At 45.6% G+C, this 56,977-nt stretch overlaps 2 protein-coding genes and 1 long non-coding RNA gene across 3 annotated transcripts in view; 1 reads left to right on the forward strand and 2 right to left on the reverse strand.

Annotated features, from left to right (window-relative positions):
• LOC136502250 (squamosa promoter-binding-like protein 15) overlaps positions 1-4,886 on the forward strand; it is a 5,503-nt gene extending 617 nt beyond the window's left edge. The window contains exons 2-11 of the mRNA XM_066497710.1: positions 1-550; positions 771-964; positions 1,051-1,910; positions 2,015-2,089; positions 2,190-2,297; positions 2,388-2,505; positions 2,653-2,788; positions 2,871-3,015; positions 3,105-3,725; positions 3,807-4,886. The exon at positions 1-550 is cut by the window's left edge and continues 175 nt beyond it. Of these exons, the coding sequence (XP_066353807.1) occupies positions 1-550; positions 771-964; positions 1,051-1,910; positions 2,015-2,089; positions 2,190-2,297; positions 2,388-2,505; positions 2,653-2,788; positions 2,871-3,015; positions 3,105-3,725; positions 3,807-4,238 (3,239 nt within the window). The 3' untranslated portion in view covers positions 4,239-4,886. The remainder of the gene's footprint in view (positions 551-770; positions 965-1,050; positions 1,911-2,014; positions 2,090-2,189; positions 2,298-2,387; positions 2,506-2,652; positions 2,789-2,870; positions 3,016-3,104; positions 3,726-3,806) is intronic.
• Positions 4,887-8,546: 3,660 nt separating this feature from the next.
• On the reverse strand, positions 8,547-10,586 carry LOC136501543 (uncharacterized). The gene is made up of 3 exons (XR_010770308.1): positions 10,469-10,586; positions 10,079-10,263; positions 8,547-8,972 (listed from the first exon to the last, which is right to left on the reverse strand). It is a non-coding gene; the product is annotated as an uncharacterized lncRNA (long non-coding RNA).
• A 10,795-nt stretch (positions 10,587-21,381) lies between these two features.
• LOC136501475 (methionine aminopeptidase 2B-like) lies at positions 21,382-31,320 on the reverse strand. Its single transcript, XM_066496998.1, has 14 exons — positions 31,166-31,320; positions 30,638-30,734; positions 30,038-30,164; positions 29,887-29,923; positions 29,698-29,805; positions 29,427-29,526; positions 29,263-29,334; positions 23,689-23,762; positions 23,493-23,584; positions 23,280-23,374; positions 22,891-22,987; positions 22,643-22,786; positions 22,216-22,433; positions 21,382-22,126 (listed from the first exon to the last, which is right to left on the reverse strand). The coding sequence occupies exons 2-14, from the start codon at positions 30,704-30,706 to the stop codon at positions 22,016-22,018; spliced, it is 1,344 nt and encodes a 447-aa protein (XP_066353095.1). The 5' UTR covers positions 30,707-30,734; positions 31,166-31,320; the 3' UTR covers positions 21,382-22,015.
• Between the last annotated feature and the right edge of the window lie 25,657 nt (positions 31,321-56,977).

A 56,977-nucleotide genomic window follows, 5' to 3' on the forward strand; every position in this document is an offset into this window, starting at 1 on the left:
GCGGCGCCGCCGTGGCGCCCGCGGAGGCCGCCGCCGGGAACTGGAACCCCAGGCTGTGGGACTGGGACAGCCGCGCGCTCACCGCCAGGCCGTCCTCCGATGCGCTCCGCCTCGCCGGTGGCCAGCCCCAGCCGGCAGCCAAGGCGGCTGAGGCGCACCGTCCGGGGGCCGGGGGTAGCGGCGCGCTGAACCTCCAGCTCGGGCTGCGGGAGGACGCCGCGACCCCGATGGACGCCAGCCCGACGGCTCCCGCGGCGTCGTCGTCGCCGTCCCCGCCTCCTGCTTCGGCCGCGGCGGGGCAGGAGCCGGTTGTTAGGCCGAGCAAGCGCGTGCGGTCCGGATCGCCGGGGAGCGCGGGGGGAGGATCGGCGGGCGGTGGGGCTGCCAACGGTGGCGCGAGTTACCCGATGTGCCAGGTGGATGACTGCCGAGCGGATCTGACCAGCGCCAAGGATTACCACCGGAGGCACAAGGTCTGCGAGACCCACAGCAAGACCACCAAGGCGGTCGTCGCCAACCAGGCGCAGCGCTTCTGCCAGCAGTGTAGTAGGTAAATGACAGTAACTGCAGGAAACTGAGATTTGTTGTTGTGATGCTACTGCTAGGTGTCTATTTTTTTTGTGATTTGATCGGTTGATATGGGGTGTGTGCTTGCTGGGCCAGAGAGATGTTTCTTTATCATGGATTCATGGTGCGGTCACGGCCGGTGTTGGTGTAGGCTGTGGGAGTTTTAGTTACTAATAAGTTGGTTCTTCTGGTCAATCGTTTAGATTTCACCCGCTCGCGGAGTTTGATGAGGGTAAGAGGAGCTGCCGGCGTAGGCTTGCTGGCCACAACCGGCGGAGAAGAAAAACCCAGCCAACAGATGTTGCTTCGCAGTTGCTGCTACCTGGAAACCAAGAAAATGCAGCAAATAGGACACAGGATATTGTCAATCTAATTACAGTGATTGCACGCTTGCAAGGTACTAGCTAACACTCCGTACTCAATATATTATTTGAGGACTTTGTGATTTTAACGAGTATTGCGCAATTTGTTCTGTAATGACAGGTTCTAACGTTGGTAAAGTGCCTAGCATCCCTCCCATACCAGATAAACAGAATCTGGTTGAAATTATAAGCAAAATAAATTCATTGAACAACACGACCCCTGCAGCAAAGTCTCCTCCATCAGAAGTTGTTGATTTGAATGCTTCACAAGAGCAACAAGAGCAACGGCAGGATTCTGTGGAGAAGACGACCAACGTAATCGACATGCAAACTGTGCCATCAACCATGGACTTGCTAGGAGTTTTTTCAACTGGCCTTGCAACTTCAACACCTGAGACAAATACATCTCAGTCCCAAGGGAGCAGTGACAGCAGTGGTAATAACAAGAGCAAGAGCCATTCAACAGAGCCAGCAACTGTTGTGAATTCACATGATAAACCAACCCGTGATTTTCCTGCTGCTGGTTTCATGAGAAGCAACAGCACACACGAAAGCCGACCTCATATATACAAGCAGACAGAACAAGAGACTAGACCATACTTGTCACTGCAGCTGTTTGGCAGCACTGAGGAGGATATTCGACCTAAGATGGACTCAGTGAATAAGTACTTATCTTCTGAGAGTAGTAATCCTCTGGATGAGAGATCTCCTTCATCCTCTCCGCCTATAACCCGCAAGTTTTTCCCCATACATTCGGTTGATGAAGAGGTTCGGCACCCTCATATTACAGATTATGGGGAAGATGCTACAATGGGTGAAGTTTGCACAAGTCAGGCATGGTGTGCACCACCACTTGATCTCTTCAAGGATTCAGAGCGTCCCATCGAGAATGGATCGCCACCAAATCCTGGTTACCAGTCCTGCTATGCCTCAACATCTTGTTCAGACCATTCACCTTCAACCTCGAACTCAGATGGACAGGTAGTTTCTACGCGAAGCTTGCAATTACATTTTTTCACAACCTTTCCAAGACCTTTTACCATATTAATCATGTACCTGTATTATCTTGATTTGCCATTTTACAGGACCGGACCGGTAGGATTATTTTCAAGCTGTTTGGCAAGGAACCTAGTACAGTACCTGGGAACCTTCGTGACGATGTATGATCATTTGCTTATTTTATCAAGACACATCGCAGCCTGTTTTGCCCTGTTTTTTATGACTGTAATTTAAATTGTTCTCCTTTCTTATCTTGTGCAGATAGTAAATTGGCTCAAACACAGCCCTACTGAAATGGAGGGATACATTCGCCCTGGTTGCCTTGTACTCTCCATGTACCTATCAATGCCGGCTATTGCATGGGATGAGGTAAGTCTGATACCCAATTGGACATTATGAGATTATTACTCAACTACAATCGCTATATCTCATGTTGAAATTTCTGTGATGTAAATGCAGCTTGAAGAAAATCTCCTCCAGAGAGTAAACTCATTGGTTCAAAGTTCTGATTTGGATTTCTGGAGAAAAGGAAGGTTTTTAGTTCGAACCGACTCCCAGTTGGTATCGTATAAAGCGGGTATGTGCAAATTAGTCAATTGCGCGCACCATATATATTTTTTTGTGCACCAGCTCATTGGAGAGCTTTCTTTGATGCCTGCTATTAAATATAGTAGATATATGTTGATTCATTTTGGTTGATGTCAAGGTTACTCTCTTATTTCAGGAATGACCCGTTTATCGAAATCGTGGAGAACATGGAATACCCCTGAATTGACCTTTGTGTCACCAATTGCTGTTGTTGGTGGGCGAAAGACCTCCCTCATTCTTAAAGGCCGCAATCTATCTATTCCTGGCACACAGTAAGTATTGAGTTGTAAGTATTGTTGGAATGACAATAATATCACCATCTTAATGATTTCTTGTGAACTTTGGACAATGCAGGATCCATTGTACGAGTATAGGGAAGTACATATCCAAGGAAGTTCTGTGCTCAGCATATCCAGGCACCATATATGATGATTCAGGTGTCGAGACCTTTGACTTGCCTGGACAACCAGATCTTAATCTTGGACGCTGCTTTATTGAGGTTTGTAGAATTACAAAGGCTATACTTTTATGAAAACTAGTTGTTTGTGTTGGTAAGATGATCAACACTGTCACTTTTGATGTTTGCAGGTGGAGAACAGGTTCAGGGGTAACAGCTTCCCTGTCATTGTTGCAAGTTCAAGTGTTTGCCTGGAGTTGAGAAATCTAGAAGTTGAGCTCGAGGATTCACAGGTTCTTGATGTTTCTTCGGATGGTCAGATTCATGACTCTCGGCAGTCAAAGACAAGGAATCAAGTTCTGCACTTCCTAAATGAACTTGGCTGGCTCTTTCAGAGGGCTTCTGCATGTACATTGTCCTCCAGATCTGATGTGTCTGATTTGGATTTGATTCAGTTTTCAACTGCACGGTTCAAATATGTTTTACTGTTCTCTAATGAGCGTGACTGGTGCTCTCTAACTAAAACACTTCTGGAAATTCTTGCCAAGAGAAGCTTGGTCAACGAGGAACTATCAAAGGAAACTATGGAGATGCTGGCTGAGATTCATCTTCTGAACAGAGCAGTAAAAAGAAAGAGTAGGAGCATGGTGCATTTGCTTGTACAGTTTGTTGTAATTTGCCCTGATAATTCCAAGGTTTACCCCTTCCTTCCAAACTTGCCTGGCCCTGGTGGTTTAACTCCGTTGCATCTTGCTGCATCCATTGAAAATGCAGAGGATATAGTCGATGCCTTGACAGACGATCCTCAACAGGTATGCTCGGTAAAATTTGATTTCTGTTTAGCTTTAAGTTATTTCACATCAACACTCCTAATTTTGCATAAATCACTGCAGATCGGTTTGACCTGTTGGCAATCAGTACTAGACGATGATGGCCAATCTCCTGAAACATATGCCAAGTTAAGGAATCAGAATTCTTATAATGAGCTTGTAGCACAAAAGCTGGTGGACATGAAAAACAACCAGGTTTCTATAACGGTTAATGGCGATGACATTCATATGGATCAATTAGGGAATGTTGATGACCATAAAAAATCTGGGGTCCAGGCGTTGCAAATAAGATCTTGCTCCCAGTGTGCCATTTTGGAGTCTGGTGTGCTAAGGCAGCCTGTGCGGTCAAGGGGATTGCTTGCTCGACCTTATATTCATTCAATGCTTGCTATAGCAGCAGTCTGCGTCTGTGTCTGTGTATTCATGCGAGCTTTGCTGCGGATTAATTCTGGTAAATCCTTCAAGTGGGAGAGGCTGGACTATGGTACAATATAATATAATGGTGGGGACACCTGAGCCTTGGTATTATTAAGTTAACACGCAGTTGGTGTGGAGCTATTTTGGAGCCTTGGAGGGTATGGAGATTGTTTTAAGCTTCCTCGAAACTCTTCCATCCATGGTTGAGTGGTACAATATAAGTGTTAATAGGTGAGGTGCTGGAGATGTTGGATGCACTACAGGGAAGTTAAAGGAAAAAAATTGGCAAAACCTGGTGCCAAAGGTGGAGCTTGAGCAGAGTTGGCACATCTCATGGAAAGGGATGTAGCAACTGTGCTCCCACAAGATGAGATGTAATCCACAAGATGGATGTAATCACAGTTCGGTGATAACGAGTAAGTAACCTTGATTTCCTTTTTTGCTGGTGTAAGCGCGAGTCTTTTGGTTCAAATGTATCACAAGATGGTGTTTAATTTATCTTGCTCACTGTTTCACATTTTTTATTTTTTGTGTATTAAATACAGTACTCTAGCATGAATGTATCCTATATCGACTTTAGATAGTAGCAGGGGTAAATGAAAAGAGGCTTGCATATGCCTGTATCGATCATTTTGACTTGTAGCTACATAGAAATGAGGCAGATCTGAAGTGTACTGGGATCTTTTTGTTTATTGGACATCCACCTTAAGTTCCCATTCTGAAGAAGCTTAGTTACACGTTTCTACTATATTCTTTTCTTATACCTGCCGGATGCTATCGTTATCTTGTTCATTCACACTTCCTTCTGAATCAAGTTGTGTCTGAATTCTCGCTCAAAATTGTCAAGTATGTCTTGTTTGGAGTCTGAAATTCGTTTTCTTCAAAGAACTTTGTATCAGGGCCGCTATACTATCTGTAAACTTTTTCCTTTATTTTTTTTGTTCAAGTGGCTATTGTTATGCGAAAACAGTGTCGCAACGAACTTTCTGGTGGCATTCGGGGTGGCCCTGTCACGTAAAAAACCGACGGGGCACAGCGTTGGCGGCATCGTGCGCTGTCCCTGTTGAAGGTGGAGGTGGTGGCCGGCCGGTCGGGGCGGCGTGACGCGAATGCGATGCCTTCCTTGGCGCCTTTTCGGACGCCGCCTCGTGTGGATCTCCCCGGGGACACGGCGGCGAGATTCTGGCGAGTGGCAGGCCGGCGGGGGCAGGGGGCTCCATCTCCCGCACCCACCACAGCGCGCAGGCACCTATCCATCCATCCATGCGTGATACGCACAGCTCGGAGGCTGCCACTAGCAGCACTAGCCGGCCGGCCGGCGGGAACAGCAGGCAGAGAGCACTCGCGACTCGCGCGGTGCATGCACGCGCGCACGGCCTGAATCGCACGGCCGATTGCTCTCTCGTCCCCTGCCTTTCCTTCCCCACATGGCTGTCGGATTGGACGCGCGCTGGCCACGTTCATGAATGATGCCGATGCCGTGCCGGTGCGGTGCCAACCCCGCCGCTACAGTGACGGATGGGGTCGCCATGGCACGGCCCGTGCGCCTTCGCTCGCTTTGCGTAGCACTGGCAAAGCCGCAGCCTGCCGTCTCGTCTGGTGCCCAGTGGGACGTAGCCAGCGGTGGGGCTAGGGGGGCTTCAGCCCCCCCTACCCATCCTGAGCACGTGGAGTTTTTCTAAGTCCTCCCTTAAAATTTTATGCATACATGTATTAGGTAGGAGGGACTAAGGTTAAGAGAAGATAAAAAAACCTCTATTCTTTTGTTCAGCCCCTCCTAAATTTTTTTCTGGCTTCGTCACTACTGCCCACGGCTGGTGCCTGAGGCGCTGACGCTGATCCGTCACGGCACGCCTCGCGAGGGATCGGGACGGACATGGTCACATGGACCACGGCGACATCGCGTTGCGTTGCGTGCGGGCAGACGGGCACGGTGAGGACATCACGAGGAGGTTAACGTGCTGCTTTTGGGCGCGAAAGCGGCCGTCTCCCCGGACCTGGGCCACACGCCCACACCGAGGTAGCGTTTGGTTGGAAGTCAAGGTGGGGTGGGACGGTCCCGTCTCTGGTTTCTGGGTGGGACGAGGATGGGACAACTCTAGTTTCTGTTTGGTTGAAGATGGATGGGACAAACTCATTTTCTGTTTGGTTTGGGGACATCACAAGTGGGATCACCCACTGACACGTGGAATTTCCGGCCACGCTCTGAGGGAATTTCTGCGGCTCGGCCCTCTCCCGGCCGCCTGCTCGCCCGCACTCTGCCGGCCTCCAGAGGCCGCAGCCTCGCCCCCGTCCTCCCCCATCCGCCGGAGGCCGCCGCTCGCTCGTCTCACCCCCGTCCCGTGCGGCCCCAGCACCCGTCTCAATGCTCCCACTCCCGCGTGCTCGCCCCGCCCGCGCGCGGCCCCAGCCGGCGGCCCCGTGCGCCGACCCCCGCAACCAGACCGGAGCCCTCGCGCTGCCGCCACGCACAGCCCCTTGCGCCGCCGCAACAGGAGCCCTTTCGCCGCCGCAACCGGACCGGCAAGCAGCGACTGGAGCCCTCGCCAGCGACTGGAGCCTCGCCCGCGGCCACGACCGAAGCCCTTGCCCGCTACCCCGTCCGAGCCCGGCGTCACCTCCTCTTCTTCCTCGCAGTCGCCAGCCAACGGCTCGTCCCACCTAGGGCGTCCCCGTCCGTGAAATTTCTGGGGACGGAGACGCCCTGATGGGTATATTCGCACGTGGAATGTCCTTGACCCTGCTGGCCTCCCAACCAAACACAGCTCGTCCCATCCCATCCCACGCAACCAAACACACGGTCACCGTTTCCGCCCGACAGGTGAGGCGATGTGCCGCCGAAGCGAGCCGGCCAGCACGCCCAGAGCGAGAGCCGCCGTCACGGCAGGCAAAGCAAGGCGACGGCGTGCGTGCGTCGGCGCGGCGTCAGCGTGACCCACCTCACCTCGCTGTGGAGTGGAGTGGACGGACGAGGTGAGGCGATCGATGGGTGAGGAGGGTGGGCACAGCGACCTGGACTGGACTCGCATCTCCCTGTCGCATCGCAGGCACAGCGTGTCGTACAGCCGGATAAGATAGATGGCATGGCGGGAAGCAATTGCACGGGTCCGGTGGTCTATCTGGATAGGGTGTCGCCGTGTTGTCGACACGTATTAGACCGGTTGATTAGGTGCTAATCCAAGACTCCAGCAGCCTGACCGATGCTTGACCGCGCGATGGACAGCCCGGGACACGTACGGACTCAGCACAGTAGAGTACTCGAGAACGTCGATACTATTATAGTACACTGCTTGGTGCTCGTGCAGTGGTCAGATAGACAAGATAGCGGAGGCGCAGTGGGGTCAGTGCGCGTCACCATCCACCAGGCACCAGCGATGGTCCAGGAGGACTCCTTGTCACGATCGGCGCCCAGCACGACGGCTGCCTGCCTGCCTCGGTCCGGCGCCGGTGCATGATGCGTGGAGACGACGCGGGCGGGGGACCGGGACGGGAGGCTCGGAGCCCAGCCGATCGAGCAGCGGGCCCCCGGGCCCGTGCGACTCGATTCGACGTGCCGCGCGACATCGAGAGCGGGGGAGGGAGGCGTGTCGTCTCGTGCGGGGACGCCGGGCGCGGAAGCGGGCGGTGGATGCGAGATGGGAACCACTAGAAACTACGCGCGGCGTTGCGGCGCGCCTGCTTATGGGCATGTTTGGGACAGCGGTCGTGGACCGCGCGGTGCGGTATAGGAACCGCGAGGGTCGAGCCGCGGTACAAGAAACTCGCGGTCCAATTCATTTTTGCGATTCCTCCGCTGTATGCGGTGGAAACAATCATCGTGACCGTAGGCTGTTTGGCGTGATTATTGGATTCTTTTCGCCGCCGCCGCAGGATACGCAGTCCCAAACACGCCCTATGTTAGGCCAGGCGGCGATGCGCGATATGTGGGAGTATCAATGTGAAGTGCTGCTCCTAATAGATATAAAAGATTACACACACACTGATGTATTTATTTAATGATGCAAAATATAAAAGAGGTACTGTTCATCGCAAGACTATTTTTTTATTATGTATTTTTTTAAGGACGGGCCTGATACAAGCGGTAAAGTCTTACCTCACCGGAAGGTTCCGGATTCGAGTCGCGGTCTCCTCACATTGCACAGGCGAGAGTAAGGCTTACCACTAACACCTTTTCCCAGACCCCGCACAGAGCGGAACCTCTCTACACTAGGTACGCCCTTTATGTATCTTTTTTTTTTTAAATGGGTAGTTGGTAACACCATTGCCGTTGCATTTGGGGGGGGGGGCATTGATGAAATTTTATAGACAACAATACAAGTTTTTGATGAACATCTGCTTGTCATTGGTAATATCAATCACAATGATATTCTATAAATCATGGCATTTCAAAGGAGATAAAAGAATATACTCCCTCTCTCCTAAATTATGTACTCGTTCCGTCCCAAATTATAGATTGTTTTGGCTTTTCTAGGTAATAAATAATAAAAAACGTGTATCTAAAAAAGCTAAAACAACCTATAGACTAGAACGGACGTAGTACATGGTAACATGAAACATTCAAAATCGCATGAAGAAAAATTAGTAGGATATGTAAGTTGTGCATGTCTTCAATCGTTTCTGAACTCCATATTTAGTTTATATTCAAATCACGATTGCCACCTGACGCTTGTTAGAATCAGTGCAACTCTATTTGACCAATCACTTTATCCATCTCTTTGCCATAGGTAGTGCAATGTGACCAATTTCGGATGGAGAGACGCTAGCTGAGGCTGAGCCGAGTGACCGTCTCCACCGCCTTTGATGACTCCACCGCTGGCATGGAGCACAAAACTGATAAATATACCAATCATCACTGCCTGCTAGCATCAATTAGGCCATGAAAATTTCTGCCTAAATTAGGATATGGGGGATGAAATCCATGTGGTAAAAACTAAAATAAAATCAGCAAACTGAAATCATGGAATAACATCTGAATCTTCAACACATACACAGTGCTAATAATCATGTCTCAAATCTCACCCTTGTAAACACTATGAGAAAAGGCAAGGTTCAAGGCCTAAGGTAACATATGGAAAAAAGGTTGACTAAAACATAAAACTGCAATATATATATATAAAAAAACTTCTTCCTAAGAACATAACCCAGGCGACGACAATGGAATTGTCATCAATAGAGCTTGGATATATTGCAGAGTTTTATGTTGTTCCATCATCGAAATTACTTTGTGAATGTCCTAGAACTTTACTGTGATTTTGTGAAGGTCCTAGAGCTTTAAAACTAAATGGTGAGAGCATTTATACCTGCTATTATGCTGTAGATCTCACGCTTTGTGAATATGCCAACATAATAGCAGGAGTAGCATTTATATTTGTTATGCTATAGATAACATTGTGAGATCTCTAAGCATGTGTTTATTTCCAACGATGAAGAGGAATGGGCTAGGATGGCTCCTTTTCTAAGCATTTGAATGGTACTGATTTACTTCAGTTCACGTATCACACTCTTGTTTTTTAGATTCCATGAGTAAGTACTTTCTGATGGTTTAAGTAGCACGAAAATAAGGGGAGCAACAACAAAGTAGCCGACATCATGCAGCTAAATAGCCACCACTTGTGTACTTTCACCATTCTGCTAGCCCCTAATAAATTTTCAATTAACTAAATAGGTACTCTTCAGCTAGTGAATGATGGAGCTGATATTTGGCAGGCCATATGTAATTTAACTTGTGAGACATCAGATATGTGCATGACACACATAAAACTGTCATTTACACCTTTTGTCCCGTCTTCAATTTGGTACTTTTTTAGCTAAAAATCAAATCAGATGATATAGAAATTGAAGCATAACTGAAACTGCTCAAGAGTTCTATCTGAACTCCTTAAACATGTTAAGAGTAAAAAGAGGGAAGGGTCAGAGACCTCAAAGGATCGTGATCCTTCCTGGAGCAGAGAGTGCCTCGCATGCCATGACCTTGTGAAGGATCCAGGTATCTACTCTATTCTTGCTGGTGATTTCCTAGAGCTTGATCAGAAGGGTCCATCCGTGTAACAGTGTCTGTCACGCGCATTCAATTGGCGATGAGCTCCCGCAGCAACTCTACCAACTGTCATTTTGCATTGCATATAACCTTTATAAGGATGGCATTCTTAAGGTAAAAAATCATCCATTCTCTAATCTATTATCATATAAACAATAATACAGATTCTTGTAAAATAATCGATAGATGAATTGCACATCTTATGTAAATTGTGTTAAGCCATTAGTCTAAGAAATCATGGCTTGTCCCCAATCGCTTTCACTATACTCACCTGGAAGGATTTTAAAATCATGAAATGTAATGAAGGGCACTCTATTTCTTTCAGGAATTTGCAGAGACGCCTCTTGTACATGCCTGTTGAATGCCCTTACAGCTAGCGATCCTTTCATCTGAATAAAGGCTCAAATCTAAAAATTGCAGATGAGTATGCCTACTGAAGAACACACCGGACACTCTAATAAATTACCACAAAGGACTGAGGAATGAAGCAACATCAGTAAGAGGAAGCACATGAATCAGAGTAGTGCTCAAGTGTGGGCCTTCCGATTTCATGGCCGAGGTCCCTGCCCCTAGCGATGCGACCGTCGTACCGGCGCCCATGGCGATGGCGTAGGAAGCCTTGGTTGTGGGCAGCAACTGGGGCAGGCTTTGACGGCGGGATGGCGGATGGGCGCCGCAGGTGCAGGATGGCCCGACCGCCCGTGGCGGAGGGGACGAGTCATCCGTTCGAGAGCGTTCGCGACCTTCCGGGTTCACAGCTTAACGGGTGGAAGACCCGCATGACCCCGATCGGACGGTCCATATCGCGTCTTGGCCAGATCCGACGGCTAGCAGGTTAGCGGGCGACGTGGCCATATCCACCGCCCAAACCTTGGCTCAGATTTAGAGATAGAGATAGAGACGAGAGGTGGCTGGCTAGGTGAGCTGCGTGCCCGGTTCGCCCCCTGCCCTGAGCCTCTGTCGCCGGGTGGCCTGGGTGTGCCTTCACATGTTACCCGTGCGCGCCGACAGCGTGGCCGTCCGCTTCATTCGTCCGGCCTCTCCCTCCAACCTGAGCCTGCCACCACGGCAGTCGGCAGCTGGGCAGAGGTACGTCTTTTTGTTCTGGGAGATTCTTCAACGCGGCATGCTGTTGCCATGTGATACGATTCGGCGCGGCGCGAGGAGATTCTTCAGCGTGGAGTCTGTTGGTACAGTACGTAGGAGTATTATCAAGGGGGAAGGAACGAGGGCATGCATCTTGCCATGTGATTTGAATGAAGAAGAAAAAAAAAGAAACGTGTGCGTCTTTTTTTTTTTCGGTGGCCCAAACTCCAAACTAAACATGATTGGCAGCAACCGAACGGCCTGCACGTCAACGACGCAAGGCCCACAGCGCCAAAGGAGCGTGTGGCCTCCCTTAACGACGCTCTTAAGGCCCATCAAGGTAGCAGATACGGTTTCGTGGGTCAGCCCAACAGCCCCCCAAGCCCAGCTCGCGCGGCCTCTTCCGTCCTGCACCCAGACGACTCATCAGGTCGTAAATAAATTCTTCCCGGGCGTTTCATTCAGATTGTCGCAAGTTGCAACACCACACGGATCGACAGCCGAGATGGCCGGCCGATCCGTGCTTCAGAAGGACTATCGCAAGTTGCAACACCACACCGATCGACAGCCGAGATGGCCGGCCGATCGCCTCCGGCGTGCCAGGTCGAGAGCTCTCGCGGCACACGGCGGTGCTCCTGCTGGCGCCTCTGCTCCGGTACGTACTGCCACGGCTGCTTTTGGAGATAGATAGATGGGATCATCGGAATTTGCCAATTTGGCTTGAGTTTGAAGGATATACAAAAGTTTTCGTCCCTTCAGGAACGTGGCATTAGAACCCTACATCTTTTCCACGGAGTCGCAGCTCGTCCCAAAATCCAAGGATACCTGAGTCCTGCACCCAAGACTTTCCCTAATAATCGTGGGATTCATGGTCCTGTAAGTAGCTACGTTTTCTTTTTTCCTTTATCTATGCATACTTTAAGACGTCAACAGCATATTGGTCCTAATATTTTAGGACATCAACAGCACATTGATAGTTACTTTCGGACGTCAACAACACATTGGTTGTAATTTTTTAAGGACATCAACAGCACATTGGTTATAATTTTTTAAGGACATCAACAGCACATTGGTGGTACTCCCTCCGTTCCAAATTATAAGTCGTTTTGACTTTTATAGTACATCCATTTTGCTATGCATATAGCTATACGATATATCTTAATACATAGCAAGTTGTATGTACCAAAAAAGTTAAAGTGACTTATAATTTAGGATGGAGTAATTTTTTTAGGACGTCAACAGCACATTGGTTGTAATATTTTAGGACGTCAACAACACATTGGTCGTATCATAGAAAATATTAGCAATATTTATTTCTCCAAATAAGTTTATTATAAAAAAACATATTCAACAATTGGTGAAAGAAATACTTATTGCAATTGCGCTCTCTGGCCTGTGTATAACACAGGCTACAAAGAACTTTGATTGCTCTCATGTCACTGCTAAAACCAGCTGCTAAAACTAATTGCACAAAAGCTGGTGGACATGAAGAACAACCAGGTTACTATAATGGTTAATGGCGATGAAATTCGTGTGGATCAGTTTGGGAATGTTGGTGACAAAACTTCTCCTTGTTTTTCAACATATGTACAACACTTTGTTGCTTGTGTTATGTTCTAATGCAAATGTAATATGTTTTGCACGTGTCTGGTATCGCTTAAGGGACTTCAACGCAGAGTTACCCCCACAGGAGCAGCTACCGTACACCCATGTGGTGGTGCTTACTCGCATATCAAGATATGCAGACCTAGGGGCTATCCCAGAATTGGCCATCCTGCATTCAGCAACGGTTACGAGATCTTATCTGCGACCGCTATGCTTTACACAACATAATTTAGGCTCTATATCCTGAAATCTGGCCCCTTGCCAGTTCCACCGGTTGGTATATCAAAGGCATTACGCTTCCGCATCCATGAACGGTGGATGAAAGGGGTCCTGACTCCTAAGGGGTGTCATCAATGTTCGAATCCCTAACACCATATTGGTCCCGTTCGCTTCACTGAAAAAACAAGCCGAAACACTGTTCCGGTTGATTTGTTGTGAGAGAAAAACACTGTTCCGGCTGAAAAAACAAGTTGAAAAAGATGGATTATAAGAGAAGCGAACAGGGCCATTGATGTACTTCACACAATAGGGTGACCTATCGACCTCAATGTATAAGAAGGTGCTCCCACAGGAATGTATTCTTCGCCTATGGATGTTTACTCAAGAATGCTCGTCCTAAATCACCGAGACATGGCAGAAGGTAATCAAAAGGCTGTGAAGCATTTTGTTTTTCTTTGCAACAAGTCTTACTTTCCTTTTCTGTGTCCTCTTTTTGTGCATAGGATACAATACATCTCTCTGTTTATGTGATTAGCAAATTTTTTTCAGCTCCGAAATCTAGGCGTGGAGATGAAGACCCATCGGCTGTTGTATTTGGCTGGCACAGAGAAGATAACAAACACCTTCTATGTGCTTCAATATCCGTTCATCAAATGGAGGATATAATCAGGTTTGTTGCTATACCTTCAGCACTATTTGCAACATTTAAATATGTATTTTTTTGTGTGTGTGATAATTCTTTTATGTTTCTTATTGTTGCTACCTGAATTATTGCTTTGGCATTCGAGGCAAGAAGATGCTTCTGAAGAAGGACAACAGGACGCTGTCATGGTCATGGTCATGGTTTTTGATCTAGAGACAAAGAGTTTTGTGCTGCACATGATCCATAGTGCCTTCATGAATACTCACGAATTTTATTTAGACTATCTCCAACAATGCGAACCCAAATACCAAGACCCATTTCACGTTTGGGTAACGCTACAGGCAAATGTTTTAATACCCATTTTTTGTCTTCTCCAACAACAGGACTCAAAAGAGAACCCTTTCTGCAAATGGGTCTCCAGGAAAGAGGATATTCATATTTAGGTCGTGCCTCTCCTGGCACCCAAAATGGGTCTCCTATATAGGTACTCTGTTGGAGGCCGATACAGTATTGTCGGAGACCCATTTTGCGTTTGGGTGCTCTTATGGGTCTCCTATTGGAGACAGTCTTATGAGCCGTTGTTTTGCTTCATAATATGCTGACGCATCTGTTGTCATTTTGTAGGCGAAGCTGACAAATACGACCCCAAAATTGCATTTGATGATTTCTCTATTGCACATGAAAACGTGTGTATTCGACATACCAAGTTTTCAGTAGTCCACTTTTTTTAGCACTCTAACGCCAGCTTTTTAGCACACTAACACTTACATGATGCGATGCAAATCAGGTGCATGACCTTGTTGAAAAAATCAAATCTAATGGTGAAGTTGTCTTACAGGATCTCTGTCCTGACAAGAAAGAAGTAGCCATTAGTAGATCCATGTGACAACTCCCGAACATATTTGCGAGCAAAGTCTACAAGTAGGGAATATAGACCATGTTATCATCTTCTATGAAACACATTATTTGTTCTTATACAGGGTTTAGGGATGTGTCTTTTCACAAGGAATGATAGGCTTTAAGACAAGGTAAGAAAAAACTACACAACCTGGTCCAAGTAGATGATTTAGCTATTTGTTAAATGAAACCTCCCAAATCCTATACAGACAGGAGGGTAAATTTGGGCTGAAGGTTTGTGGTATACCTATTTATAGCTTAAGATTGTCATCAAGTTTCAATGCAATTAGCCTACCCTAACTTGCTTGATAAAAAGGACTTTGTTTTTGTTGTATGGTTGTACAACATTGTTTTGCTGGGATGGGATATAAGGATGCAGATCAGACCACAATTTTGGACCACAGTTTTGGAGGCATGGTGCCAAAAGGTCGAACAACAGGAAAGGATATATAAAGGTTTTTGTTAAAAATTTATACACCCTGTCTATGTAGGTGCAGGCTATGCGGATGAAGTAATGGTCACCTTGCCTTTCTCTAAATACAGGTAACCTTTGGCACAAATGATGTGTGGTGGACTGCAGAGCAGTCAAGTTTGCGATTAAAGATCATGGGGGCGCAATTTTGGAGGAACCAGGTAAATACCTGTTGTTAGGGTTCCAATCATGACCTTTATGGATCCGGGTGGTTGGAATGTGGTGAGTGATGTATATGTTGTTCTGTTAGGAGTTATATGAACTATTCCATTAGAGGTTATTTGTGTTAGAATGAGAGCAGAGGAGAAAGATGGCTGTAATGGATCTATTGAGCAGCCCCAAATGGGGTATATATAGTACATGAGAGCCTAAACCGTAGACTAGAGTACAATGACAATAATACCCTTAACACCCCCTAAATTCAAGGCGTATGCAATTGCGTTGCATTTGGAAGAGAGAGAACACTAAGCACTAGACTTAGACCCATTAAAACACTAAGATAACTGAAACATCCAAATCCGAGTCTCCAATAGGTCGCAGTGCATGTGAGTCTTGAAAACCTTGCCAAGCCGAGGAGGTGCGAAGAGAAGCACAACGGTAGAGACTAGAGAGTCATGACGATGGACGCGCCTTTAGTCAAAGAGTTGAGGGCTCGCGGAGGAGGCGACAAGGAGTAGCAAGGTTCAAGCGGACGAGCCATCGCCACACAAATCCGGACAGGGTCAGAGCCACATGCATCTGGACGTGTCTAGGCCACACAAATCCGCTAAACCAAAACTACGGTAGCAGTCAGAGGCGAGGACCAAAAGGGAGGGTCGCATCAATGACGACTAGAAGATGATTAGCCAAAAGAGGTGGCAACCACAAAGGAAAATACAGAATCAATTGTTTGGCAAAGATTTTGTGGACTCGAATGGCAAAGACGCATTCAAGGAGCAAGATTAGCGAAGTTAGATGGACACAGTAGGGAAACAAAGGCACCGTTTGGATACCGAATTTTTGGCGAAATGATACTGTAGCATTTTCGTTGTTATTTGGCAAATAGTGTCCAATCATAGTCTAATTAGGCTTAAAAGATTCGTCTCGTGGATTTTGTCTAAACTGTGTAATTAGTTTTATTTTTTATTTATATTTAATGCTTCATGCATGCGTTCAAAGATTCGATGTGACGGAGAATCTTGAAAAATTTAGTATTTTGGAGTGGAACTAAACAGGCCCAAAGACTGGATACTGGCAGCAAGCAGCATAAACACGGGATCCCATCAACACAAACACCAGCGCATGTGGGGGCCTATCCCTGTGAGCTCCTCTCCTACTGCCGGACGAGGTGATGAGCGCCCTGGATGGGGAATCTGAGTGCGTGCTGCAGGGGTGCTGGAGTGGCCGATGAAGGGGCGACGTGGCGGCAACCAGTAGGAAGAAGCCATGACGGCGATGAGTCGGTGAAGACGCGCACGGAAGAAACCGGCAGGGACGAACCGGCGGTGGGAGACGGTGCAGGCGAAGCAGAGGAAGTGGGATCCAAGAATGGCGACGACGGCTGTGGAGTACGGACGACAGGAAGAGCATGGCGGGCGGAGGAACGCTCGCACTTCACGGATGGAGGCGCGCAGGCCCAGAAGCAGAGCCGTGGGGCCACTCAGTCGTGGGAGGAGGGCCGCGTGAGAGTGGTGGCCGCTCCTACCGCGAGCGCTGACCCGGCGAGCAGGGGGCGGCGCGCAGGAGCGGGCGACGCGCAGGACCACGGGATGGGCAGGCTGCTCCTAGAAGTAGAGCCGCGCCTCCAGGCCCGCGAGAAGCCATCGGCACCTGAAGAGGAGCAACGGGAGGAGTGACTGGCGACGCGGTGGCCGGGAGCGCCAGGAGGAAGACGACGCAGGGAGGAAACCCGGCGGTTCGGTGGCACAAATTCGGCGCCGGCCTGATCATCTAGGCCTGGCGGCCCGATCTATTAGGTTTGATCTCCCACCAGTTAGGCCCAACGGCCTTTTGGGCCAGGTTCTCGCGCCCTGATCGAGGGCGCCCAACCCTACATGGTTGGTGGGCCCCCGTCGCACAGCGCTATAAAGGAAAGGTGGGGGCCGGGGCTCGTAGTACGAGGTTCACCGCGCCGCCAGTCACCCCACCGACATCCTAACCCTAACCCGATCTTGAGAAGGGGCGCTGCCAGCGATGGGAAGCACCACCGACGCCGGCAACGCCACCCCGACGCACACGCTGCCGCCAAGGACGCCACTGCATCGACTCCTCTCTCTCTCCACCGAACATCGCTGCCGGCGCGCAGATGGCGTCCGCCAACGAGATCCCGGCCGGTGCTTTGACCACTACGGCTTTTGATGGTCTGCTACCTCTCACTCCCCTTCTCTCTGTCTCTCTGTAAATCTTGAACAAGTATTCCTATTACTATGTATCCCGATCTGATGAATATGACTAAAAGAATCCCAACACGATCTACACCCGGGGATGGCGGATCGACGCCGTCGACACCTCGATCTGAACTCAGGGAGGAGCTGCTGCTACTTAAACTGGTAAGAAAACTAATAGGGTTGGGTACCCCTGGGAGTGGAGTTCGCTCCTCCTTGGGGCAGCGCAGCGGAAGACAGCGTTGGAGCAACGGTAAAGATTGGTGCGACGGTGAAGATCAAACCTTCGCCCGTGATAATGAGACGAGAGGAGAAAGATGGCTATAACGGCCTAAACCCTAGACTAGAGTACAATGACAATAATGCCCTTAACAATTTGCCCCACAAGTGATGTGTTATTTTTGTATTGTAGGCCCTCCACTGCTACACAAAACCTTTTACGCGGCGTTTGCCTTTTAAGCTCCGAGGTCGGCGGGCTGGGTGGCCGCCTCCGTTAATTGGTGGTAGGGCCACCGGCCAAGCATCCATCTCGGTTAATCATTAACTGACGTGGGCCACATAACGCGCACGTCTCGGTTAAAATGATTAACCAAGGCAGCCGTCTCGCCTCAGTTAATCGACTATTTTTGAAGGGTCCGCCTCCATAAATCGATTTACGGAGGCGGGCGTATTAAGATGTCCACCTCGGTTAATAATTGTAACAATAAATAGTTCATGACTTTTTCATATGAACTCAGATGAAGACAAACTTTATATCAAAATTGTAGCTCTCGACGAGATCTACAAATTTATAGTTGAAAAGGTTTTGAATTGAAACTTTTTAGGGTCCCAAAATATTGTTGTAAGTGCACAAATTTTTAAATTTAAAATTTAGAATTATCAAACGACCTCGGATGTTGACATGGTCTATACAAAAGTTATAGTTCTCAATAAAATCTATAACTTTGTAGTTGAAAAGTTTTTAATTCGAAGATGTTTAGAGTCCCAAATATGTGTTCGAAGGTTATAGATTTTGAAATTTCAAATTTAGAATTCTTGAACGATCTCAAATGTTCACATAGTTAATAACAAAGTTCTAGTGGCCGACCTGATTTACATGTTTGATATTGACAAGTTTCTGATTTAAAGTCATATAGAGTGTCAAATATGTGTTTGAAATTCAAATATTTTGAGACTCAATTTTTTAAATTTTTCAAACTATCTCTGATGGAGATACATCCTATACCAAAGTTATAGTACTTGACAAGATTTAAAACTTTGTAGTTAAAAGTTTTTTTTAATTTGAGTTCATTTAGTAGCCAAAATATGCAATATAAGATTACGAAATATATTGATATAAAAAGAGAGCATATTATAGTAGACATGAATGAGTGTGTGGTGCAGTGGTTGAGACGCGGTAGTGTTGAGTGGTAGGTCCTGGGTTCGTCTCTCCAAGTTTTTTGGTTTTTTGAGTTTTGTGGAGAACACTAACAGATCCAATAACCCACCAACCGTCTTTATAGGTGTGGATTAACTAGGATCTTTGGACGGAGTCGGATGGTTTGCCCGCCTCCGTTAATCCAAAACGCTCGCCACGGTTAAGTTTTATGTAGCAGTGGCCGTTGTCTCGTTGACAAGAACGACTTCCTCAAGGAGCGGCCATGAGTCGGAGGTGGGTCTTATAGAGGAACAACAATATTTGTATTTCTATCTCTTTTAACTGGCTGATGAGACAAGGTGGGGAGAAAATTATCTGTTGTCTGAAAAGCACAACAACTATATTGTATGCTAGGTAACATAAACGTGATCGAACTGGAGGTAGCATGCATAAAGGTTGTACTTAATGCTTATGCTAGTTTCTTCCTGATCTAGCTATATCATGTTATGTTTTGCTCTCTAGCGCCGCCGGTCTCTTAGGGTTTGTTAGTTGGAGATAAGATTAGAAGTCTTTTACTTAGGGATAAAGTAAGTCTCTCTGTATAAAGAGAGGAGATGTACCATCAAAGGCAACCAATGAAGAAGAGTTAATGCCGAGTCCCTCCGGCTATTTTCCTGGTGGTGTTTACCCTAATGACCCAAGGACCATAACATTATTCATGTGCCTTCGGTGGGTACATGAGATCAACCACCATATGGTTTATTTTTTCCAGCGAAGTGAACGAGGCGAGGCACAGTTCGAGGAGCAGGAGTACCTCGATGAGCGTGGACAGAGTGAAAGATTTGGTGAATCGTGGTCTGTCAAACTCCGACATGACCAGCGCCTACGTGTTGATTTATATAGGGCTGAAAACGCCTCAACAAAGGTACAGATATGTTACAGCTCGGATTACAAAAGATTCGGTTGTCAACAACTACTATGACTCTATCTAGGATATTTCCATGTAACAACCGTAACTTGCTCCAAGTAGTAAACGACTTACAATCCTGATACATCAGGAACTATACTTCTAACACAGAGGACAGGACCGCTCCACTCGTGGTTAAGCCTTGAGAGCTTCCAAATTCCATTACACGGCCGTGGGTGATATAAAAAACGGGCTGACTAGAGGCCGAATGTCCTGCCCGAGACTCGCGTCCGGAGGCCCGCGCTGCAGTTTCCCGTGCTCGCACAAGCGATCCACGCCCGCGCTCTCGCAAAAAAAACGTACAGCCCTACCTGCACCTGGGTATCCGTCCGTCCGGACGCACCAACCCGCTCACCTACAACGCAAAAAAAAAAAAAAGAAAAAAACCATTGATGCGCACTCCGCTCCATACCCGTGATCGTCAAAGGTGACACCGCCGCCCCCGCCGATCAACGCAGCTGGCTCCGCACTGTCCGCGTCTTCGCCGCAGCCTCCCCTTCCTCTCTCTCTCCCGACATGGCGCAAAGCGCGACCACCTCCTCACACTGCGCACGGCCGGCCCGCGCGTGCCCCAGCCCCCCGACAGGGTGGCCGCTCGCCAGCGGGCGCCGCGCGCCTCCGCCCCACTCCGTCTCGCTGTTCCTTCCACTAGATCCACTGCGCGGCGAGAGATCCGATGGTGGTGGGGACTGTGGCACCGGCTGCTGGGGCTACGTGTCGAACCCATGACACCAGTAGCGACGAAGGGGTCCTCGTTAGCCTCATAGTAGGCGGAGTCCATCTGGTCGATGTTGGCGCTGGTCGATGGTGGCAATGGCGCGGCTACCTCCGGTGAACACACGCCGGCGAGACTCCATTTCGCAAGCAGCAAGGAGATGTTGCGATGTGTTGAAAACGCATGTTGCAAGCGTATGTTTTAGAGGTATGTTGCAGTTGTTTTAGATGAATATTGCAAAAATGGATCAGAATGTTGCATACGTTGCAATTGTTGTACACGTATGTTGCATATGTTTGTTCCTAATGTTTAGTCTGTGTTTTTGGACGTATTGTTGCAAGTGTGTTTACCTAAATGTTACATACGTTTCACACATATGCTGCAAATGTTTTATCTGAATATTACTATGTTTGCAATGGTTTTTAAGTGTTTTTATGTGTTTTTCAAGTGTTTCAGAAGCATGTTTCAAGTATTTCATTTGTCTTCAAACGCATGTTGCAAGTGTTGCATCTTGATGTTTCAAAAGTAGATCGGGTGTTGCACATGTTGCAATACACGTGAGAAGCTGAGGGGACGAGCGGCCCCCGCGTGCGGGTGGCGTCCGGACGGCACGGGCCCCGCATGGGCACGTGAAACCCAGGCACAAGCGGGGGCGTGCTGTTTTTTTTGTGTGCAAGCACGAGCGTGAATTGCTGGTGCGAGCGCTGGCGTCCGGACGTGGGCCTCAGGCCGGTCGCCCGGGCGCTAGTCGTCCCGCTTGGGATATCCTCCAACAGGGTATCTACCATGCCTTAGTATATCCCCCAACAGGGTAGCTATGCCTATGACCTGAAGGTGGGAGTGAAGAAAAACTTAGGATATCCTCCAACAGGGTATTTTTTTTTTAGAATTACACAGTACAACATAGACAACCACAACACGCATGTACACTCACCCCTATGAATACACGTACGTAAACTCTACCCCTATAAGCATCTCCGAAGGACCGAGCCGACAGATTCCTCCAACAGGGTATCTACCATGCCTTAGTATATCCCCCAACAGGGTAGCTATGCCTGACCTTGAAGGTGAGTGAAGAAAAACGCTACTGCGCTGGCGAGGAGCGAAGCGCTTCGCTAACACACTGCCTGATACTTCTACTGTCTTGCATGTGATTTCTTCTGTTTCTTCTTCACAGCTTGCTTGCTTTATTATTTATTTGTTTCACTGCCAACTCCGCCAGCCAAAGTCTCCATCACTGTTGAACGCCAAGAATGCATTAATAAAGCTCATGTTCCCAGAAAACGTATTACCAGTTCTCCATATGATGTCCACATAATCTTTATCGCCAATTTCAGCTCTTGGGAAAAACAAGTCCCAACATATTCCAAACTCAGGAGGACCAAACTATTTATATATAGTCCATCCATAAACATATGGTACACAGGTTGTGCAAAAATGGTGTGTACTCTGCTACGCACAAACAACCGGTACAAGGAGCCTCTCCAGCCGCAATCAGTAATCATCGCCTCTGGAAATGACCTCTTTGCAGGTTGGCCGTAGTAGGATGGTGTGCTCAAACTGAGAGACGTAGCTCCCTCTCACATCACACAGGGGAGGATACGGCTGCCAAGAGGGTGCAAGAAGGTGAATATACATGTCAGCAAACAAGATTAGGTTTGGACAATGGAGCAGAGATGGAGCAATACACCTACCTGAACGATGCCATTATCACATAGATTTTTCAGAGCCATGAGATACTTGGTCTCACCAAGGCGGTCCAAGTACCGGCGGCAAAAGGCAAGCGTTCCAAAGTTGTTGTTGATGGCCCCAAGTAGTTGCTTGGCCTTTGCTAACCGCAATGGCACATGTCCAACATCAAAGTTCTTCATGTAATGACTGCATTCCAAGTCCTCCCTGACAAATCCCTTTCCTGCAAACATCATGAAACTCATCAAGTGTGCACTGTGCAAGTCTTCAAGGACTTAAACATGTCCAAGTAGGGACAAGAAATTTATGTTGTGCAGCCAAGGGTCATTCTATTATGTAACTGAAGTGTCTTTTTTTTGTGCAAAACAATTATGGCATAATATAGTACTCCTATATTTCTATCTCTGAGTTCAAGCTACATAAGTAACATACCCGTAGATCCAAAAGTTTCGATGGCATAAAACTCCCCTTCCTCCATTTTTGTTTGTTCTCCACCTTTCACTATTGGAACTGATTTCCCAGCATGGATTTGATATGGTCCAATGCTATGTCCATTGAGGTTCCGAACACTTTTAACTGTCACACAAGCAACAGAGTAGTTTGAGTTATCATTCATTTTTCACTGTACATTATTTTCGCACAGCGGAAATCAGAAGCTGCATACGACTACTTTACATTACCTTGGAAAACTTTCCCATTGATTTCAACCTCATATGACTCCATAACTTCTTGGATTGCAGCACCAACATCACCAAGCCGTGCATCTATTCCAGCTTCCTGAAATGTAGCAGTAATCAAATTATTTGGATGTTCAATGTGTGCATGCTAAACCAGAGAAATAATTTCAGGCAACCACGACCATTAATAGAAGAAATTAAATTAGGCAGACAAATTATACAGTAGCGGCTACAAAGATGCCAATCCATACAATATTTGTCTAGTGGAAATCAGTATTCTAATGAACACATGAATATGATGCATTGAACAAAACATCTCAGTTCAGTACAATCAAATAGAGCACTACATGAAAAGGCAGCCTACAAAGTGCAGAGAAAAATGTCAAAATTACCTTGATCCCTGTATTTGTGGCATCTCTCGTTGCTTGAAGCAATGGATCGAACATAGGATTGAATGCAACAGTAAATGCACAATCAACAATGTACCCTAGAACAAATATCAAGTTAGTGTTTGCAATTAAAAAATATTGACTAATTGACGAGAAATCCACACTAGTCACATCAACAAACCAAAGACAATAAAATAAAACATAAATATGACAGACCATCTATATGTGTTCCAAAATCCAGCTTCATCACATCATCATATTGTAGCACAGTTTTGTCACCCGCATTTGGAGTCCAGTGAGCTGCAACCCTAAGAATTGCATTTTTCTTCCATCAATTCTTGAACCAAATGAAAACTTGGAAACAAATTTAAGGATACCATATTAACGGAAACACTATAAAAGAATGCCATACCAATTCAAGGAGCATCCAGTTGGAAAGGCAATGCCAGCTTGCAGTCCATTCTCCTTGATAAGTTTCCGGACCATGTGTTATGACCGGCGTCCAGTATCAAAGGCGCCGGCCCATTAGTGGCTAATGGCTGATAGCAGCCGGATAGGTTAGGGGGCCTAAAGGCCCATAGTATTATTTCTATTATTTTCATTAGCTATAAATATCAATTGTGAGACACTTGGATAATTAAGCAAGAGTAATATACTTACTCGGCTTCCTTTGGGAGCCGGGAGTTGCCCTAGCCGCCGCCTGTTCTTCTCCTTCCCTCGCGATCACGGCGCCCCGACGCCGTGCCCTGCATCCAGCCACCCCGCACACGTACAATCTCCGATCAACCAAGGGGAAGGTACAGGTTCGTATCAACCTGGTATCAGCCATGTCGATCCAACCCTCCACCGCCGCCGTTCCGCCCTCATCCACGCCGTCGCCTTCTGCCTCCGGCGTCCTGCCCCAGGCAGCCGCATCAACGTCGGCCCTGGTGCCGACCTCCTCGCAGCCGCTGGCACAGGGCGCGCCAAGGGGGCCGCGCGCCGTCTTCACGCTCGAACAGACGACCGACGCGATCGTCGACCTCAGCCATGGTTTGGCCGAGATGCGACTGACGATGAACTCCATGCTCCAGCTCTTCAACACCTCACCGCCACAGTATGGCGCACCACAGCTGCAGTACGGCGCACCGCCGCATCAGCCGCTCCTGCCTCCGCCGTCCCCGTCGGTCCCCCTTCAGCACGCGCAGCCGGCCTCCTACCCCTACGGGATGCCCCCCGACGTAGGGCTCTCGACGGCGCCATCGCCTACTTCGTCGTCCGTTCCGATCCATCAGCTCCGTTTTCCGCCGTCGCCGTCCCAGATTCCGCCATGGGCGCTGTCCTCATCCGGACCAGTCTACACGTCGGTGCCTCCCCGGTCACATGCGCCCGATCATGGCGCACCGACAGTGTCGGGAACCCTCTACGGCGGCACGGACGGCCTCCTCCTCCCTGGCAGCAGCGTGGCGCCATCGCCTCCATCCTACCACGCACCCGGCTACGGGGGGGGTGCCCTGGAATCAGCACAGGGCAACGGGCCGCCCAAGTTCCACAAGATCGAGTTCACGACGTACGATGGCTCCGTCGATCCGCTGAACTGGCTCACGCACTGTGAGCAATTCTTCCGCGGCCAACTCACGCCGGCATCGCAGCGCACCTGGATGGCGTCCTATCACCTCACGGGCGACGCCCAGACGTGGTACTATGCCCTCGAGCAGGACGAGGGCCAGCCGCCATGGGATCGGTTCAAGGACTTGTGTCGCCTTCGCTTCGGACCGCCCATTCGTGGCACGCGCCTGGCAGAGCTGGGCCGGCTGCCCTTCCACTCCACGGTGGACGAGTTCGCAGGCCGCTTTCAAGCGGTCCTGGCTCACGCCCGGGACATCTCCACCCGCCAGAAAGCGGAACTCTTCGTGGGCGGCCTGCCTGATCACCTCCGCGTCGACGTGGAGATGCACGAACCCGGTGACCTCCAGATGGCCATGTACCTGGCGCGCACTTTCGAACGCAAGGCCACGGCCCTCGCGGCACCAGCACAGCGTGGCGCTCGCCCTCCCCAGCGGCAGACTCCTTCGGCTCGCTCAACCGCTGGGGGAGGGACTCCAGCCGGCGCGCCCGCTCCTACTGCGCCGACCCCGACCGGCCCCGCTACACCCGCCCGCACCTTCCGTCGCTTGACACCGGCAGAGATGCTCGAGCGCCGTCGCCAGGGGCTTTGCTACAACTGCGATGAGCAGTACGTGCGCGGCCACATCTGCCCGCGTGTCTTCTACCTGGAGTCCTCCGACTACATCGACGACGACGCCTTCACCGGGGCAGAGGCCGCCGCGGACGCCGCTGCCGAGGACCCCACGGCACCACCAGACGGGGCTACTGCTAATGCTCTGGTGGTCTCCGTGTACGCTCTTGCAGGGATCCGCACCTACCACACCATGCTGCTGCCCGTCACCATCAACGGGGAACGTCTCCTCGCCCTGCTGGACACCGGCTCCACACACACCTTCCTCCAGATTACGGTCATGCGCCGCCTGGGGATTGTTCCGCATGGCGGCAACAACCTCCGTGTCACTGTCGCGAACGGGGAGCGTTTGCCGTGCGAGGGGATCGCCCGTGATCTGCCCATCCTCATCGGTGGCGAGTCCTTCCCCGTCACGTGTGTGGGGCTCGCCCTCGGCTGCTTCGACTTCATCCTCGGCGTCGACTTCCTGGGAGCTTTGGGGCCTCTCCTGTGGGACTTCGAGGGCCTCACCGTCTCCTTCCAGCGCGGCGACCAGCGCGTCACGTGGCAGTGCATGGCCGCCCCGGGTGCTGCGACACACCAGCAGCACCTGGCCGCGACCACGCCTGACCAGCAGCGGCCACTGCTGGATCAGCTCCTGCAGCAACACGGGGCCATCTTCGACGAGCCGTGTGGTCTTCCGCCCAGGCGCACCTACGACCACCGCATCCACCTCCTACCGGGGACCGCGCCAGTGGCGGTGCGGCCCTACCGGTACCCGCAGCTCCAGAAGGATGAGCTGGAGCGGCAATGCGCCGCCATGTTGGAGCAGGGCATCATTCGGCCGAGCTCGTCACCATTCTCCGCCCCTGTGCTGCTCGTCAAGAAGTCGGACGGGTCGTGGCGGTTCTGCATCGACTACCGCGCGCTCAACGATAAGACGTCCAAGGACAAGTTCCCGATCCCGGTGGTCGACGAGCTCCTCGACGAGCTACGCGGGGCACGCTTCTTCACCAAGCTCGACCTCCGCTCGGGCTATCACCAAGTGCGCATGCACCCGGCGGACATCGAGAAGACCGCTTTCCGCACCCACCACGGCCACTTCGAGTTCTTGGTGATGCCGTTTGGGCTGTCCAACGCCCCGGCAACTTTCCAAGCCCTGATGAACGACGTCCTCCGGCCGTTTCTTCGCAGGTTCGTGCTGGTCTTCTTCGATGACATCTTGATCTACAGCTCTTCATGGTCCGAGCACCTCCAGCACGTCGGCCTCGTCTTCTCCGCCTTGAAGGCTCACGGCCTCTACCTAAAGAGGTCCAAGTGCTCCTTTGGGACGCTCTCCGTCAACTACCTCGGGCACGTCATCTCCGCCGACGGCGTCGCTATGGACAGCGACAAGGTGGCTGCGGTCTCCTCGTGGCCGACGCCGCGTTCACCCCGGGGCGTCCGAGGCTTCCTCGGGCTTGCAGGCTACTACCGCAAGTTCATCCGCGACTTCGGCTCCATCGCTGCTCCACTCACTCGTCTCCTGCGCAAGGAGGCGTTCGCCTGGACACCGGAGGCGGCGGAGGCCTTCGACGCCCTCAAGAGGGCCTTGTCATCCGCCCCTGTTTTGCAGATGCCGGATTTCACTCGCGAGTTCGTCGTCGACTGTGACGCCTCAGGTGCAGGCTTCGGCGCTGTCCTCCACCAGGGGTCGGGCCCCCTGGCGTTCTTCAGCAGACCCTTCGTCGCGCGCCATGTCAAGCTCGCGGCCTACGAGCGCGAGCTCATCGGACTGGTGCAGGCGGTCCGGCACTGGCGGCCGTACTTGTGGGGACGCCGCTTCCTCGTCCGCACCGACCACTACAGTTTGAAGTTCCTGCTCGACCAACGGCTTTCCACTCTTCCGCAACATCAGTGGGTTAGCAAGCTGCTCGGATTCGACTTCGCGGTGGAATACCGCCCCGGACGACTCAACTCGGTGGCGGATGCACTGTCCCGCCGCGACGAGGACGCTGTGGCAGCATTTCCCTTGTCTGGGCCGTCCTTCGCCATCTACGACGACATCAGGGCAGCCACCCGGGAGGACCCAGTGGCACGCGGCCTCTTGCAGCAGCAGGACGCGGGGACGCTGGAGGCGCCCTGGACCACCGCGGACGGCTTCCTCCTTCATGGCAAACGTGTCTACGTTCCTGACCTGCAGGATTTGCGCCATCAGGTGGTGACCTTGGCGCATACCACGGGCCATGAGGGCGTCCAGAAGACCCTCGTGCGTCTGCGCAGCGACTTCTACATCCCTGGCGACCGCAAGCTTGTACACGACTACGTCCGCACGTGTGGTGTGTGTCAGCGCAACAAAACGCCCACGACACAACCGGCCGGGCTCCTGCAGCCCTTGGATGTGCCGTCCCAAGTGTGGGCCGACATCTCCATGGATTTCATCGACGCCCTTCCCAAGGTCCATGGTAAATCTGTGATTCTAACGGTGGTGGATCGCTTCTCCAAGTATGCGCACTTCATCGCCCTCAGCCACCCTTACACGGCCGCGTCGGTGGCTCGCGCCTTCTTCGACGGGATCGTGCGGCTTCATGGCTTCCCCACTTCCATCGTCAGCGACCGCGATCCGGTCTTCACCAGCCACTTGTGGAGGGATTTGTTTCGCCTTGCAGGGGTGCAGCAGCGGCTCAGCACGGCCTTTCATCCTCAGACGGACGGCCAGTCTGAGATCGTCAACAAAGTGATCGCCATGTACTTGCGTTGTGCGACCGGTGACAGGCCGCGCTCATGGGTCGACTGGCTACCATGGGCGGAGTACTGCTACAACACGTCGTACCACACGGCGCTTCGTGCGACTCCGTTCGAGATTGTCTACGGCCGCCCACCGCCTTCCCTGCTGCCCCACCAGGAGGGGGTGGCTGAGACGGAGGACGCGGACGCCATGCTCCGGGACCGCGACGCGTTTCTGGTCGAGGTCCGGGAGCGCCTCCTCCAGGCGCAACAACACGCCAAGGAGCGTTACGACGAGCACCACCGGGCTGTGGACTTCGCTGTGGGCGATTGGGTGCTGCTTCGACTTCTTCACCGTCCCACCCACACGCTCGCGACACCGGCCAAGGGCAAGCTTCGTCCTCGCTATGCTGGCCCGTTCCGCGTACTGGAACGCATTGGGCGTGTGGCCTATCGTCTCCAGCTGCCCGAGACTGCACGCCTCCATGATGTCTTCCACGTCGGGCTGCTCAAGCAGTGGCGGGGTGATCCTCCAGCGACGCCGGCGGTGGTGCCACCCGTTTCCGAGGGGCGTCTGCTTCCGGCCCCGGAGCAGGTCGTGCGCGCTGAGCTGCGCCGCGGCCATTGGAAGCTGTTGGTCAAGTGGCACGGCCTTCCGCCTACTGCTGCGACATGGGAAGCGCTCGATGACTTCAAAGCCCTCTACCCCGATGTACAGCTCGAGGACGAGCTGTTTGTCGACGCGGGGAGAGATGTTATGACCGGCGTCCAGTATCAAAGGCGCCGGCCCATTAGTGGCTAATGGCTGATAGCAGCCGGATAGGTTAGGGGGCCTAAAGGCCCATAGTATTATTTCTATTATTTTCATTAGCTATAAATATCAATTGTGAGACACTTGGATAATTAAGCAAGAGTAATATACTTACTCGGCTTCCTTTGGGAGCCGGGAGTTGCCCTAGCCGCCGCCTGTTCTTCTCCTTCCCTCGCGATCACGGCGCCCCGACGCCGTGCCCTGCATCCAGCCACCCCGCACACGTACAATCTCCGATCAACCAAGGGGAAGGTACAGGTTCGTATCACCATGTTTTCCAACGTCTCACATAGATCAATCATTAACATTCCAGGCTTTATGATGCTCCTCATATATTTCCGTACCTGGCAAATAAGAACATACATACGTTGTAGAATAGCAACCAACATAATAGAAGTTATGCTGCACATAAATTACAGAGGGATGTATTTTAGACCTGTCTATGAACTTCTGCTGCTCGGCGAACAGAGTTGTACATTGGCTTTTGCAGTCGTTCCAGCTCCCTCTTTTCCTCACTAGTCGTTCTCCACAAATTACTGGATACCAATAGTGCATAGATTTGTAAGAGTTACTGGTAGTGGTAGTTCATTGTATTAGTTCATAACTTCTGATGCTTAACAAGATGGAGAAAATCCTTTCCCCCCCAATACATAGGATAATTTAATTCAATAGAACTTCAGCTACTGGTAATAGACTTTGTACTTAACTCATCCTTATATTGTTGGATTTCACCCTCAGGAAATTCTCCTGAAGGGAAAAGCTCATCGACAGGTATTGATGGAGGATCTGTCTGTTGAAGGGGGTCCTTCTTCTTTCTACAGAAGAGATGAATCATCCTCACAAAATGAAACAGGCCAAACAATAAAAGCATGGTTCAACTCAAAAGCAGAACTCACTTGGATTTGTTTTTCTTCCTTTTCTTCTTTACAGCTTCTGAAAAATATCCATTTCAAAAGACAGATGTTAGACTAACCCCACAACCAATGCTAGATATTATAGAATAACCTTCAACTTTATAGGAAAAATTTGGCAAGGTATAGTTGTCACCTGGTGCTCCATCTTGAGATGGACCGTCAGCTTGTGCTTCATCGTCATCATCCTCTGGTGGTGAGGACTGAGCTGCAAGAACAGAATGATTGTTGTTTGCAGCTTTGTCTTCTCTAATAAGATTCTCCTGAAAAAAGAAAAATGGATGCTAATTGGTATGAGAGAAAAAATACAGCAGACCAAGGGTCAAGCATGAGAAATGTGCCATATAAGAGTCCACAATCCATGTAATGTAACAATAAAAGTTGTTATCACTTGTTCAAGTGTTCTAATCATTTCACTTTCAAACTGAAATCTGGAAAAGCTACCCACGTCATCTAGTCAAAAGTTAAGTCACCATTATTAGGACAATTTTGTCCATTACTTACAAGTGACTTCAGACAAAGCATAATTGAAATATGGAACAAATGAAGAGGCTAATATTGCATTAAACATGTGAGTATGCAAGTCAATGACCCAGTTATCATGACTAGACCACCTCCGCAAACGAAATACTCCTACGATTCTCAAATAGATACTTATGCTCAACTTTGTGCACAACAATACTATTGAGTCATTCCATGGGCCATGGAAAACAACGGAACTGCTGCAGCTACTTACTTTTGTTTCATCATTTTGTCCAACATGCAGTGCCTCCATCTCCTTGGTTGTTGCATCAACAGCAGCCATTTTGTATATTTCTTGAGCAGGTTCAAACCTGAATACGCAGGATAAACAAAACCGTAAGACCCAATATATGTAAGGATAAACTGCATTTCAAATAAATGCATCTCCATTATAAAGCAAATGTGTATTAATGTATTATCTCAGCTATTCACAAGTGTCTAACAGAAACTTGACAAATTCATAAATGATAAAGCCATTGATAACAAATAATATCATATATTCATATCTGGATTACCAGTATTTGCTCATTAAACTCAGTAAGCGAAATACATCATCTAGAGTCGGGTCAAGAATCAGGGGCGGATCCAGTAAAGGGACATGGGTGTAGACATGTACACCCAATAATTTTTGCAAAAACTTCGAAGTTAGGAGGCTTGTCAAATAGCTAAATAGCTTTAGGTTAGGGTTTCGGTGCTCAGCTTCGCACAGCATAAGGGAAGGGAAGAGAAGGGGTGGGAGTACCTGGTGGGTGCTCGTCGCCGGCGAAGAGACCAACGAAAGCCTCAGCACCTGGCTTAGGGCGGCGGCGGCCCAACAGTCGTCTGAGAGCGAGGAGGGAAGAGAGCCAGAGAGAGAGAGAGAGAGAGAGAGAGGGAGCGAGGACTCGAGGAGGGAAGAGGGATGCAGCGGAAGGGGTCGACGGCGGAAAAAAAAAAACGCACGGGCTTCTTGTGGGCCGTTTTTTCTGTTTCGTTGAAAATTTCTGTTTTTTTTTATTTTTCTTTCTCTCCCTTTTAATTATTTTTTTATTCTTGTTGATTTCATATCTATTCTCTTAATTGGACATTATCAATGGGTACAACATGTGTTTTAAATAACAGAAATTTCATATCTATTCTCTTCATTAGACACTATCAGTGCCTAGTAAATATATAGTACATTGTAAATAAGTAAATGGAACTTTTTATATTTTATTAAGGTTGAATATTTTTCTATTGAAGCTAGAAGCCATTTTCAAAAGAACATAACCAATTTCACAAACCAATAAGCTATAACAACATTTTTCTAAAATAAAAACAATTTCCTCTTTGTGACAATTTCCCAAGTAAATATTAAATATTTTTGTGCTAAACATGGAACAATAGTTCCCATGAACTAGGAACATTGCTATCATCAATAAAAAATGGTATGAACTCATTAAAAAAATTTCCATGCTCCAACAAGAACTAATAAAGAGTATTGACACTTCAATATCTCATGAAAAAATTGAGTCTTCCTAGCACTCTCTTTTCATTCTATAACTTACTAAGGATATTTATGTTGTAACAGGGTTAAAGATTAGGTTGAAAAATACTTTTGTGTCTTAGAATAGTCACACTTTATCAACCTTAAACAAATCTACCTAAGCGAGTGTTTATTATCCGCAAGGCACAAAGACAGGAGAGGCACATAGTGGCGTTAAGTCCATAGAAAAACTCTAACAAAAAACAAAGGTATACAAGTTCAAAAGACAGATATCGTTATGAGGCAAGAATAAAAGAAGGCTTGACATGACATGATAGGAATAGAAATAGTTTGACCTTAAAAACAATTATTCATCGGAAAAAGTATTATACAAATGCAATAATGCATAATTAATAAATTAGGAATGTTTTCGCTCTTAGATGACACTAATTGTCCTTTTATGGGACAAATGTTTTTTCTCTGCAGGTAGAACATTTTTTACTTAACCCTTTATAGTAAAATTGTCGAGGTCATAACCTCAGGGTGTGTCAAGGCATCGATTAGTCAGTAGACCACGCGACCTTCAATACATCAGCTAGCGAAGGCCCAAACGACTGAGACCCAGTTGGGCCAAGAAAACCAGGCCTGACGCTAAGACCAGGGTCGACCACGACCTCTTCCTCCAGCCTTAGCCGCACGACGCTCGAGAGGCGCACGACCTCACCCCCATCACGACCCCTGGAAGGGATGGAGAGAGGTCGAGCCCCACCAAGTATACCTGTTCTAACAAGGACAGGTACGCCACACCAACCTCGTAAGGGCCGAGGGGACAACAGTCACCTCAGTCTGGTCAGACATCAACCCTGCACCACGCAGCTCGGACAAGACAATACCGCCCTAGGGCGGTGACGACGGGCACGATGACCACCGACAGATACGGCCGACAAGATGCATGTACGACCCCACCCACTATGGGATGGTGTGGCAGAACCTCCTAAGGAATTGGGCCCACATGCACCTATCGTTGTCTTAACAGACCTCGGATAGCGTACACGAGTTCCCAACAACTCAACAGGTCTGTCGGGTGTCCTCGGGAAACCCGAATCATCCACGATTCTCTTTTCAAACAGGATCCCAATCACAGTCATTGTAGATTACAACAGTTTATTCAAATATATACCAGAGTAAAAGATAGCGGAAGTCTTAAGATAACATAATTACAAACCAGTTGTTTTCAAACTTACAATACCATAAGTGTTATACAACCATAGTAGCGGGATAATATTACATTAACTTTATTTATCAAACAAACTAGTGCCTTGTCCAAAGGCCATTCATTACTCCTCATCATCATCGTTGACTTCAAACACTGACATGCAGCAGGGACCAAAACAAGCCTGCGCATGCGACTCACCTGCAACAAGGGTTAACAAACCCTGAGTACAAAGGTACTCAACAAGACTAACCCGACGTAACGGGGTGTAAGACTGTAGAAATGCAGGGGTTTGGGACAAGGTAAGGGTGTAGCAAGATTCAAAAGTTCTTTGCCAAAAGCTTACTATCCTTCATTCTATTTTCAAGTTTACCACTAAGTTCTCTTAGTTCATTATCTGAACTAATTATACATTTCTCATATTCCATTCCTTCTCATTCCATTCTTTTTCTCATATTTTAGTAATTCACCAGTACTACATTGCTTCTGTAATGAATCGAGTCTCCATATCCGTGGAGCACCGGCAATTCGAATTGATTCAAGTCCCAGCTGGGGATTCCTTATCACACGACATATGTAGAACTTAATCTTGCATATATCAACCTCGCTATCGGATCTTCCTATACTAAGCCGTCTCCACGCCACCCGAGAGCACAGCACACCTCAAATCCGGCCACATTCCAGCCACGAGGGTACACGCTACTCCCGCCATCTCTCCACTCCCAGTGCGCGGGCATTCGTCTTAGTATCGGATTAGCCGAAGTAGGCTTACCGGAGTATGTGACCAGTACTACAAAGTGTCTCGTTCAGAAGATCCACAATGAGTGGCCTTTAAGCGACATAGTCGGCAACATTACCCAACGTTCAAGATAAGTCACCCGACTAGTCTCTAGTTCATTCTACCTTCTTTCTTTCTTTGGCCAGTATGCCATCTTTGATTGTATCAAAACTTTTGCTTTGAAAGCCTATCATAAAGCATACTAAGCATTCTACGCCTTTGTAAATAAAAACATCTTCAAGGATGGTAAACAAGTAACAAGGTAGATAATGCATCAAGTAGGTAACATTTGAATTGAACAACTTAATGCAATAAGTAACATAGGTGATAAACTTTTCAAAGTAACAAGGTAATGGCTTAATGCATAAACCGGGGCTTGCCTTCGTTGACGATCTCAGGTTCCGGGTCAGTACCACAATTATCAAATCCCGTGACAACCGGGGATTCTTCCAGAACTTGCTCAACTAGAATCGTTTCGTTCTCGGGTTCTACACGAAATGATAACATATGCTTTAACATGATGATAATGTAAACATGATGCTTTCACGGCACATGAAATGTAAAAACACCCGCAACCGATTTGATTTCGCGGTACAGTTGCAAGCCAACAAAACCAACCTGTAACCCTTTCATTAAGAACCACACATGTGACTTGACCTAATGGATCTTGGAACCCTACTAGTCACAAAACATGACCAAAGCAAGATCCAACACTAATCAACACTTAGGGTTTCGACGAGTTAACTTGTTAATGACCTTGGTTATCACATGAAATGTCATTAAGACTTACTAACTACAAATTAGATATTAGTTCAAAAACTAATTAAGGTACTAAGGATCATAATAGTTAATGACCCAAGGTCAACAATAAATTCTAAAGTCAAACAAACCTTAATTGATTAAGCATTGGTTAAATGAATAATTAATTAAATACTTAAGTCTATATTAGGTAAAAAAATAAACTTTGTCCAATTAAGCTCAAATTTTTATGTAAGCTTCCTCATAATAAATTAGTGTACCAAAATAAATTTCATAATTTTTGGAGTTATATAGTGACCTACAAAAATCATGGAAATTGCATTTTTTAATTAATGGACCAAATATTTGAACATTAAAAATTTATTCAAATTCCAAGTTTCAAATTTTTAAATCATACTAGAACATGTACAGAAGCTACACAAAAATTTTCAGAATTTTTGAATGTGTAAATAAATTCCTACAAAATTACCAAATTTAAGCACTATTCCAAATCAGAAAATAACCAAAGCTCACTGTTCTTCTTCCTCGGCTTCACTGACAGCTTAGGCCCGCTGTCAGCGACACAACGAAACCACGGCGGCGCTGCCCTCACCGGCCGGCCGCAAAATGCGCCGTTGGTGATGTTCTGGCGAAACCGATAGCACCAAAGTGATCTACTCTATCCTACGAACTCATTTCCAACCACAGAACGGCAGCAGACGCATCGGAGGGAGGTCCACGTCGGCCATGGCGGCTTGGACACGACGGCGATCGACGTAGCCATAGCTACGGTGCAGTAGAGTCTAAATAAGAGCAAGCATCGCGTTCAGTGTCTCACCACGATCACGTCTGTGGGCTTGTTGAAGGCGGAGATGCACCGAATCGTCGGGACCACGTGAGACCGAAGATGGCGGAGCTCCGGCCGGACTCGGGGAAGACGACGTCGTGCGGCGGCACTGGACTTCCAGGAGCGACACGATCAGGCTTGAGATGAGCAGGAAGACGAGGCGGAGCTACTGGCGGACGCTACTGACTCAGGACGCTACGACGGCGACGAATTACGCGAGTGCGGGCAGGACACCGGCGGCGAGCAGTCGACGGGAAACTCCGAATTGACGACGGCGTGGTCCTATTTATAGCAAGAAGGAGGGCTTGCGGTGTTGACAACACACGGGCGAACTTGCCACGGAGGTTTGGGCGTGTCACAGCGCGTGAAAGCGGTGAAAACCGATCGGCGGTGAACTCCGCGTGGCGCCGGCGGCAAGCAGTGAGGTGTAGGTCGATTTTTTTGAAAAATTTACAAAACTGCCATTGCGTCCATTTCTCAAATTACTCTCAAATTTTCTAAAGAAGTTGAAAATCTCCAAAAATGAAAGTTGCTCAACTTTTCAAGTACTACAACTTTGATTTAAGAAACATTTTCAAATTCTACCTCCATTTTGAATTTCACATTTGGGGTACATTTAAAGATTTGAATCATTTCAAAATTACTCCAAATTTTGTATGTAAACTTGAAAAACTTTGAATACCAAAGTTGATCCTTATAAAATAATCTCCAACTTTGCTTTTTGCCTCAACCCCAAATTCCTCATGGATTTTGAATTAGTTAAAAGGGGCAAAAAGGACTTTTATAATTTGAATGTGAATTCAAATTTGATTTGTCTTCCTTTTACTTAGATTTTGATTTTTGACCAGTAACATGGCCCATTAGGGTTATTTGAGTCAAATGACACATGGCCTCACATGAACACATGAAATTTGACCCTTGTGGTCATGATCTGTATTTAGGGTTTTTGAAACACATCACATGAAATAACAACATTATGAAATAAACCTTATTTAGTGAATGCATTCAAAACTTTATACTATATGAATGCTTTGCAATGCACATGATGACATGTAAAATTTTAGTATTAGGTCAAAACACCAGAGGTGTTACAGATGGGATCCACGACAAAGGTATTAACTTGAAGGCCATCTAGACCAGCAAGGAACCATGACCCTAACGATCGGGATCGTGGCCCTCAGCTCCCTAAGACAACCAGGCGATCAACGACCTGGGGAGGCTACCAATTTTTGTACGATGCCCTAGGAAACCAGGAGACGATGACAAAGACCACGGCAGAGACCACGTCACACAGGATGGCTGGCACACCACCACCATGCCTATAGTGCCACCATGATCGGCGCAAAAGCACCACGCCACACCATGCCACGACGTGGCCATAAGACAATGACGATAGCCACGCCCGAGCATACTCCATAAGACGGCGTAGCTTACAAGCCAAGTTAGCTAGGCTCTCTCTCAGGCTCATGACCCTTCAGTCAGGAGAATCTCCTCCTTTGTATACGTCCTGGCCTCGAACTCTATATAAGGACAGCCAGGGCACCCTTTTTAGATATTCTGAGACCCCTACTCATTCACTCACTCTCCATCGTTGCAGGGCTCCTGAAGCTTCCCTTTGGGCTGCCCATCTCCTAGCTCTAGCTCTTCTTCCTCTTCCACCAATCTTGCACCCCTATTGTAATAACTTTAGAGCATTCAAGCGAGGAACACACACTCGATCATCTCTGAGACTAGACATAGGGCTCCAGCCTAAACCAGTATAACTCCTCGTGTCTTTTGGATGCTACCATTGTCTTCCTAGAGCAGCGCAGCAATCGTATAAATTTACTAGTCCGATTTACGAAACACCGACAAAGATATTTTTGGGTTAGAAACAACTTCAAGAGTAGAAAAACACTATTTTATTAAGTGGAAAGAAATATTCTCATAATAGAAAAAATGTTAGGGGTGTGACCCATTTGTCTTTCTTGTATCTTATGAAATAAGAAACTTCTACGTGAGAAACTTTCAAGACAAACGACGAGTATGCATAAAACATAATTATCGTACTTTATACAATAGAATACTATATATCTGGATATTTTACATAAAAATATCTTGGTAATAGATAAACACAAACAAGACTCTACATGGAATACTCTAGATCTAGTTATTTTATGTAATCAGAAATTTCATTGTGAGTTCGTGTTGACGTGTGCCCTTTTGAACCACTAAGCATTCAACCTTCTCAAAATGTTTTCTCTTTTTCGTGGATGATTCAACCATCTTTGGATTCTCTATTATGTCACACTCGCTTGGGCTTCCAATATTTTCATTGCTGTCAAGATGTGGAGACCTCTTTCATTTATCTAACTCTAACGATAGCAAGATCACCACAAGCTTCAGTCTAAATCCTTTCATATTATCCTGCACGATAGTTTGAACATCATTAATTATTAATTAAGAACCCATGGCTAGTGTATACTTATGACTTGTGGTAAGAAGCATAGTGAATTACCTGACGGAACTTGTCTGACAAATCATTTCTGGTCCAATACTCTATAAAGGTTATTAAGAGTAAACCCCATGAAAAACTACATATAACATTAATAGAGGTTCAGGCACACATTAGATCAAAGAGGTCAAAGGCACGCAAAATTCAACTTATATGACGTCATTATTTATGACGAACCCATCATTTTGTAATAATTTGTCGTGGAAAATCTCCCTAACCGGCTAGTTGTGCTCTTTCAGGCCTGTTGAAGGGTCGAGATGGCAGACTAGAGGGGGAGGGTGAATAGTCTTTTCTAAAACTTAATTGCGTCGGCTAACCAATATAAATGCGAAATTAAAACAATCGGTTTAGCCAAGACTACACCTTGCTAAGATACCAATTATGCAACTAAGGTGCCGGGCTAGCTAGAGCTCTCCTAAACAATTCTAAGAGCAAGGTTACACAAACCAATGCCACTAGTATTTTAAGCAATAAGAGAGCTCCTACACATGCTAGTAGGCAAAAGCACGAAGCTAACTATGCTCACTAGCAATACTCAATAACAAGGCAACCAATGCCTAATTAGAGAGCGCAAATACTTAGCTACACAAACTAAGCAATGTGACTAACAAGGTTACTATAACCAAATTAGCCACGCAAGGGAGCTACTTCTATGCTACACAAGCAAAAAGGTAATTAGCAAACTACGCAAGCTATCTAATTACAAGAGCAACTACACAAGCTTAATATGTATAAGAGTAATTGCAAGCTTATGTAATGGGGATGCAAACCAATGGGAAGAACAAGGTTGACACGATGATTTTTCTCCTGAGGTTCACGTGTTTGCCAACACGCTAGTCCCCGTTGTGTCGACCGCTCACTTGGTGGTTCGGTGGCTAATTAGCATCACCCGCTAAGCCCGTACGTCGGGCACCGCAAGAACCTACCCCTTGAGTGAGGGTAGCTCAATGACACGCTTTACTAGAGTTGCTCTTCGCGGCTCCCGTGGGACGAGCACAATGCCCCTCACAAGCACTTCTCCGGAGCGCCGCACAAGCTTCTTGCAGGCTTCAACGGAGACCACCACCAAGCCATCTAGGAGGTGGCAACCTCCAAAAGTAACAAGCACCACCCGCTTGCAACTTGATCACCTAGTGCCACTCGATGCAACCTCACGATGCAATCGCACTAGAATCGCTCACTCACACAATCGAATGATCACTATCAAGTATATGTGTGATGGAGGGCTCCCAAGCACTCACAAGCATGGACACTAAGTCCCCTTAGGTGCTCAGCACTAGCCATGGCTGAGACCCACTTCTATTTATAGCCCCATGGGCTAAACTAGCCGTTACCCCTTCACTGGGTAAAAGTCGGGCCGATCAGACGCTCCGGTCGTGTTGACCGGACGCTGGACCTCAGCGTCCGGTCGCCCACAGATGGGCACGTGTCCCGATTCCAATGGTCAATTGACCTGACCGGACACAGCAGCTTCAACTGACTAGACGCAGAAACCCCAGCGTCTAGTCATTTCCAGTAAGGTATCGGTCATGACCGGACACGTCCGGTCGGACGTGATCGGACGCAGCACCAGCGTCCGGTCACTCCAGCTTCTCCGCTCTGCCTGCGTCACCATATGTCACTCTGACCGAACGCAGGACCCCAGCGTCCGGTCACTATATGACCAGCGTCCGGTCCACTCTGTGAGACCCGTCTTTTCTGTCTAGGGCGCCGGTGGCATCGTCGGACTGTCCGCACACTCTGTCGGTGGAGTTCCTTCACCAAGTTGATCCACATCAACTCTAACTTCATCTCCTTTGTAAATGTGCCAACACCACCAAGTGTACACCACCATGTGTATGTGTGTTAGCATTTTCACAATCATTTCTCAAAGGATGTTAGCCACTCAACTTGCCACGCCACTCGATCCTAGAGATGATGCAAAGTTAGATCACTCGAGTGGCACTAGATGACCGATATGCAAACAAGTTTGCCCCTCTTGATAGTACGGCCATCTATCCTAAACCCGGTTATAAACTTCTCTACACACCTATGACTGGTGAAATGAAATGCCCTAGGTTATACCTTTGCCTTGCGCATTCCTTTCCATCTCCTCCAATGTTGATGCAACACATGCATCAACACGATCAACAATGATATGATCCACTTCATATCATCACGTGATCATATTGGTTCATCGATCTTGACTTTACTTGCTCTTCACCGTTGCCATCATCCATCGGCGCCAAGTCTTGCTCAAGCTTCACCACCACACGGTCCATCACTCCAAAGCCTTTGACTTGCCCTTCACGCTTGCAACCGGTCCATCAAGTCAAGTCATGTCTTGATCTTCTCCATCTTGATCACATGACTCAATGTCATGTCTCATGTTCATTTAAGCTCCTTCATCACCACATGTGTGAGCTTTGCAACATCTCCAAGCCATTTTCACCTTTATGGCATGTGTTGCTCACACACATGTACCTGTGGACTAATCACCTATGTATCTCACATAAACACAATTAGTCCACCTAAGTTGTCACTCAATTACCAAAACCAAACAAGGATCTTTCAATCTCCCCCTTTTTGGTAATTGATGACAACTCTACAAAGATATATAAATTAAGCTCTTTTGGATTCATGTTGCTTGCTCAAGCAATTTTACCATGTGTAAATGATTTTGGACAAATATCACAAACCTGAAATGGTAGTATTAGCTCCCCCTATATATGTGCTAGAGTGTTTGATTTGAAGTTCGCACATATGCATAGATTGAAATTGTAGGAGAGTAATTACTACCGAATGATGCTAAGGTGTATAGAATATACCTTTGAAGCATGATACCAATCGTAGTTGCACCTTTAAGTTCATCCTTAGCACCATGATTAGCTAGATGTCACTTGGAAATAAAAATACTAGATACCTCATGAGATCAACATTAAAAAATAAGGTACTAGCATTATTTGAAAGCATACCAAGTGTCTAGCTATCATCCTAAGCATGCTAGTTATCAAATCATCATTCAAGTTCTACAACTAGCATACACCACACAAGCATGCATATTGAATTTGAAAGTTCTATGTAATGCAAGCAAGCACATGAATATACACATATCAAATACAATCAATCAAAGTTCATGAGCTTGCTCCCCCCTATTTGTGTGCTTCTCTTGTCCAAGAATTTTGATCCATCTCTTTTCTCCAATGTTGCTCCCTCTTTGTCCATGTCCATGTCCTATCTCTTCCCTTTGTACTTATGTTTGTACAATCTCTCCCCCATATCTTTTATATCTTTAATTCATATCTTTGTACAATTTCTCCCCCTTTGTCATCAATTTCCATAAAAGGTATGCTTCTTATTGATGCAAAGGTATACACTTTGGGGTAGATGGTTGAGACTTGAATCTTGCATTTTTTATGGACATTACTTGATTGTTGGAATGACACTACTTGTAGATACCATTTACAACTTGTAACTTGTACTACTTGTATCTTATCATTCTATGTATGGGTCATCCATTTTATTGCACTTAATCTCTTGTAGGTGAGGGATGCATTCTTTATTTGATGATTACTTAAAATTAAGGATCACTTGTGGAACCATCTTTTGCATGATAGATATCACTTGTATAATTGACACTATATGTAGATGTGATACTATTTGAAATAATTTTCTAGTATGGAACCACTTGTTGGATTTGTCAATTTTGACCATTTCTTGAACACATTTATATTTTTATGAGTACCACTTGTAGGATATCACTTGTGAGTTGATCTAGACATCACTTGTGAATTCTTGATGAAATAAATAAGTCTAGATACCTCTTGAAACATACAAATTAGATATCCATTTGTATTGTTGTCTTGTGCTTGTACTTTTATCATTATCATGAGCTTCTATGATTGACTTGAACTAAATTGATTTGCTTAAGCTTTCAAGTCCGGTTTGAACCAATGACAAGCTTCTTCACACCTCTTGCAAGGGTTATCTTGCCAATGTTGTACTTGTCACTTGTTAGCAATCCAAATTAAGTCAAGTAATTGGTTTTACTAGCTCATGAACAAATTCATATACTCACCACTAGATCAATTTATCATTCAAGCAATAGTGGTAGGCTATGAATTTAAACATTTCATTTGTTATGCATGATCCTATGAAGCATGTACTATATGCCCTAACCGCATACTAGTAAGGGATAAAATGATCATGCATATTACAATGATACCTTTACTGTGTTGGAGTAGAGAATAGTCACATAGATTCCAATTCATTACTCCAATAGCAATGTGAAGTCCAATTATAAGTTTGGTGAAGACCAATAGACACCATTTTGAATTCCATTCTTCACCCCTATGACATGAATATCACTTATGATCAAGTGAACTTTCTTGTTGTGGTTGACTTGCTTCATCTTTTGATTCTTGCTTGCATGAGAGAACTATTTGGAATACCACTTGAAATAGCTAGCTCTCTTTTGGGTGTTGCTTGCTTTTCTTGATCAATCCTTTTGATTTGCTTCAACTAAGCATATCAAATGTTCCTTGAATCACCACTTCCATGTTAGCCTTCCAAGTACCACACTTGGTTTACCTATTCATAGGCGGCAAGCCTCTACACTAGGGAGAAGTGACTTCTTTCCAAGAATCAATCTTGATACTCACTTGAAATGACTTGATTGATTGATCCAAGTGATGGACTTAACTTGATGAGTAACCTTGATTCCTTCTTTAAGTCCTTTTCTTTCTACTAAAAGATTTTCAATCATATCTAGAACTTAAACTTCAATTCCAACTTGAGTTTGATCTTGATCTTTATCTTGAGTACTAAAAGTGTGCAAAATACACTTCTCAATCAAATGACCTTGTACTCTTTGCTTGTAATGCTTTTAGATCATCTCAAAACCAAACTTAGGTACCTCAAACACTTGTAAACATGTTTCCAATCTTGAGGACCTTTCAATCAAAGTGACTCTAAATCAATCCAATACTTGTCACTTTTCTGGCAGATTATGTACTTTTCAAAGAAATAATCATATCTCCCAAAATACAAATCCAAATACCACGAAATTTGGTGGATATGTGCATTACTAAGTTATCTAGCAGCTGTAAAAATTTGAGCTTCATTTGATCTCATATGAACTGCCAAATTTCAATTCTTCCACCACTGCTACATGCTAAAAACTGCTGCACTATAGCTGACAAGAACCACTCCAAAACTGAAGCATTTCTTATCCAATTTTCATAAAATTTCTACAGCATCTCATACCATAATTCTAGAGCATGTATACCAATTTTAAAGCCAATCCAATAGGTTTTGATCACTCAAACATGGCTATGATCACAGCTAGCTCAGATTTTCAATATAGGACAGATTTCAAGCAATTGAGCTATACTTCATCAAATATGAACCAAACTTGAAACTAACTTGTTTGAATACTTCCATAAGACATATATCCATTCAAACCACTCACTAAATGTCATCTCATGAATTTATCCAACACAAATCAATCCAAATTTGATTACTAATCAATTTATCAATTCAAACATCTTATAGCAAGCAACTTTGCATATATATCCAATTCAATCAACTCATATGCACCCAAATAAAATGATCAACAAGAGATATACCTTGGTTAGCTCATGATCATCCAATTAGCAAGCTTCAACTCAATTATTTGCAAGCCATCAAGTATTCTAATAAATCATCACAACTTGAATATGACACTTGTATGTTGTAGCACTTGGACTTCATTCAACTATCATGGCATTGGGTTAGGATGTGCACTAGGCTTCATATCTTGATTCAACATTTGATGATCAATATGAAAACAATTGAATCAAGCCTCCAATGCCAATGGTACCTACACACATTCATCCACGTTTTGATGGTACCCAAACAATTTTAGGTCCTCTCAAGTTAGGAGCAACATACTTAGGCAATGCCTTAGTATGAGTAGTGGGATATTTTGCAATAGCAACCATAGTGGTACCATTACCATCCTTTCTAAGCACATCATGATCATCAATTGAAATAGGCTTAGAAGTATTACCTAGGGGACATGAATGTGCCATGTGTCCCCTTTCCCGGCATGAGTAGCACTTTCTCTTTGCTTGAGCCTTTTCTTCCTTGCTCATGTGGTGCTTCTCATTGCCTTGCCTCTCATGGGTTGCTTGATCCTTCTTCTCAAGCTTGGTAGGACACTTAAAGGCAAAGTGTCCCATATTTCCACACTTGAAGCACTTGATGTGAGCATAGACTTTCTTCTCATCTTCATTCTTGCTCATCATTTTGGCATCTTGAGTTTGCATTAGATGCCTTGCCTTTCCACCCCTTCTTGTTTTCTTCTTCTTGATCATCAAATCACCATCTTCATGGTTGAACTTGTTTTGCTCTTGGGGTATCTTCTTTTGCTCAACTTGTGGCTTTGGTTGAGGCTTTACTTGTTGCTTCACCAATTGCTTGGTTGGGCACATTGAGGTAAGGTGACCCCAAGTGCGGCACTTGAAGCACTTCACATGCTTTAGCCTCTCTTCTTCTTTTAGCTTCTTGAGCTGCTCGATGTTAGGGCAACCATTTGCAAGGTGTCCCGCTTCATGACACCGGTAGCACATGGTATGAGAGAGCTTTCTTTGTTGTAGCTTCTTCATCTTTCTTTCTCTCTTCATTTCGCCCTTTGTCATCTTCTTCTTGAAGCCAAGGCCGCACTTGTCACCATAGTTTCTTTGAGTCTTCAACATATTCTCAAAGGTGACTTTTGAGTTGTAGCACCTCTCTAACTTATTGCTCAAATTCTTCACTTCATTTTTGAGCTCATTGTTCTCCTTCAAAAGGTTAGTCTCACAAGACATAGAAGTAGAACAAGCATCTATATGTGAAGAGCATGGCATATCTAATAAATCATCACAAGAGGTGGATACATGCTTCTTGCCTACATCACAAGGGTTAGCAATAATTTATGATTTATCATTTGACCCATGTGATGAGCTCTCATTATTTTTAAGTTTCTTTGTAAACACTTTAATGAGAGAGGCATGCTTTTCTAATAAATCATCATGAGATGCAAGTAGTGTCTCATGATTCTCATTTAGCTCATCAAGTGAAGATTTATAAGCATTAAGTAATTTCTTATGTTCTTCACAAGAGTTATTTAGAAATGAGTTTTCATTTTCTAATTTCATTGTTTTAGCTTTCTCATTTTCTAAAGACATGGTCATGCTAGCAAGTCTACTAACAAGCTCATCATTTGAATCAACATGATCAGCCACATTACCATTTGATACCTTGGTGTCACCTTGTGACATGAGATAATGTGGTGTAGTGGATGGGCTTGTAGTAGCATCATCATCATGGCTTGAGCATGAACCATCATCACCATCAAGTGTGCATGGGGTAGCATCATCACTTGCAACACTTGTGGCATCATCATTAACCTTGTCAAGTGAACTTGTAGTTGATCGATCATCATCATCACTTGACCATGAGGTGGAGCAATCTTTCACAATCACCAAATTGTGATCATGCTCGACACACTCATGCACCTCCTTCTTAGGCTCATCCTCCTTCTTGAATTTGCCATCATCCCATGTGGAGGAATCACCGAAGGTTTTCTTGATGGACTCTCATATCTCACGAGCGGTCCCCTTGTAGTTTACTTGCTTCATCAAATCAAAATTTAAAGCATCCAATAGAAAACAACAAGCATGTGCATCAAATTCATAGAGGACTCTTTGAGCTTTGGTGAGAGTTCTATGATCCAAGACATGGGTGAGACTGCTAGTGACAACCCACCAAAATTTAGGTCCCTTTGCACGAAAATGATCAAGCATATGATTCTTCCAAAGTGCAAAGTTAGTGCCATCAAAAATGTGATTTTCACAAACATCTAGCCCATTAGACGCCATCCTCTCGGGTCGGTAAAGACCGCAAATGAGAGACTGGGCTCTGATACCACTTGAAGGGTCAAGATGGCGGGCTAGAGGGGGGTGAATAGTCTTTTCTAAAACTTAATTACGTTGGCTAACCGATATAAATACGGAATTAAAACAATCGGTTTAGCCAAGACTACACCCCTCTATATATGTTCACTAGCACCTTGCTAAGATACCAATTATGCAACTAAGGTGCCGGGCTAGCTAGAGCTCTCCTAAACAATTCTAAGAGCAATGTTACACAAACCAATGCCACTAGTATTTTAAGCAACAAGAGAGCTCCTACACATGCTAGTAGGCAAAAGCACGAAGCTAACTATGCTCACTAGCAATACTCAATAACAAGGCAACCAATGCCTAATTAGAGAGCGCAAATACTTAGCTACACAAACTAAGCAATGTGACTAACAAGGTTACTATAACCAAATTAGCCACGCAAGGGAGCTACTTCTATGCTACACAAGCAAGAAGGTAATTAGCAAACTATGCAAGCTATCTAATTACAATAGAAACTACACAAGCTTAATATGTATAAGAGTAATTGCAAGCTTGTGTAATGGGGATGCAAACAAACAGGAAGAACAAGGTTGACACGATGATTTTTCTCCTGAGGTTCACGTGTTTGCCAACACGCTAGTCTCCGTTGTGTCGACCGCTCACTTGGTGGTTCGGTGGCTAATTAGCATCACCCGCTAAGCCCGCACGTCGGGCGTCGCAAGAACCTACCCCTTGAGTGAGGGTAGCTCAATGACACGCTTTACTAGAGTTGCTCTTCGCGGCTCCCGCGGGGCGAGCACAATGCCCCTCACAAGCACTTCTCCGGAGCACCGCACAAGCTTCTTACGGGCTTCGACGGAGACCACCACCAAGCCGTCAAGGAGGTGGCAACCTCCAAGAGTAACAAGCACCACTGGCTTGCAACTCGATCACCTAGTGCCACTCGATGCAACCTCACGATGCAATCGCACCAGAATCGCTCACTCACACAATCGAATGATCACCATCAAGTATATGTGTGATGGAGGGCTTCCAAGCACTCACAAGCATGGACACTAAGTCCCCTTAGGTGCTCAGCACTAGCCATGGCCGAGACCCACTTCTATTTATAGCCCCATGGGCTAAACTAGCCGTTACCCCTTCACTGGGCAAAAGTCAGGCCGACCGGACGCTCCGGTCGTGTTGACCGGACGCTGGACCTCAGCGTCCGGTCGCTCGTAGAAGGCCATGTGTCCCGATTCCAATGGTCAATTGACCTGACCGGACGCAACAGCTGCAACTGACCGGACGTAGAAACCCCAGCGTCCGATCGTTTCCAGTAAGGTACCGGTCATGACCGGACGCGTCCGGTCGGACGTGATCGGACGCAGCACCAGCGTCCGGTCACTCTCTAGCTTCTCCGCTCTGCCTACGTCACCATATGTCACTCTGACCGGACGCAGGACCCCAGCGTCCGGTCACTACGTGACCAGCGTCCAGTCCACTCTGTGAGACCCGTCTTTTCTGTCTAGGGCGCCGGTGGCACCGTCGGACTGTCCACACACTCCGCCAGTGGAGTTCCTTCACCAAGTTGATCCACATCAACTCCAACTTCATCTCCTTTGTAAATGTGCCAACACCACCAAGTGTACACCACCATGTGTATGTGTGTTAGCATTTTCACAATCATTTCTCAAAGGATGTTAGCCACTCAACTTGCCACGCCACTCGATCCTAGAGACGATGCAAAGTTAGATCACTCGAGTGGCACTAGATGACCGATATGCAAACAAGTTTGCCCCTCTTGATAGTACGGCCATCTATCCTAAACCCGGTCATAAACTTCTCTACACACCTATGACCGGTGAAATGAAATACCCTAGGTTATACCTTTGCCTTGCGCATTCCATTCCATCTCCTCCAATGTTGATGCAACACATGCACCAAGACGATCAACAATGATATGATCCACTTCATATCATCACGTGATCATATTGGTTCATCGATCTTGACTTTACTTGCTCTTCACCATTACCATTGTCCATCGGCGCCAAGTCTTGCTCAAGCTTTACCGCCACACGGTCCATCACTCCAAAGCCTTTGACTTGCCCTTCACGCTTGCAACCGGTCCATCAAGCCAAGTCATGTCTTGATCTTCTCCATCTTGATCACATGACTCAATGTCATGTCTCATGTTCATTTAAGCTCCTTCATCACCACATGTGTGAGCTTTGCAACATCTCTAAGCCATTTTCACCTTCATGGCATATGTTGCTCACACACATGTACATGTGGACTAATCACCTGTGTATCTCACATAAACACAATTAGTCCACCTAAGTTGTCACTCAATTACCAAAACCAAACAAGGACCTTTCACCTGTCTGCTCCAATATGAAATCTATCTCTTTCCATAATTCATTGAAGAATGAATCAATTAGCCTTTCTAAAATATAAAATGTGTACAAATACTTGCGTTAGAAAATATCCATAGTTTTATTGAGGTCAGCACGTCCGAACATCTTGCCCAAAGAGCCTAGCACCTAGACCTCATGTTTGTTAAATCAAATAAAAATATTTTGTGAGGCATAAAAATTTGATAATAAAAAACAATATATCATTTTAAAAAATTGCTACCATGTCATGGTCCAAGTAAGCTAGCACCCTTGAACCTAAACCAGGACGCCGGGAAGTGCCACGGTTAGGGTAATTGGCTTCAATAGTTTCGTCCTTTTCTCCATCCCGCTTCATGAACGCCGGAATGCATGATTCGGTAGTTTTTCTATAAACATTTCCTTTTCAATAGATATTGGACTAATTTTGTGAAAAATAGTGAAGCAAAAAGCAGCAACATTGCTTCGAATAATTTGATCATTATATAAATTAAATCAAGCAACCAAACTTGTGGTAAAAATAAATTAAATAGTTTGGATACATTGATTATTACAAACTAAATGGAGCAACCAAATACGTCGGCAAATATTGCGAGGTCTACGTATTTTGAGTCTTTCTGACCAATGAAAACGCACAAAGTGACTCTTATTGAATTAAATTCTTGTCCATCATATATTGAAAGTGCATGTCAAAAGCGTGTAAATAATCTCAATATTATTTATTTCTCTAAATCGATGAGTAGACATTAGGGCTTCTCCATGAGATGTAACACAGTGTCATGAGCAAATTCTTCAACTTGGTGACGTTCGGCTTCATCAACAAGGACACAATTGCGTAGGCATATAAACAAAAACTTTTGGATCAGTGCTATATTAGAGAAATTAAATCAATGAATTAACCTAAAAGAACCTCACCTTGAAATGCATACGTCTAATTACAAATAGGACAAAATGCCATTTGGCTGAATTCAGTAGTGGACACTCCACCTATCATGCATGAGCAAAAAATGTAATAACTAAAACTTTAATTAGTCAATAGATATGAGGACATTGGTAATGCAGTACCTCACCTATTCAATTGTACATGGAGGGCAGCTAAAGTGCGTAATTCTGATGCCGCTTGCCGCCATTCTCATATGTGACGTAATAGGTGTGGTTCCTTGACGTGTATTATGATGCACTGGTGCCTACGATTGATTAGCATCGATCAATGATAAAGTTTCAATATACTACTATCTTTCACAACTAAACATGTATCTTTCATTCATCATCACCACATGTCTGTACAGATGCATCCGGAAGTCATCCAATATCAGACACATACACAACCATACCAATGACATCTTCAAACGCAACCAATAGGTATTGATGGAAAAGGAGCATGAACAATTAATTACATGGATTTAAATATAGGCTTATGAGATATACCTACAAAAATGGACTCATCCTAATCGTATACATCCTTGATTTCCATAAAGGTACGAGGAAACCGAGCAATCCACATAGTTCTCTATGGTGCATTAACCATAGTTTGTGGAGGTAGAATGAAATAGTAGTCAGCACATAAACAGAAAAATGTAGCACAAGATCAACATAAGTAGGCGCAAAATCAATTCTCAAGAAGTCAAAAGCTTCTTCTAGACCAAGCAAACTGTTGAACCTCATGGTTTGATCGCCGTAGGCAACCACTTCCATTTTGGTTCCCTATAAGAAAATTGTCGCCAACAGATAGATAACAATTGTCTGTAGATAGAAATTTTAGACATGGTCCAAAAAGCTAAGCTCTAAATGCACCTGCTCATCCACCAATATTATACGCAAATAGCTTTCGCCCCTATGATGTTGTACGTTGCCTTTCCAAAACACCATGTGTTTTTTTGAGATGGGATGTGAGTGTCATGGTGTTTTGGAAAGGCAATGTATGATAGCACATGGGAGAAAGCTATTTGCGCATAATATTGGTGGATGAGCAGGTGCATTCAGAGCTTATCTTTTTGGATCATGTTTAAATTTTTGCCTATAGACAATTGTTATTTATTGTTGACTATAATGTTCTTACAGTGAACCAAAATGGAAGGCGATTGCCTATGGCGATCAAACCATGATGTTCAATAGTTTGCTTGGTCGAGGAGAAGTTTATGGCTTCAAGAGAGTTGGCTTTCCACCTACTTATGTTGATCGCTTGTGCTACATTTTCTGTTTATGTGTCGACTATTATGTCATTCTATCTCCACAAATTATGGTTAATGCACCACATAGAACTATCTAGATTGCTTAGTGTTCTTGTACCTTTATGGAAATCGAGGATGTATATGACCAGGATGAGTCCATTTTTGCAAGTATATCTCATACGCCTATATTTAAAATCATGTAGTTAACTATTCATGCTCCTATTCCATCAATACCTATCGTTTGTATTTGTAGATGTCATTGGTATGGTTGTGTATGTGTGAAAGGTCCTTGTGTGGTTTTGGTAATTGAGTGACAACCTAGGTAGACTAATTGTGTTTATATGAGATACACAGGTGATTAGTCCATAGGTACATGTGTGTGAGCAACATATGCCATGAAGGTGAAAATGGCTTGGAGATGTTGCAAAGCTCACACATGTGATGATGAAGGAGCTCATTACAAACGAGACATGACATTGAGTCATGTGATCAAGGTGGAGAAGATCAAGACATGACTTGACATGACTTGGCTTGATGAACCGGTTGCAAGCGTGAAGGGCAAGTTGGAGGCTTTAAAGCGATGGACCACGTGGCGGTGAAGCTTAAGCAAGACTTGGTGCCGATGGACGAAGGCAATGGTGAAAAGCAAGTGTAGTCAAGATCAATGAACCAATATGATCATGTGATGATATGAAGTGGATCATATCATTGTTGATCATGTTGGTGCATGTGTTGCATCAACATTGGAGGAGATAGAATGGAATGCTCAAGGCAAAGGTATAACCTAGGGCATTTTATTTCACCGGTCATAGGTGTGTAGAGAAGTTTATGACTGGGTTTAGGAATAGATGGCCATACTATCAAGAGGGGCAAACTTGTTTGCATATCGGTCATCTAGTGCCACTCGAGTGATCTAACTTTGCATCGTCGCTAGGATTGAGTGGCGTGGCAAGTTGAGTGGCTAATCCTTTGAAAAATGATTGTGAAAATGCTAGCACACATACACATGGTGGTGTACACTTGGCGGTGTTGGCACATTTATAAAGGAGATGAAGTTGGAGTTGATGTGGATCAACTCGGTGATGGAACAGAGGCGAGAAGGGTTCGAAACTCCACTGGCGCCCTATACGAAAAAGACAGGGTCTCACAGAGTGGATCGGATGTTGGTCATGTGGTGATCGGACGCTGGGGTCCTACGTCTGGTCAGTGGCAGTAGAGAACGCGTAGGCGTCAGTCTTCGATCGAACGCTGGTGCTGAAAGTGACCGAACACTAGCACAGTGCGTCCGGTCAGGCTGATGTACGGTGACGTAGGCGACACAGAGAAGTTGAAGAAGGACCGGACGCTGATGCTGTGTCTGATCATGACCGACCGAATGCGTCCGATCGTGACTGGATGCTTACTAGAAACGACCAGACGCTAGTGTTGGTGCGTCCGATCACTTGAGTAGCTGTTCCCAGTCATCACTTGACCGTTGAGATCGGGTGAACAGCATTTGAAGCCGATGACACGTGGCAAGCATTGGGCGACCAGACGCTGAGGTCCTGCGTCCGATCGATCTGACAGGAGCATCTGGTCGTCCCGAAATTTGCCCAGTGAAGGGGTAACTACTAGTTTAGCCCATGGGGTTATAAATAGAAGGTGGTCTCAGCCATGGCTAGTGCTGAGCACCTCAGGGGACTTTGTGTCCATGCTTGTGAGTGCTTGGGAGCCCTCCATCTCATATATGCTTGATAGTGATCATCTGATTGTGTGAGAGAGCAATTCTAGTGCGATTGCATCGTGAGGTTGTATCGAGTGGCACTAGGTGATCGAGTTGCAAGCTGGTGGTGCTTGTTACTCTTGGAGGTTGCCACCTCCTAGATGGCTTGGTGGTGGTCTCCGTCGAAGCCTGGAAGAAGCTTGTGCGGTGCTCCAGAGAAGAGCTTTGTGAGGGCATTATGCTCGCCCCATGAGAGCCGCGAAGAGCAACTCTAGTAAAGCGTGTCATTGAGCTACCCTCACTTTCGGGGTAGGTTCTTGCGGTGCCCGACGTACGGGCTTGGCGGGTGATACCAATTAGCCACTGAACCACCAAGTGAGCGGTCGACACAACGGGGACTAGCGTGTTGACAAGTATGTGAACCTTGGGAGAAAAATCACCGTGTCAATCTTGTTCTTCCCGTTGGTTTGCAATCCCTTTACATAAGCTTGTGATTACTTTTATATACATTGTGCTTGTGTAGTTGCTCTTGTAATTAGTTAGCTTGTGTAGCTCACTAGTTGCCTTCTTGCTTGTGTAGCATAGAAGTAGCTCCCTTACGTGACTAATTTAGTTTGTGTAACCTTGTTAGTCACATTGCTTAGTTTGTGTAGCTAAGTATTTGCACTCTCTAATTTGACATTGGTTGCTTTGTTATTGAGTATTGCTAGTGAGCTTAGTTGGCTTTGTGCTTTTGCTTACTAGCATGTGTAGGAGCTCCCTTGTTGCTTAAAGTACTAGTGGCATAGGTTTGTGTGATCTTGCTTCTAGAATTGGTTAGGTGAGCTCTAGCTAGCCTGACACCTTTGTTGCTTAATTAGTATCTTTGGAAGGTGCTAGAAAATATAAATAGAGGGGTGTAGTCTTGGCTAGACCGATAGTTTTAATTCCGCACTTGTATCGGTTAGCCGACGTGATTAAGTTTTAGAAAGGACTATTCACCCCCTCTAGTCCGCCATCTCAACCTTACAACGTGTCCGATATCCAAGGAAGGGATGATTTCCAGATGCGTCACATGTCGTGGAGATGAATGAAAGATACTTTGTTTAGTTGTGAGAGATAGTAGTAGATTGGAAATTTTATCATTGGTCGATGTTAATCAATTTTGTAACTCATAGTTACAAGTGCATCATAATAAATGTTAAGAAACCACACCTATTGCGTGACATATGGGAATGGCGGCAAGTGGCATCAGAGTTGCGCACATTAGCTACCCTCCATGTACAAATGAAAAGAAGGAGAGGCGATTCATTACTGATGTCCTCATATCTATTGACTGTTTAAAGTTTCAGTTATTACATTTTTTTGCTCGTGCATGATAGGTAGAGTGACCACTACTGAATTTGTCAAATTGTATTATGTCCTATTTGTAATCAGGTGTATGAATGTCAAGGTGAGGTTCTTTTGCGGTAATTCATTGATTTAATTTCTCAGATATAGCACTGATTCAAAAGTTTCTTGTTTATAGGCCTACGCAATCGTCTGCTTGTTGATGAAGCCGAATGTCACCAAGTTGAAGAATTTGCCTATGACCCTGTGTTGCATCTCATGGAGAAGCCATGATGCCTACTCGTCGATTTAGAGAAATAAATAATATTAAGACTATTTACACACTTTTGATATGCACTTTCATAATATGATGGACTAGAATTTAGTTTAATAAGAGTCACTTTGTGCATTTTCATTAGTCAGAAAGATTCAAAATATGTAGACAGCGCAATGTTTGTCGACGTATTTGGTTGCTCCATTTATTAGTTTGTAATAATCAAAGTATCCAGGCTATTTAATATTTCTACCATGAGCTTGGTTGCTTGATTTAATTTATATAATGATCAAATTATTTGAAGCAATGTAGCTTCTTTCTACTTCACTATTTTTCACAAAAATTGTAATGTAAATATCTTCTGAAAAGGAAATGTTTATAGAAAAACTACCGAATTTGGGCTGCATTCAGGCCCAACACTCAAATGTTCCCATCGAGTTCACAATTATTGTCACCATTATCTTCTTCTCTACTATAAAGGAGCACTCAAAACTATCCTAGGTACACCCTAGAAATTATCCCTCGCTGAGACATCCCAACCACGGTACACCAAGAAAATTGTACCAAGGATGACACTAATGTGACAAAGGTTGATGTTCACAAGCCGGCTCAAAGGGATTCTCCTCATGCGGATCCATCAAAAGAAAAAGAATTGTTGCATAATGAATTGATAGAGGGTTTAATGCATAACAAACTCAAAAAAATCATCATTGGCCCGCATCGTGCCAGAAGGTAGTGTACTTTTCATCCATTACGCTACTCATTTACTATATATTTTTAATAATAATTAATACATGCAATAGTGTTAATTAATTCTATAAGATTAATCCTATAAGTATGTTGTCTTTTCAGATTATGTTTATACCGAAAGTGATAGAGCCATAATTGAATCTGCCAAAAATTGTGGTCTTTTTTAGATCATGTTTGTACCAAAAGTGATAGAGCCATAATTAAATCTGCCAAAAATTGTGGTCTTTTTTAGATCATGTTTGTACCGAAAGTGATAGAGCCATAATTGAATCTGCCAAAAAATCCATCTTCACCTGGAAAGGAGCAGCTTGTGCTCATCGATGATGTTCTAATGTCGAGAAAGCACATGGAATGTCTTTTTCCTCCATATGAATTATTGTGTGACGAGGTAATAGATGCGAGTCATAATACTCAATCAAACATAGGCAACTTCAATGTCCTTTCTTTTTAATGGCTCATTGTATACAGATCATAGATGCTTATATTAACATGCTGAAGACCCAGAAGGGTTTGATAAAGAGGCCGAAAGGTACAGTCTATCTTGAAAGTGCATTCATAACTGTATTCATGAAGCTGGATGGAGAAAAGGACGAGACCATTGAAGCCGATTACACTAACTGTGGCACTTCCCAGCATCCTGGTTTAGGTCAAAAGGTGCTAGCTTACTTGGATCATGACATGGTAGATTTTTTAAACAATATAGTGTTCTTTGATTATTAAATTTGTATGCCTGACAAAATGTACATTATTTGATTTGATAGGTGTTCCTTCCGATAAATGTTAATGGTTCACATTGGTACGTTGGTGTTATAAACGCTAACAAACATGAGGTCCAGGTGCCAGACTCCTTGGGCGAGATGTTTGGACGTGCTGACCTCCATAAAATTATGGGTATTTTCTAACACAGGTATTTGTACACATTTTATATTTTACAATGGCTAATTGATTCATTCTTCTATGAATAAATAGCGAGTTGAATTGAGAAAAGATATAGATTTCATATTGGAGCAAACAGACCTAAAAGAGCACAACTGGCCAGATGTTGAGGTTGATACTTGGCCAGTTAGGGAGATTTCCCGCGGTAAGTTATTACAAAATGATGGTTACGTCGGAAATAATGGCGTCATATAAGTTGAAGTTTGCGTGCCTTTGACCTCTTTGATCTAATGTGTGTAGTTTTTCATACGGTTTATTTTTAATAACCTTTATGGAGTATTGGACCGAAAACGATTTGTCAAACGAGTTCAATCAGTTAATTCACTCTGGATCTTACCGCAAGTCATGAGTGTGTACTAGCTATGGGTTTTTAATTAGTAATTAATGATGTTCATATTATCATGCAGGACGATATGAAAGGATTTAGACTGAAACTTGCAGCGATCCTGCTATTGTCAGAGTTAAATAAATGAAAGAGGTCTCCACATCTTGAGAGCAATGAAAATATTGGAAGCCCAAGCTGAGTGTGCCATAATAGAGAATCCAAAGATGGCTGAAACGTCCACGAAAAAGAGGAAACATTATGAGAAGGCTGAATGCTTAGTGGTTCAAAAGGGCACGCCTCAACACATACAAACTCAGAAGAAATCCTCACAAGTCCATGCCAATCAAAAGTCTGATGAGTTTTGGGGCATTTGAGGTCATGAAAGACATACCAATGAGTAAGGAAGAGATGACTAAGTTACTATGTGATTATGTCATGTCAATTCAGGGTGAAGCGATGTTGAAGTAAGCTACATGCTTATTTTAATTACTTTACTAATAATAGTGTGCTCTCTTATAATTAGATAACCATCGTCTTTTGCAGGAGGCTTTGGGTTAAAGGTTTTCATCCCTCCATGATTACGCTAAGTGTCAAGAACCGACAAGAGTTGTTAATGGATGATCGAGGCATCTCTAAGAACGGTTACAACTTAGGTGTCTGTTTTCTCGCAGCTCGAGAGTATAGGACACTGACACAATACAATAGTATTACGAAACATTACATGGACCTGAGCTTCTGTGTAAGCACATTTTTATAATTATTATCGTGCTATATTATATTGTCTTATTCTTCTAATTACTTGAGATGGATAACTAACTTAAAGTCATCGTCGCTTGCAATAGTAATACCTAGGATTTAACTATTTCTATATATTGCTAATGGTGAATCTCGTCACAGACACACTAGTGGATATCTTATTCTATATTATATGTCCACGTGGAATAGTCCTAAAGCCACGTATATTTATACGGTGAGTATAACATGCTTTGTTTTAAGGTTTTCTGAGAAATTTTTCAAGACACTGTATTACCTATGTGACTGGCACTGATATTTATATATATACTCAAATATGTGTACATGATGGTATGGAGATGCGACAGAACTTATTCGTGTATTTATTGGAGCACGAAAGAAATGATATCGGAGATTTCTTCCTGCCGATATAAAATATTATCTTAGCCGCATCACGGAAAGGTCTACAGTAGAGTTTGTAAGCCTACCACGCCGCACTCTCCGTGACTGTGTTAATTTTATGAATTTGCTTTTTAGATTAAGGCCCCATTCGCTTCGCTGAAAAA

This window comes from Miscanthus floridulus, chromosome 13 (genome assembly GCF_019320115.1).
Source record: "Miscanthus floridulus cultivar M001 chromosome 13, ASM1932011v1, whole genome shotgun sequence".
Taxonomy (NCBI): domain Eukaryota; kingdom Viridiplantae; phylum Streptophyta; class Magnoliopsida; order Poales; family Poaceae; genus Miscanthus; species Miscanthus floridulus.

Excerpts from the sequence above, each read along its gene's own strand:
- LOC136501475 (XM_066496998.1), bottom strand. The coding sequence starts at position 30,706 with ATGGCTGCTGTTGATGCAACAACCAAGGAGATGGAGGCACTGCATGTT. Across the intron at positions 23,585-23,688 it reads ACTGGATGCTCCTTGAATTG|GGTTGCAGCTCACTGGACTC; the intron begins GTATGGCATTCT and ends TGCAATTCTTAG. Across the intron at positions 22,988-23,279 it reads CCACAAATACAGGGATCAAG|GAAGCTGGAATAGATGCACG; the intron begins GTAATTTTGACA and ends GCTACATTTCAG.